This window comes from Trachinotus anak, unplaced genomic scaffold (genome assembly GCF_046630095.1).
Source record: "Trachinotus anak isolate AG129_WGS33_773 ecotype Australia unplaced genomic scaffold, CSIRO_AGI_Tana_v1 ptg000028l, whole genome shotgun sequence".
NCBI classification, from domain to species: Eukaryota; Metazoa; Chordata; class Actinopteri; order Carangiformes; family Carangidae; genus Trachinotus; species Trachinotus anak.
In genome coordinates this window covers 7,989,321-8,055,227 of record NW_027273879.1, presented here as the reverse complement: position 1 = coordinate 8,055,227, position 65,907 = coordinate 7,989,321, and the positions used below count along the sequence as shown (strand labels likewise).

General features: G+C 41.1%; 2 protein-coding genes across 5 annotated transcripts; both read left to right on the top strand.

Annotated features, from left to right (window-relative positions):
- The first annotated feature begins 30,728 nt into the window (after window positions 1-30,728).
- On the top strand, window positions 30,729-31,428 carry LOC139611210 (transmembrane protein 250). Its single transcript, XM_071465656.1, has one exon. The coding sequence runs from the start codon at window positions 30,867-30,869 to the stop codon at window positions 31,284-31,286; it is 420 nt and encodes a 139-aa protein (XP_071321757.1). The 5' UTR covers window positions 30,729-30,866; the 3' UTR covers window positions 31,287-31,428.
- Window positions 31,429-35,926: 4,498 nt separating this feature from the next.
- On the top strand, window positions 35,927-61,688 carry LOC139611208 (nucleus accumbens-associated protein 2). 4 transcript variants are annotated; one of them, XM_071465652.1, is made up of 7 exons: window positions 35,927-36,176; window positions 55,700-55,881; window positions 56,000-56,764; window positions 58,186-58,362; window positions 59,736-59,841; window positions 60,081-60,178; window positions 60,276-61,688. In XM_071465652.1, exons 2-7 carry the CDS (start codon window positions 55,770-55,772, stop codon window positions 60,806-60,808), a joined length of 1,791 nt encoding a protein of 596 aa, XP_071321753.1. In that variant the 5' UTR covers window positions 35,927-36,176; window positions 55,700-55,769; the 3' UTR covers window positions 60,809-61,688. The 4 variants fall into 4 exon arrangements, with proteins under 4 accessions (XP_071321753.1, XP_071321756.1, XP_071321754.1 ...); XM_071465655.1 differs by lacking the exon at window positions 35,927-36,176 and adding an exon at window positions 52,724-52,745; XM_071465653.1 differs by lacking the exon at window positions 35,927-36,176 and adding an exon at window positions 54,146-54,464.
- Window positions 61,689-65,907: the final 4,219 nt, after the last annotated feature.

Genomic DNA, 65,907 nt, shown 5'->3' with positions numbered 1-65,907 from the left:
CATTGAAACTCATTCTTGTCAGACAAAGGCTGACTGTGTTCACACCCCTTCCTGATGAAGCTTGAAGCAGCTAAAGATGACGATGCTGAGAGCTACACAATATCAGCTATCTAGTATTACAATGGCATGTGCAAAGGCTATCACATGTGCAGGTAACAAGGCAAAACAAAAAGTATGAGATGACAAGTTATGATTTTATGGGAGGTTATGTGTTGGGCTACGTTTTGGCCCGGCTAGCTGTTTCTCCCTGTTTATGGCCTTTATGCTAAGCTAACTGTTTTCTATCTGAAGCTTCATACAGTATTTAAGAGATGGATAATGAGAGGGCTATTGATCTTCTCATCTAATTCTCTGCATGAAAGCAAAGTATACTTTTCAAAAAAATCCTTTGTTGATAGTTATGTAATTATTATAAGTGTAATTATCAAGGCAGTTCAAAAGATAGGAATTACATTGCATTGCACTACATACAGTCAACTCTGGTGTAGTAGAAAACACCATGAAACAAAATGGTATTTCTTAATGTCATAACAAACTATTGTCATTTTCAAATTGGCTAAACATTTTTTTTCCACTGTTTACACAAATTCATTGGGTCTTTGCTCTCATTTTCCCCCAAATTAAGTTGGTCTTAATGTTCTGCTGGTATTTTTGTTCGACATCTGGTCCACTGCTTTTTTTTTCTTTTTGCTAACTCTCTTTGTCTGAGCCACTGTTGTTGCACATATACTCATCAAATTGACCACATACAATGTTGGGTAAGCAGTGTTTTTGGACGTATCCTTTTATTCACCATTCAGATGACTTGATGTGTCCTCACTGTCTGAACATTCGGGTCTAGTATTGTCACAAAAGGAGAACAAAACGCTCTTGGAATAATTTGTACTAAAGTGTGCATCATTTTTACTTATAATCTCAAATACTGTGGTGGATTAGCACATGAAGGGAAATAACCCCACTAAAACTAATACACCTCTTTCAGACGACATTAGAAAACTGTCTCACGAAAAGAAGATCTTGATTGGTCCAAAAAAATTGTGATTGTATGATCAATAAAATCTACCTTGCAATTTCAGAGATATATTGACTAAATGCTTTAAGATTACACACATAGTTCAATGTAAATAAAAGTAAGTATACAGAGCCATATAATTCTTAATTCATTTAGGACGTAGTGGTGGTATATTTGATTAAAGATCGTTTTTGAAATTATATTACTAAATTTATAGGGTTCTTAAATCTTGGAATTATAAAACAAAAAGATTATTACTTGCCTCAAAGTCAGCAGTGCTGGCAGTATAACAATTATAAAATATAAAGTAAAAGGTGTAAATTTTGAAATATGAATTCGTATCCTGGTGACTGTTATGGTTGCCTATTGCTTTGCAGTGACTGTTAAACTGTTGCTTTTAACTGTCCTTTCTGTAAAGGACTCTAAGCCTGGCAGTACGCCTGTTGTCTCTCATACACACACGCGCACACCCACGCATACACACACACACACACACACACACACACAAGCCCCCCAGCCCTGTGTCAGATGGTGCTGAGTAAATCAGGTCTGACAATAACACCTCCCTTGGGTCCCACACATCACAGCTACAATTCAGACCTAATGGAGCAGCAACGGAGGGGAGGCCGCTTGGTGCGTGCGTGCGTGCATGTGTGAGTGTGTGTATGTGTGTGTGTGTAAATGTATGCATGGATGCATGGTAGCAGCGGTGTGCTCTTTTTCATTTTGGGACCACTGGAGGAGGGGAAGGAAGAGGGGATGGGCTGGGGAAGGGGGTGGGAGCACAGTGGATTATCTGCGATACAGATATCTATCAATTAAGGCAACGTGTTAATGAGTAAGATCCTCCAGTGGTTGGGGCTTTGTGGTTGTGCAGAGGCAGGGATGGGCGAGGTAAAGGTGCTGTGAATTAAAAGGTAGATACAGTAAACTACGAGGGGAAAAGAGATTAGTCGAACATGATTAGAAGATATGATCTGTTTTTTGTGTGTTTTCAAGAAATTTAAAAAAAGAATTCAAGAGTAATAAATTAGAAAATTGTTCATTTCCATTTCTCAAAAATACTTATAGATATAGATAAGAGTGTTTCCAAAACACCAAAAGCTGAGCATTAGACTGCTTTTTAACGCATATGGAGATCATTACTGGAGAATATTTTTAAAAAAATGAAAATATGAATACAAAGCAAAGAGTCTTCATGATGGTGCACCCAGAGGCTAACAAACTGCAAACACAGCACTGACCAGGATACTTTTGTTTATGCTCTAGATTCATGGCAGCAGCGGCATTAAAGCAATCTAACTAATCAACACGGTCATTAGCGTGTGTTTTCACTGACAACTTTAATCAAATCTATCACGGCTCCACCTCTCCATTACCCGCCAGCTGCATAATTATCTCTTCATTTTATTCTTAGACGGGAATGCAATATCTGGTAATCTGTCTGCAATGCTTGACTGAAATGCATTCGGGAACATTCATATTGGGAATGTATGGGCTGATGTTACCACTCAGCTCTTCCTCTCACTGCTGCCTTCAGATGTTTGTCATTTTTTATGCAACCTGCAAAGAGCTTCATACAAGGCATTAACCGCTGTGTGTACATGAGACACATACAGAAGCATCATCACAGCCGCTACTTCACAGTTACTCTCTTTTATAATCCTTTGAGCCGTGTGTGAACTCAATGATGTTTAGAAAATTGCATGAAAAGTTGACATTACTTGACATTACTTTTATTATCATTATTTCTCTATCTTAAACCGTATTCAGTTACAATAGGGAGTACCTAAAATGCCAAAAACAATAAGAAATCGCTGCTTGCTTATTCTGATCAGCATTCAGAAGAAGGATTCAATTTTTAATAGTAAAAAATAAAGAAAAGCAAACAGCTCTTTTGCATTTTGAAGCTGTTTTGATAAATGACTAAAACGCCTAATTATTGAATCTGGATTTAATTAATTTTCTGTGGATCAGCTGAGTAATAGAGTAATCATTTCAGCATTAATTGTTTTTTTATAGGTTATAAATCTTCCAGCTACAAATCTGTTGGTTTATCACAATCAAACTCCTTGTCAGAGTGTAACAACAATGAAGTAGCCAGTTGCTATGGAAAACCTGTGTTTGTACAGGCTTTTGTAATAGTTTTTAAATATTGATGCTTTACCATAGTTCTGCTGTATTTTGCCTCTTTATTACTGTTGTCAGGATTCATAACAGCACATGCTTACAGTTGCCCCACAGTGGGATAATCACCCTTTTTCTCATTAGGAGCCTTGGCTCTGCAAAGGGCCATCTCGGGGCCTTTTGGCATCTATGAGGTGTTAACAGCTCCCCACGGGAGGCTGTCTGGCTCTCACATAACCCTCGACCTCCCCGCCCACGAACGCAACACTCACCAAACCACTCAGACTCACAGATGGTCGCTATACCAGCAGCCAGCCATCATGCTTTTCAATTATCGCTACGCCGGGGGGGAGGCCATTGCTCAGCTGTCACCTCTCAGTGACATGGGGGATAGGAGAGAAGCCAAACTGGGATGGGAGGCAATGAATTCCTGCATCCAAAAGTTGGAAAACACAAGGAATAGACTTCGATATACTGGAGGAAGCAAACGCATCCTCGTTGCTACCTGACAAAAAAATCCAACCAGCAGCTGTAATACGTCTGCTGTGACCATCAAAGAGGGTCTTCCTCGTACTGAGTCCGCTCTGATCTCCGGCTGAAGGAGCCGATAAATCACTTAGTATAATTGTTGTTTTTGAAGCCAGTAGTTGAAGTGGCAAAGGAAGGAGAGTGTAGCCGAAGCACTCATGGTTCGTATTTGTTGCCAGCTATGAGATGGAGGGAGGGGAGGAGAGACACGGAGGGCAAGCCCTGCATGTTTGCTTGTTAGTGCTTTAATTTGAATATTGCTTCACTGAGGGGAGAGAAAGGAAGGAGAGCCGGATACCGGACAGTGTTGTTTAGTGTATTGATGGTGTTGTTTCCAGTTGGCTGATTCAAGACAAAAAAAAAATTTCTACATTGTCAGACATGCTTCAGACAGTTGTTACGTGACTGTGTTATGCTGTTAGAGTATAACACAATGGTCTGACTTTGCATTGTGATTGGATGATGGGCTTTTAAATGGGTGCCAAAATCACACAGAAATAGCCCCGGCTTCATTTTAACTACCTTTGTCATAGCTACAGCATAGTCTACAGCAATGTATGATGACGAACTAACCAGCTATATTGGTTTTCTTCTGGTGGAAAACAGATTTTAAATTATTTTGTCAAATCTACTGGAATTGAATATAGTTGAATTAGAATTTCTGAGTTAGCTTCAGATGATGGTGTTTGATCAGGGAATTACATCGATGGGCCTGATGGAGAGTCGAACACACTGTCTGACAAGGAGCCGCCAAGCCACAACGTATGGGCAACTGCTATTCAGAGCCTTTCTACTAAGCCACTGAAGACAAGCAAGATCATGACTATAAGTGGAAACTGATCAGAAATGTCTTCGAACAGTGAGTGAGTAAAAAGGCAACAATATTTTGTCCACTACATCTGAGGTTTACTTACCTTATGCTGCTTTTTAGAAAGCAAATAAGCATATTTCTCAAAATGACAAACTACTCCTTTCATATTACCACTGTTTGAACTTGGTGAATCGAATACATGTTTATTTTTTGATATTTTCCGACTCAGTTATTTAGACCATTTGCTTCTTATCCCTGCTGAGTGTTGGTATCTGGGGGGCAACAAGTAATCAATGGGGCCAGAAGCCTCTGGCAGGACACACTTCTTGTCTCATTAGGCCGAACACAACAGGGTGATGTCTATCACGATATAACAACAACAACACCATAGTTTAGCAATGTTATTGTGTGTCCCGTTTTTTGTTTTTTTTTATCATTTACCACTGCCATGTGATTATTTTTGTTTAAAGTGTTCTAGGGTATAGTTTTATTTTAAACAAAGTACAATTATAAGAACATGTTCTGATTCTGCAATTTTAGGATCCTTTTTTCCAAATTTCTCTTATGTGATACACGTATGTTGTAGAAATCTGAAAAATAGCATGTCTGTGAATCCATTCGTTGTCTCTATCCTGGGCATGACTACCCAGTTTTCTATTCCACTGTATTTCCAGCCAAAAGTGTGCTATTTGTCTTTCCCAGAGAGAAGAAGTAATCCCGCTTCAGTCTGAGGGCGCCCCAAGGTCGCCACCATCACTCGACAACACTCAATCCAGGTTGGAACATTTGTTCCAGCCCCTCTCTCCCTCAACCCTTGGTTGTTGTTTTCTTTCCTTTTTTTTTCATAATTCATGTCAAAGGATCTCTGGAGAGATGAGTGAGGGTGGTGTGTGTTGGGGTATGAGGGGGGGGCAGTTGGTTGAGAGGACAAGGGGGTGGAGAGGGTATACACTTAATCCCTGGGTCAAGATGTATTTATTGAAGATTAATAACCGAGCAGCAATCTCATCATGCTCTCGATGATTTTATAATTTGGTTTCTGGGGGTAGGGAGGGTGGGGAAGGATCGGGGACAAAAACAAGAGGGAGCCGCTGAACTATTGTTAACACAGGAGCATGAACACACTGCAGTTACTTCCACGTTGTTTAGGCTCAACAGTGTGCAACTTCAAGCACAACACACACGGAGACAAACACACACATACACACATTCATCCGTCTTGCCGTACATGTTTCAATATGAATCTCTTCCATATCAGTAGCTTCTCATTTGACATGTTGTCACCAAACCTTGATGGTATATGACGTCATTATTAGCTCTGCTCAGTGTTTGTGGTTTACAGTGACTTCAGAGACTGTGGATTTATATATATTTGTTTATGTTTATGTTTTTTTATATTCTATAAACATCACAAAATCTGTAACCATAAGAGTCGTTTTGAGGGGTGGTTAAAGAGGTTATCGACAGTTAAGGGCATATAGCGTTTCTGCCCATTGTTCAGTTTGACTAAAAAAATAACAATAAGAATTTCATGAAAATGTAACTTTAAATGTTTCATCCTCTTAAAGAAATAAATAATTATCTCAATTTTAGTGTTTTCCATTGGTAATCTGATACATGTGTCTAACTCTGTGGTGGAGACAGTATTTTCAGTTTTGTCTAAGGAAAGTAGCCTATATGTCTGAATATTGCATATGTAAAGTGGCAGCATCCATCTCATTCAGGTAATGGATTTGTTGCACATTAGAATCAAAGACCACAAGAAAGGGAGAAATAGTTTGAAAGGTTGAAATAGAGACACCTTTTGTCACCAGGCAACAGGGGCGAAAACGGTAAAAAGGTAAATTTAAGCTGAGGGTAAAGGATCAAAGTTCAAGGTGCGGTCTCCCATCCAAATTTATTTATACCCCTAATAATAACGAGTGGATTGAATAGATTGTTTGTCCCTGACCTTGGTGATCAGGTAAACCTTATGCCACTATATCAAAGCAGACAGGCAGACATGTCTGCACGGTGTGACGGCTGCCACAGTCGGCCCAGAGATAGAGGGAAGGATGGAGGGAATGCAGGCGGGCAGGAGAGTTGGCGGGAGGGAGGTATGTGCAGTAGAAGTGATGGGAGGTGAAGGGGCACCGCGTTTGCATTTTGTATGGAATGAGGAGCAAAGCTGAAGGATGTGTGAAGGACGCTAAGGGCAAGTGTGCAGTGTGCTTTTATTTTTGGATATGTGTGTGTATTTGCGTGACTCCCTGTGGAATATGCATGGATGTTTGTGTGCATTTAGACCAGGTTGCCTTTAACTTTATTTCTTATACATGCAAAGAAAATTGCTAATGTTTGTATTATATCCTGAAGTTAAAGCCTCATTTGGTTCATTCTGTATGGTGCAACATTTGGATAAATTATTCAGATCAGGGGAAAGGGTACAGCATACTTGTTAAGAATAAGGTGTAGCACCCTTACCTTAACCTGCTGCGATTGTAAAACCCAGTATGGTTTTGGTCACGGCTGAGTGTAAAAGCTACATCATCCCAGTGATTACAACATCAAACCCCTTTTTTAACTTTCTCCTCACACAAACTGAGTCATCGTCAGACGAGCAAGTCAAAATGCCTCCCTCAGCACATCCCTCCTGAGACAGGACCATCACTTGAATCTCTGAGCATTAGCCATCAAACAGCCATCCCCAGTTACATTAAATGTATTTAGATCTTACAAAGTGCTCCCCCTTGACTCCATCATTTCTTTAAATGACTTAAGAAGCAAAAAAAAAGAGGATGAGGAAGAGAAGGAGGAGGAGGAGGGGGTGGCAAACAGGAGAAAAGGGAGCTGGGGGATTTACGGTGACTAAATGCCGAGGTCAGGCAGGGTGTGTGGCAGTGGTATTGATCAGTGAGGCATGCAGCGCGCACGTGGCCCGAACCCTGACCCTTAAACAGCGAATGAATCTCAATCCAATAGACTGGAGTGTCTTGAACAGCCTACACACACACAGAGAGACACATAAAAACACACACACCACACAAATACATATGTACAAATGCCTTCATGGTCTTGCTGCCATTGCTACTAAACAGCACACCGCCCCTTTCTTCCTCAATCAATATCAGCAGAGCATGATTTCCACATTATAGATTGGGAGTTCCTTAATAAAAGAAAAGGTGTGTATCTGTGCATGAGCCCTGATGTCTACGTGTGTGTGTGTTGTGTGTGTAAAGTGTATACATGTGAGAATAGAGAGAATAAGAGGTTAAAGGGAGAGTGACATGACTATATTTCCAGGTGCAGCAGGTTTAATCAGCTGCAGTTTCATTACAAGCTTTTTTGATACCCAACCACCAACACCCCAAAAAAAAACATGCAACCACATGACTGGGTCTATTTTTCAATATACATAAGGAAATATTCTTTTCTTAGTATCCTGATGCACCTTGGCATATCACCCCCTTGGAAAAAAGTTTAGGTTGTCAAGAAAAGGAAAAAGGATAATAGGTAAAAAATAGTGGAGGAAAAGATAGAATGCCCCGTCCCACTCAACCTCTAATTACACTAATTGAATGAAATCCACACAAGGACACACATAAGAGAATTATGGCATAAGCAGAGTTGCATAAAGAGATAATAACATGCACCCACAAGGACAGACAGAGTGATAAACACACAATGAAATATTCCTACACATATACACACAAATCTGAACTGTTTGGACATATGATTACATACCTAATATTTTATTTTTCATTTATTGGAAAAGTAATAATAATAATAACTTTTATAATTGCTTTTTTGTGATTAAATACAATGTTTCAATAGCATAAATACTGTATGACTTTTGTCTACATAATTATGGCCACTTTCTCAGTGATTTCTTAGAATGTACTTTTCTATTTTAGTTCCTATTTTAGTACCATGTAATTTATGCTGCATCTCGGTTTTGCTATGATATACACAACATGTCATATATAAAAATGACCAAGGATTAAATCATCACATACAAAACACATAAGAAGAGGTCTATGTAATCTTCATTGGAAATCAACATAATCCTCTTCAAGCAAAGCACAAGAATGTGTTCCCATATTATAAAACGGTACATTTACAGTATGTGTGACTGTATGGGATTCCCGGTAAATTGAAATGCTGATTTTAAGTCCCATAATAAAATACACTTACTGTAAAAAAAAATAAATAAAGCATATTTATAATCTTCACATATGATTCTCATGAGGTTTGTCGCAGCTGAGATCAGCCTCTGTTTTACATTACTTAGAATATTAGAAATGATTGTGATCAGACCTTTTCAATTCAGTGCCATATGTAGATTGCCTACCTTCATAAGTGCACAGTAAAATCTCCAAACAAAAAACTGCTTGGATTATTCTAATGTCAATGAAAGGCTCTCCTCTTTATTTAATGCCTCGGCCCACTTTGCATCTCTGAGATCTTGATGCTGACACACATTCACCCTCGACCTTACACAGTACGCACAGGCATGACACAAACATAAGGCTTTACTAATAATCACTTCCTCTATCTTCTTAACCCACCCAACCACATACACGTGCAGATGTACACACACACACACACACACACACACCAGAAAGACACACACACACACACACACCTCCAGCTCTGCAACAAACACAAAACCCTTTTTACGTAATGAAATTACATAGAGTCATATGTTACATCGTGGACTAGAGTTATGGGTACGTTTTACATAAAATTCACATCGGGGACATTGTCCAGGATGCATGTGTGCATACGGATTTACATTTTAGAGGGTATTAAAGAAATGAGCGGGGTGCAGTAAAATAGGAAGGAGAAAAAAATGAAAAAGCGGCCCAATTTCCTGTTCTATCATCTCAAATCCTGGCAGTCATAAATAACCCGAACACACACCCACTTTCTCTCTCGAACACCCTTATAGGCCTACACACACTTGCACAGGAAAAAAAAAAAAAATCAGACACATCTGTGCACAGGGTAATTTCTCCTTTTCGTTTTTGACATGAAGTACAAAAACACATATTTCTGAGCCAAATAATTTGCAAAAAATGTACTTTTTTTTAAATTTTGTTTATTTAAGCATATCCATTTGCCTGGATCTAATCACTGCTAAAGATAAACATTGTAATTTTGATGAGCGGACGGCTTCACCAACTGAAACTCACACACTATGCAGACATGTGCTTTTCACACTTTCCTCCCTGCCTCTCTCCATTCATGGGGGGGGGGGGGGGGGGGGGGGGGGCACAGAGCCAATGCCTCTGGGCCAGGCTAGGCCATCCTTAATCTGACATGGCTCGCCGGATTCCAACAAGCAAATCTCATATTTCTAAACACTGGATTATGCTTTTCTTTTATTACTGCTGGAGCTGGAGGAGAGTTGTGGGGTTAGGGGGTAAGGCTGAACTGATAGGATTACCAGAAAAGCCTGTGGACTTAAATATGAAGGGAGGAATAATAAAAAATACATATATGTCTTCATTAAGATGATGACTGAATGAAAAACCCGAATAAAAGAAGGACTAAAAATACTTATAAAAAGGTAAAAGTAGGTCTGACACAGAATAATAATCCCAAGATAAGCTCGAAAGCAGTTCAACAATGACACAGAAGACATTCGCTCAAACACACATGATTACATGTGGTGAGCAGAAACTTAGTGTGCACACATCTCACATAAGCTCCCTAACAAAGAAATGTGCATATCGGCTGAACTGAAAGGAAAAAGCAGACAGACAGACACAAACATGCAGATAAACCGCTGCTTGTGAATGTGGGGCAGATGCTACAAGACTACAGATAACCTTGTCACCATGCAGACCTCAGCTGTTCCTGCATGTGTATATATTTTCCCCATGTTCACACCTTTATGAGGATAATAATGCTATCATGCCTCGGTGTCTCCGCGTGCTACGAAGAGCAAAGAGGAGAGGCTGAGAGAGAGGGAGAGAGACAGTGGTGTCGACTGTAAGATGCAGGGGAAGGGGGTAAGAAATGACCTTGCTGGAAATAACAACAGCAACCCTTAATGTGTTGCATTACAAGATATGTGATAAAACACTTTTATGGGGAGGGCTGTAAACGCTGCGGTCTCATCCCACGCTGTGCCCACTCAGCGGCCCATTTTGTCTATGTACGTGTGTGTGTGTGTGTGTGTGTGTGTGTGTGTGTGTGTGTGTGTGTGTGTGTGTGTGTGTGTGTGTGTGTGTGTGTTTGGGGAGGGGATGGTGTCCAGTGTCCAGATACTGTGATCCTAAGTGGAGGGAGGGGTGCAACAGCACTGACTAATTGTCTTTGTTCTCACCTTGGTACAGGTTTCTCCTGCATGAATGAATTAGTTCCCTCATGTAAACACCTGTATCTCTGTGGAAGACAGCGGAGCATCATCGCTTTTATGAGTATCTGACTTCTGTCGAGGCATTTGGTCAGATGACACACAGATGGGGTTTTCAAGTTGGTTTGAAATGGTCTCTTTCTGTGCCATGTGTATGTGGCCTGTTCGAGGAGCAGAGATAATATGGACTCAGCACTGCCCCCTCATGGATGAGTCGCAGAATAACAGCACCCTGATGTGTAAGATGTTATATAACTAAAACAGGGCACGAAGGAACAATTATTTAATTATGGATTAATCTGCTAGTTATTTTCTTGATTAAAACATTCATAATTTGGTCTATTATATGACAGAAAATGGTGAAATATCACAAGGTGACTCAAATTACTTGTTTTTTCCAAGCAACAGTCAACACCCAAGATATTTAATTTATGATATGTAAGAGAAAGGACAAGGCTGCTTGAAGAATGACTTAAATAATCACAAAAATAACTACAGATTAATTTTCTGTCAATCAACTAATCAATAAAAGAAATTGATTGTTTCAGATCTAAACTAAAATCCTGTTAACTTTTGTGTATAAGAGCTAGAAGCTCTAAAAAGGGCATGGCAGTTTGCTCTTAATGCATCTCTTCAAACTGACTGATTGATATAATGTATGGTGTTTTATTTATCCCAAAAGCTGCTACACAGTGGGGATTGGTTACCTTGCCTTCTGCCATTTTTAAGGTTTAAGTGTCAGAAGAGAAATGTTGTTGTACAAAGACTATCTGTGAATTTGTGCTAAATTAATCTTAGCTCTGTCACTCTTCCGCTGAGGTATTCATGATTTTGTTTATCCTAATTAGCACTTTTCTTTTGGTATTCGTCATTCCTTTTTCTTGTACACCATACACATTTTCAGCTACATGTACTTGTCTCCAGTGAAAACAGCCTGAGCTTCTCTATGCTCTTCTCTCCTTGTCTTTTTTATTACGTTTTCAATCTTTGAAAATATGATTTCCATACTGTTCCCTCAGTGGCTCTGCCCTCATTTGTGTCTCTGTGTTCCTCTCTCAACCCTTCTCTTTCTGTCACTCTTTCCTTTTCCAGCATTCACCTTCTTGCCCGTTTGTGGATGCTGACAGTCCTTCCAGCCCTCATATCCAGGCAGTGTGGATGTTAGGCCAGGACTTATCGATCAGACTATAAATTACCCATGCATCACCTCTCCTCTCCTCATTGCGTGTCTCACAAGCAGTCTGAGACCTTATAGAGAGGAGAAGAGAAGGGTGGGATGGGGAGTAGAGCAGGGAGGGAGAGAGAGTCTCCAGCAAATTGTTAATTAAATACGAATCAATCCTCTGCCATTTATCAGGCCATGCGTCCAGCTCACCTTTAAGAGACAAGGGGGGTTTAGAAAGGTGGTGGGGGGGAGAGGGACAGAGAAAATCAATAAGGCAGACTGAGGGGAGGGATAAGTGTTTAATCCACCAATCAAACTATATCATGGCCATTATAGAGTGACAACTGGACATTATGGGGTGAACAGGGCGGGTTCACGTTTAAGCATCCTTTAGCATACTACAGTATGTAGCATTCAGGCCCACTGGGCTGTAGCATGCACAAATACAAATGATACATTTTAGCTTCAACCAACCACAGGAGGACCACAGGAAGCCAACAGGGGGGAAATACAACTCCCAAAGTTGTCTGATGTCTTTGTTATGACTTCTTAGCTTCTTTGCTAACATAAGCCAACGGTGAGCCTACCTTGTGTTCTGGTTAAAGTTGGAGGTTGTGCCCACGCTTTACTGTCAGTCTGGCTCTGCCTTTTCTCTGCAAGTTTTCTCTATTATTCAGTCCATATATTCAGACATTACCCACCCAGCAAAAGTGTGTGTGTGATTCAGTTTTTATAGAGTATGTAATGTGCTGCAGTGTTTTCAGTGTTCTTGTGATTCAGATGTTTTTGTTGCTGTTAAATGTACATTATTTCAGTTTAAAAATACAAAACACCCAGTTGCACAGCTGCAGTTAGAAATCATTCCACAGTGAAAAGACAAAAAACATTTAACCAACACTGCATTTACAAGCTAATGTGTAGCTTGGTAAACCAAGGAGCGCAGACCAATGAGTGTGTTGGTGTGTGTGTGTGTGTGTGTGAATTCTCAGGGATGTGTTAATTATTTCAGTACTGGCTGACCAGAGAGACTCACCCAAAGTCCATAAATCTGCAGAGTCTGAGAATAACAAGAGATCTGACCTCCAGCTGTAAATCTGAGCAGCGCGTTGAAGTTAGCAGAGGCGGGGAAACAATCCTGATAGGAGTTTTAGCACATTTACATTGACTGAATGTCTCACACAGTAGGTCATTTTGTTGTTAGAAAACAGCCAACTGATTTCAAGTTGATGCAGCAGAGACGCCTTTTCTCCTGCGTGACCTTTGCCTCTTCTAACACAGATGCATAATGTGACTTTTGTCAGCTGAACTGAATTAAATCCTGAATAATAAGCTAATATTCTACTTGATGTACAGTGCAATATATATATATATATATATATATATATATATATATATATATATATATATATATTCTATGGGTCTATATGTCTCAGAGAAGCGAATTTGATTTAGAAAAAACAAAAAAAAGGGATTTTGGGGTTTTAACTGAAACCAGTGAGGCTGTACTGAGACATAGTGGGGCTTTGTAGTAAATGCTAACATTAGCATGCTACCATGCTCATAATAATAACAGTATTAACATGGTGATATTTAGCAAGTGTTTTTACCATTTTCACAATTTCTTCATAAGCTAAATTAGGAAAAGTGAAAAAAGTGAAATTTTGATGGTGCTTGATTAAAAGTCACGGGTCACCTACGTTATTTCACTGACCCTGAAGGGTACATGAATGTCTGCCCCAAACATCACTGGCAAATTCATCCAATAGTTTTCACCCATATATTTCACTCAAAACCTTCAAAGTGGTGCCAGAGGAAAAGTCAGAGGATCAGTGAGCAGCAAACAGGGCAGATCAAGTCAAAACAGCATGCATTATACATGCCTTTAAAAATACACAGCTTCAAGGAAATTTAATGGACTTAAGTTTTAAAGAAAAAAGAAATGCTGGCAACATGAACTGAGTGCCCTCCGTGAAAGCTACACTCCTTACTTCATGAGCAAATGGGAATATTGAAACCTATATATTTTTTAATATTCCTTTAATTCAAGTTCCCCATATAATCTTTCAATAGGCCTTCAATGTACGGATGATAAAACATCCTCAGTATCTACACACCTTTCATCATACTTAACATGGGTTATTTTATAACCACTGTTAAACCACGGGCAACTCTCACTTCTCCTTCCCTAAGAACCCTGGGAGCTTAACAATCATCCAACATCTGTCTGAAGCCCAGAGAAAGGCAGAGGCCCAGATGTCAGGGAGATTGGTCTTATGGGAGTAGGCTTCTTGGCCCCTTTACTGGGCAGCCCAGTTAGTGAACTAGGATTAGAGTTACGCCACATCCTGGAGCCAAATATAGCCACACTCTAACCTCATATTTCAAGTATGAAAATATAAAAAAAACAAGGGGGGGTAGACACTTTTTTGACAAATCTAAAACATTTTCATATAATCTCTGAAGTCTGTCCTAGTTTCAAGGCATTTGCAGACATTTTGACACCGTTCTCAATCATTTATTAATGATCTAGTCAATGTAATGTTCCGTGATGACAGGCACTAGAAGACTGGCCACAAAATAAAAGGCAAATTAACAAGGTGCTCCAGGCACAGAGCAGTCAGGGTGAGAAATAATGAGTCTGATTTATGGTGTCTGCACAGATAAATATTTATCACTTGTCTTCCAAATATCGCTTTTGGCTGATTGCCACTGAACTCAAGAATACTAACAAAATCCACTTTTGATACAAGTATGTGGTTTTAGTGCAGTATTTATGTGTATATCTCTGGGTTTTTTTAATGTCTTTTGCTGATGTGTCCTCCTGGGTGTGTGGCAGAGCTTGTTCCAGGCAGCTGGATTGTCCTCTAATAGTGCTGCTTCTGTTTCGCAGCCGTAATCCTCTCCACTGGAGCCTTGCCTCACTCCTAATCTGAGGCACAATCTCTCCTGCAGATGGTTCTCTCCTTAAGCACCGCAAAAGAAGTGAGCTCATCCCCATCTCTCCTGTTATCCCCCTGTTATCTCTCAACTCTCTCATCCCTTTCTCCCAACATTACTCTCTCATTTCTCTTACCGAACACTTGATTTTCCCCACAGCTATAAAGCACAGAACTCTTTCAAATATGCCATCGGAGTGTGTGGATGTTTCGGCCCTTCTTTCTGCTTTCCTTTAAACCCACAGACAGAAAATGACAAGGGATCTGGCACTCATGTGGAACCCCAATAAACTAGAAAATAGACAAGGAAAATTCCAGTTTATTACAATTTAGGTCTTATTTTTGTAGATCATTTCTTTCAGTTATCATTACACTGGACTAACCAGAGCAGTCGCTAAGATCTGAGAATACAGTGGTCAGATAAACAGTGAGGCTGTAAACAAGCCCACAGTTAATCAGAATATCTTAACCACTTTATTTGGGGTTAACAATGAAGAATAATGATAATGAAGTATAAGCACACTTGAAATGTCAGTGAGGATCCTATATGGCTGAGCTAATGCAGATTAGATGTTAACTGTTATGGAGATTACACAACTGGAGCAACTTTCATGAGTTTGCTAATTGATTTTCATACTGTACCAAACAATATTAGAAGAAAGAAAAGTGGGAATAGTGGGAAAATACATCTAAAAATCTAAATCTGCATAGCAGTCGAAAAGCGGTCAGAAAAACTGTGTAGTGTGGAAATTGTTATTAAAGAGCTGGATTTTGCAAACACACTGCTATGATCTTTTAAATCCATTTAATAGTTTTTCTTTTAACTAATCATTTCCTGATTATATACACTGTTTCACAATAAATTGTAATGAAGCCACTGGTTAAGGTAAAAAGTCTTCTTTTTTCTTTGTTTTTTATTTTTTATTTTAACAATCTACTTTATTCCCATTTTAATCTGTAGAGTATAGGATTTCTAAACTGTGTGGCTCTATTACTAAACTTCCACATCATCCCACTTAATTAGAGAATCAGCCGACCTCTCCCTGGAGGACTTTTAATTCTTTTTTTTCCACTCCACCTCCCAATAGCTACAGTAATAGCCTACAATTGATAGTCCATTGTGATAGGTAGTTTTCTCTAAATGCTGTTCCAGGAGGGGCAAGGCAAAGAAAGAGATAAAGGATGAGGGGTGATGAACAATAATCCAGGGCATGTTTCTATGGCAACAAGGAAATAAGAGCCAGGTATACAATGCGAGCAGAAAACCAGGAGGCTGGTGCAGTGATCAGCTGCTGTCAGAATACTGGGGGAGCGGGAAGTAAAGCTCTGGGTGTTGGAAATGGATTGCAGGGCATGATTCACTGCAGAGAGAGAAGCCCGAAGAGAGACCAAAGAGGGGGAGGGCGAGGGGGAGGAAGGGGTGCAGTGGAGATGAGAGTTGCGGCACCATTTTTCACAGCAGACAAAAACATTTGCTGGGATATCAATTTGGAGCTGCAAAGCAGTCTTCCCCTCCTGCCCCATCATCCATCATCTTTTCGTACTAACCACCACTCGGGCACCCCACCTTACCCCACACCCCACACCCTGCAGCCACCCACGCACATGCACACTAACACACCCTTAGCCTCTGATCCCCCCCCCCCACCCCCACCACCACCACCACCACCACTATCATATTAATACATACATACATACATACAAGTACTGATGAAAACTTTCTGCAGCCTCATGCAATTACGACCATGCATGCGCAGACACACACTGGATGCAATGCCTGTCTCAAAACAGGACAGAAACGTGTGACCCATGGGTGCTGCGTGTAGGAGGAAAATGCAAAGCAGAGATGAAACGCAGCACCTCTTGTGGTTGGGGTTGAGAGGGCGGGGCTGAGCGGCTTTGCCACAGCAGCCGTCTCCCCTAGTCTTCTCCCATTAGCACCAGTAGGGGAGACCCCACCCTCTGGCTGCCCCCTTATTGGCACCTTTGCCTGCACCCCATCACTCATCTCCCAGCCATCATCCATCACCCATCGCGATCAATAGGAGGCCACGCATTCATCAGCCCCTGGGTGCTGATGGGAAAGAGGAGGGTCGGCAGGAGGAGGGGGAGATGGAGTGAGGGATCACATGGTACAGAGAGGGAGTCGAAAAAGAGGCGAGAATATCTGAAAGTGAGAAAAACGGAGTAAAAAAGGAGAAATGAAGGAGGAGGAGTCATGTGGGAGAATCAGAGGTGTACTTAGGAGCGAAGAGACAGAGGTGCACTGTTAAAGCAGCGGGATGACAGCAGAATTTCAACCTGTTTATGAGTCTTGGTGTCACCAAGATGAAAATTTATGCTTTTGAGGATATGAAAATGTATAGAGGTACATGAAAATGTAAGAAAAAAAAAGAAGAATATATAGGAGTCTTGGAAATGAATGAATGCCATTACTGTAGCAATGAGCAAAGAAGGCTTGTCTAATTTGCCAGAGTCACATTCCCATGTGACAGTGATGAAGCCATCATCATGATAAGTGGCGATTCTGTGCATCTCTTCGCTATGTGAACGGTGGTATGAAAAAAGAAAAAGATCCTTAAGGGCAAAGAGAGAAATATAACTGTTTAATGTGCATGATTATACACAACAAGCACACACACATATATTGAGAACATAATGGTGCAATGTCACTGTCAGTCATTCAGTGGTTGTCAGTTTCCGGCAAGGCTCTGCACTTTGTGCTGACAGCCCATAAGTTGTGCTGACACACACACACACTTACGCACACACACACACACACACACACACACACACGCTGGCTCAGGCCTTTCCTCCCCTGACTGAAGGTGGACCGGAATAGATCGCACTTTAAGATGATGGATGCTCCCTCTGCCCAGAAAGGTTAGGGACGGGGCGATAAGTTACTGAGCACTGCGCTCAGGGCGAGTTGTAGTGGTTGCCAACAAATATACAGTAATTGTGATTGCTTGACAGCTGGAACATGAACCACAACATGATGCACTTTGGAGGAAAATGTGTAAAAAAGGTGCAACATTGCATATCTTAAATACCTGTGTGTAACCATACCATATACTTTATTAGTTTTCTCAGCTAGTAATCTGCATTTTGCTATTTTATCGTTTTGGGTTTTTTTTTTCATGAGGTAGTATTTACGGTATTTATAGAAGTTATAGTCTCGTCTGTTTTCTTTTACTGCAAAATGCTGGTAATACTGATGCACATTCACAGTAGAGGCCAGACATAAGGAAGACATCCAAATCCTACCAGAGACTCTCTGATGGAAACTGGACCCTTCCAGACCAGGTGAGAGAGTGTGTTTATTCCAACCACTACCCACATTTCCCCATTTAGGCATCAACAAGGGAGCAAAGGGAGGAGAGCACAAAGAGCTGTGGGTTAGGTGACATGTCCAGAAGCCACACCACCACCACCACCACCACCAACCACCTGAAGTCACCCAGTCCCCAGGTCCCCTCTGTGTGTATGTGTCAGATGTCGCTCTCAGGTTTCGAACCCCAGGTCTCCATCTGCCGGATGCTCTCATTGGATTATTCAGGAGAGGCTAAACGCTCTTTGTAGTGAGCTGACTGGGACAAAACCACACCTGGGCAGGATAAGCCACCACAAGCTCTGCAGAAAGTCTGCTCTTGTAGCATGAAAATGTTGTTACATGCTGGGAATTGTGAAGGCAACTAATTATCATCATGTTTTGGTTCGGAAATATGGCACAAAAACTTGTGTGGTTCCAACCTTTTGCAGTTAGCTTTTACAAGGAAAATAAAATAAGAAAACAGCCATTTATGTAGTTATTTTTTTTAAGAATTTAAAGGGCAACTGTAGAATATTCAATTCTAAGGAAACGTGGCAGTGAAACTATGACTGATTTCAAAATGTACAAAATCACATTTACAGCATCGTAAAGCATTTCAACTTAAGACAGGTTTTCACAGGGTTAGTATGAAATTAACAACACATACTACACATTTACTGTATAACAGAAATTCAGAGAGGATAAAGGTAAGTATCAAGCTACGGTACATATGTGATTAAAGCCATAGCTCCGGCTTTAGTGGATCACATGGAGCAGGAGATAGCTGACTGTCTGCAGGGAAGGACAGGTGGTCAGGACCATTTCCGCTCTAAGCAGACTGCAAAGTTTGACGTTACCCGTTTCCTCCTCTTTCTGCTGGTGATGTGACCTTTTACACCTCACAGGCTCTGCACTTCTCTTTTTTTTATATAAATATTTCATTGTGAGCCCATGCATTGTCCTTAGTTCACACGCATACACACTTGTGCGCACAACACGTAAAGACAAAGGCTTGTGTATGTACGTGCATCTGTGTCTCTGTGTGTGTCCCCTGTGTAAAGGGAGACCAGTTGCAGTTTACGTCTGTGTTTAATATTGGAGGAGTTTGAGGTAACCGCAAACCTGCAAACCTGGGGTCACCGTGTGTGAAGCTGGACACCTGATCTGCAGCGCTGCTGAACACAGCTATTGTGAAAAAAGGCCGCATGGAAGACTGATATCCCTACCCTGATTTTTGTTCCATTTGCAACACTCATTGATACATTTTATGGCTGAGGGTTTAGATGGAAGTGGCTCGTGTTTTTCTGCTCCTCTTCATGTGAATACTTGAATGTGAAATACAAACAATGACAAGTATGCAAAAGGAGAAAAATGCTAATAAATACTGGATCTGTTTTCCAAATTTTCCAGGTTTGGGGAATCCCGTAAACACTAACTGACACTGGTAATCTCCTGTCAGCGAGCAAAGAAATATGAGGTCCTCAGATACTTGAACGCTCTGCTGACATCTGGAGCAAAATATATAGAAGGGAAATGCAGGAGAAAGGTGTAGGTAGCTCAGCGGAAAGTAAGCCTCCATGTCCAGGTGATAGTGATACAGCAGAAACGAACTGCTGTTTTATTTTTGTAACAATCTCTCATTTAACATTTATTATCCAGATTAAAGTTGCAGCCTTTGTGATGTTAAAGCATCTATGATCAATATTTTGACCTCATTTGTATTAACACTATAGCCATTTCACATATACTCCACACTTTGCCCTTAGTTTTAGCTCTTTTTAAATGACTGATTTGGTTTTTTGACATAAAACACAGCGTGTTGGTTTGGTTTTCATTTTCACTGTTTACATCAGTGTTGTTTCCACTAAGAGTCTCTGATTAACCCACTGTACACTAACTGCTCAGCACCAAACATTGCACGGACAAAGTCAGCGACAATCTATCAAACATAGTAGAGTGGCATCTTTAGCAGCTAAATAGCCAGGTACGTATTTCCCTCAGGAGCTGAGAGACCGGACCAGAGGGAGAAGAACAGTGAATATTGGACTTACATTAATCAGGTTGACACAAACACGACTCCAAACAAATGCTAATGCTGCACCTTTATCTGGTGGAAGTGACAATACCCATCTGTTCGCTAATATGCGAGCCATATTAACATTAAGAAGTGATAATACATTTCAGTCTTACGTTGACAGCTTGTTGACCCAGGTGGCTAAAAAACAGTCGTGATGCATTTTTAATAAAGTTTAACAATAATTTTTTTTTTTTAAATCAGCAGCTCCCATAAGAATTTGAACAGCACTGCAGTACTACTGTATCTTTCATCTCTGCTGTCTAACCATTAAGCCCTCTCTATTCTGCTGTTTGTTACAGTACATTTCTGCATTAGCTGCAGTTGTTTGACCAGCCCATGGACTCACCTCTTTGTCAGAGTTTTACCCGCAATAGGTGTTTTTCACAGCGGACATTTTGACTTCTCCCAGTAGCAAAGGCCCAGGTGTTTTAAATCCTTTCTTTACTGTGTTGGTGGCAATGATGCAATGAGGTGAGGTCACCTGCTTTCCTGACCCTTAACCTTTTAACCCCTGACATCATGTCGCTCGGGGCAGCATGTGGAGGTATTTCTTTCTAGTGGCTCAGACGGATCTTGATTTGGCAGGTTAAAGGAAGAGTGGTATCCGAGCTGGGGTACTTTTGTACTTGTTGTATCATTAATGGGGCACCGATAAAGATACGCAGATCTCCTGGCACTTTGCTACAGATTAGGAGACAGGCTTCGAAAACTGATGCGTTTATCTTGTGTTTTCTATCTAGGCCACGTTTTGGTTCAACTCACATGTAGGTCTTGCTGGTTTTTTTTAAATTGATGGCTGTAATTGATACAAGACAGAAAAAAAATAATGATATACAGTGGGGTCCAAAAGTCTGAGTCAACTTAGATATCAGATTTCTCTAATTGTTATTTTTCTTTGCATTTACTGAGTCTGGCTGGTTTGAAAAATCCAACACAAACATACCATTCAAATGTCAGATCTCATGCACTCATATTTTACGGTGAAGTAATTTGCTGCATAAATCTTCTTGCATTAAAAATGCTCTCTTGAGCTGGTCAAGAGGGTTGACGGGGCAGTGCAATCCAAACGTAAATCAGCATAAGTGATCGGATAGATTTTTCTGTGTTAATGTAACGTAGCCATGGCGTGCACAATAACTCAAACGAAGGGAGGGAGCGAGTGTGTCCAGCGTCCAGCCCTCTATTTGCCAAACCAATGTGGTTGGGTCATCAAATCGACAAGGTGATTGACCCATCAATTGACCCCTGCTGACCTCTCAGGCCAATCAGGCTAATGGTGGCTAGTGGTTCAAGCTTTAGCTCACTGGTATCCTTTCACTTGCATCGCTTATTTGTGTGTCCACACACACACACACACACAAACAAACACAAACTGACATCCAGGCCGATATCACACCATGGGTTTCTAACCCGTCTCAATTTTAACTGCCTGTATTGGCACGCCCTTCACTGGGGGGCTCTTGTTAGCATTGACCTTTCTCTCCCTGCGTGCTTGTTAAAATCAACAGTCCTTAGATCAGTTCACTTTATGATGCAATAACACAAAAGGACTGCTGGCCTAGACCGGTTTTGGAATCACAACTAACTTTATGACAATTGCCAATTCTTGTGTAAAATGTACAAAATACATTTGGGGCAATTTGTTCATATTAATCATAAAAATGCAGAATCACCATATTCCATCCAAACTATGTTACGTAGATCAATATGTTTCTGCAGGCTGGATCTCCACAAATCAATGATATAGTAAAATTCTTGTAGAGTTTGAGTGTGTAGATGGGATGTGGCAGTGGGGGCTGTATTGATCTGATCCAGTATGTGGTAACTGTATCGTGTTTCCACTTATTTGATGTAATGGTAGCGTATGGATCCTTAATTGACAAGAGGATATACATCAGGAGTTTGAGATAAAAAAAAAACAAAGTGACAGCTCTGGCGGGAAGTCCCCATAGGTGGCTTATACCAAGATTATAAGTGTTCATTGTCACTTCTTAGCCATGCCATGTCATGCCATGTCGAAGTAACAAAAGGGTTCTCTTTGCAACTCTTCAGATCTAAATGATCTGCACAGGTGACTTTTTTTTTCAATTTGAAATGTAGAATTTCGCCTAAAGGTGACAGGTTTGCAGGCCTGGGTGGATTTCTCATCGTAGCTATCTGATCTCTGTCATGTATTGATATGACCATAATGTCACAGGGAAAAAAAAAATCTGGAAAAGCGCTGCACTTCTTCATCACATGGGTGTTTGAGGTTAAAATTTACCTGCACTACTTCATCTAACCAGTTTACATGTCTTGCTTTTTTTCCATTCTTGCCTTGTGTTTGAAACTGCTCTGCCAACAAAAAAACGTACAGACATAAATGTGAAGGATGTAGCGGCTGGTGAGTATGTCAGCTCTTCATGTCCCGGCTCCGCAGTGAAAGATCTGTTGTGCTTTGGTGGTGAAAGGTACTGACACATGCTTCAGATAGCTAGAGCCCACTTGGCCTGAAATTACTTCGCATTACCACAGCTCAGTTCTAAAGAACTGCATAAGCTTTGATCAAGAATAGTAAAAGGCAAACCAAAAAAAGTAATGACAGTGTTGAGAGAGAGTTTACTCAAAAGCAAAATGCCATGTGTCTGTACTGCACTCTTGTTATTTGTAGTAATTCAGGAAAGGTTCCAGTTTCACCTGTTTTTCATTGCACAGTGAGTTGTGAGTTCACATCATTTCACCAGCCTGCTTTATTTGCAACAATCTACCCTCTCTGTGTCTCTGTCTCTCTCTCTCTCTCTCTCTCTCTCTCTCTCTCTCTCTCTGCACAATATCAACAGAAATAAATTGCACATCTTTTCCAAACAGAGCAATTTCTCCACCATCTGTTCACCAACGTAAATCAGGGCTTGTTGATGTAAACCTCCTCCTTTTCTCAAACTCCCCCCAGTGAGGACTGAAACAGGCCTAATCCCCCAGTCTCCCCTGCCCTCTAAATCATCCCTGCACATTAATGTCTCTGTGCATCACTACCAAATAGAAATAGGTCTATATGCAAAATATGCAAAACCAAGGCTTTGGTCTGGTTGCAGGCTCATAATGAACAAGAAGACAAGGAACATATACAGATGTGTTAAACAACTGTGCGTGCTGGCACAGTGGCAGTAAAGTTAAATCAAAAAATACTTTAAATATCCTAAGTAAAACTATTTTGTAATGGAGTACCTTTTTACTTAAGTAATTTAGAGACTTTAGTACCATCGATACTTTGTGAGAGTGTGGGTGAGTTTTTTTCTGCCAGGGTTATTATTTAATTTCAGAAACCACATTCTGACTTTCACTGTCCCTCTCATTTCTCGTCATCCTGCACCTCTGACAGCAGCTCCACTCCTGCTGATACCTCAATGCGCTCCCCAGGTCACAGTCCACCACAAACATCCCCTCTTCCATTCCTAGGTCCAAGCTTCACAACCCTCTCATCTGCCCATACAGATGTTTCCACATCAGTCAATAATCCAGCCTAGCCCCCTTATGCCAGGGATTAACACTAGCCGGGCCCAATTCAGCCACATGGGCTGGGGACAGGGAAGACGGATAAGACAGGCTAAAAAAGGATCTGCGTCCCAACTGTGCTGTGTTTTATTCAATAATTTGCCCTTTGTAAGCACATTTTTCAGCTAAAAAGTAATCTTGCATCATAGAAATTAACATAATGGAAAACAGGATAATATTCTATCACTCACATTTTCCCAGGTTAACTCCTCTCAAAGTAATACAGAAACCAAAACTGGCACATGTGAACAGGTCTTTTCAACATGTTTGGCCAAGCTGTTGAAAACCGTGGAGGTCATGTGAAACAATCTGAAAAACTTTGCGAAACAATAGTTTAGAGTAACATGTGGCCAGATGAATACGTGGGACCTTTGGTACAACAGAAGCAGGTTTTAATGACAACAGATGGCTTGACAGGATTATGAAACACACACACAGGCTCATGCGCCTAACAGGAGCACATACACAAGAGATGATGAATCCAAAAGAAAAAAACACTGAAGAGGACTGGAAGTGTTTGAACAGGCTTGGGGCTATTTCCTTCATAATTCAACTTTTTATAGCAAAGAAACTTGGAAGCCACTGCCCGACCCAACTGCTTGCATCATGTTTTATTTTAATTAGTTTAATTGGGTACTTAATTTGCTCTCTGGGGCTTGGCATGCTCTGCACACCTAACTGTCTTGGAAGTGGATCAGTGTTAGGCCCTTTTCTCATCTTTTAATTTTATTTGTTTAACTTAAAAAAAAAAAAAAAAAGTTTTACATGAATAATTTCCTCAACAGAAAAACAGGCTCAGACTGAGGGACAAACTGGCAAACCCTCACACTGCATTCCTTAGGAACAAAAAGTGTGCAGAAGCTCCTATTACTAAAATGAAACTTACACATCAGAACATAAAGCGAGTGCACATATATTTTCATATATGTGGAAAAACTTTTGCCTGACAGGCCTAATGAATCTTTGAGCAGCTTTATAACACAACACAGCGCAAACATGGCTTTGATTAAACTTTCACTAATTAAAGTCTCCCTCATCTTATTAGCCCGAATAATTGATTTAATTTGTCTTAGCTCAACTATTGGCTGTGACCTCTACTTAGTTAATGAATTAATTGATTTAGCCCAAGTGTATTTGAAGGAGTCAAAGAGGATTTTGACATGTTGCCCCTTTAATCTTGCTTACTCTAGACACTCTTTGGGTCATGATGGCCATGTATTGGCAAAGGTTTTGGGGGGGTGGGACGTGAAGCTTTAGCTGTGGATTGCAATTGCCACTAGTCTATTTGTCTGTCTGCAGTTTGTCAGTGAATGAAGAAATAGCCTTGGCAATAACATTTTAAAAGTGCCATTCTTCAGTTACTTTCAAAATTGGAAAGAAACTTGAAACCTACACAGAATATACTTACTACTAATACTTTCCCTGGGCAACCTCCACCTTTGAGGAGATGAGGCAATACTCTAAAGGTCTTCACGTTTTGGAAGAGAAAAATATGAGTCAATAATATAGCCATAATGCATGATTAGAACCAGTATATATCCTTTACAAGGGCACTTGGATGCCTAAATCACTAGCTTCCACTTTACTGACATCGTTTTTCTAAGTAATGGCACGAGACAGAGGAGCTTCCTCAGCTTTGATGCAGTTATTAACCAGATGTAGGGGAAAGGCGACATCTAAACTTGGCACCATTTAGCACCATTTGCAGCAGTAATGGTGCTGTATATGTCCATTCATCAAAGAATGCAATAATGCAGGGGCTGGACTTTGTTCAAAGTGGCCTATGTAGGAAAGAAGAGAGATAGTCCGGTGCCATGCCCTTGAATACTGTTCCTCAGTGGAATTTTAAGCGTTGGTGGACACAGTGAAACCTGAATAAACAGCACCCTCCAGTGGTGGAAAATCAAAATGTTGTCTCTCTTGTGTGGCTTTTCTCGACCAAAATCTAATAAGGAACATCTCATCTCTTCTCAACTGTTTTTTCAAGAATAAATGAAAATGGAATTATCTGATTTGGAAAATACAAACAAATATGAAAAAAGAAAAATAGTGGTTATCTGCAAATGCATTTCATTCCACTTAGGCGCAGTATTATTAAGATGTATAACGATAAATCAGAAAAACCTCTCCTATTGTTGGCCTGTGTTCCTGAGAGCAGATTAGATCAGATCTCCCATTATGAAACACTGCTGGCATCACAGCTAAATTCAAACTTTGTTCTGTTTGATCAGTGAGCCTTGGAAGTAGGTCAACGCATGTGATTAAGACTAATTAAAAAGAAACAGCTGATCTGTGTTGAATAACAGTGTCCTAGTCAATTTTGACACAACTTCATAGAGTAATATAGAGTATCTTATAACATTAACTTAACCCTTTTTCTTGCATGTTTCAATTTTAAGTTTTAGATGAATTCCTGATTTAAGAAATCCAGTTATCTGGTTTCTCACTTGCCTGACATAAATGTGAACTCGCATGGAGATCATTTTGACAACCTGACCTTCATCCTTGTTCTCCATGCGTCCTTTCCTACTGTGCCAACATTATTTATACCCGAGAAAGGAATTTGGTTCTTCACTTCTTGACAAGCAAGGATAACCCTTGAGGCACTTTGTTTCCTAAATGACCACCATTAATCTTCTAACCAGAAAATAGTGCAACCCATTATAAGTACACATCTCAAGGGGGTTAGATAGGCAGGAAAGTTTCTTGCTAAACGGATTCAACTCAGCTGGGACAAGTACAACAACCTATGTAGCAGCTTCTGGTTCCAAAAATTCAAAAATCCAATTCAGAGCAGAGATAGAGAAGCTCCTCCAGCTTAATGGAAGCGTCTGAACCAAGTTACTGACAAAATGGTTGTGGTAACTCAGTGATTTACAGTACAATAAGTATTTTGTGAGTTTAAAATCATGGGGCTAACAGTTTCTGAGTTTTATGGTTTTCAGCAACCACTTTAGTCTCAGAAATCATACTTTTAAAACCATACAGAAGTTTCCAGACATAAGAAGACTTCTAGATTTGTAGGCTATTGTTTTGTGTAGCGTCACTGCCACTCCATGCCGCAGTACACCACCAGCATCTCCGACCTAAACAAATGCTTCGTCGGCCACACTTCCGGCCTCCACTCACGTTCTCAGTCAGCAAGGTGTTACAAAGCCCAGTGAGAGTGGCCTCCAAACAAACAAGAAGTGCAGCTAAATAACGTTACCCGTGTACACAAGAGGCAACAAAAACAACCATTAGCCCACGCGCTACCATTGCTGTAATATGCTCCACAGCTAGCGACAGCAACATTAGTCGAACACAATCATAATATGGGTAACAGCAAGTTAGCTAATGGTATCATTCCTTCTGTAGCCGGTCACCACTGGCAAAAGGTGTGCAGCCTTGAAGTTTTTCTTACACATCGACAAAAATAAAAATAAAAAGTAAAATAAAAGTTTTTACATGTTTTGACGGGCCACCTGCCGACCAGAATTTGAGCAGGTCATGTGTTGAAGTCTGTTCCCCCTTCAGATTGTGTTTCCTGTAGCGCCCCCACTTGGTGGATACGGTTACATGTTAAGGTGAGGGGAAACACATCAAGTGGGGAGCAGACAACAAACACAGCCTGTGTTCTGGCCTTATCTATTTCTTTATTGGAGGCCTGTTTTAGCCCAAAAAAAAGCAGTTTCTTGAGTAGAGGAAACTCTGGAAGGTCGCTTTCACCTTGACACTGCATACTGCACACTGCCATCTCACCTGTGGGTGGTCCCTGTGTCTTTGTAAATGTGGGGAGGACCAATGATTTTACAGGTGGGACTCGCATGCACACATACATGCACTAACTTGCACTCGCTGCCAGACCAGATAACATAACAAGGAACAAAGGAAATCAGATTACAACACACAGAGGGCGTGTGACTTCATTCTCTATGCAATTTCTCCATTATTTCTTTACACAGAAAAAAACTTTTTGATGCTGTAGTATTGTTTACATAACCTTTAACTTGTAGGCCATGTGTAAGATTGAATGGCATAAGACAGAAATGGATTTTCAGCTAGTACCTTAAAGTGAGTAACATACAGTATGGGTGAGGCTTCCCTTTATTATTGTTCATGTTAATTAGAGGACTCCTTTGACAAATAACCTGATCTAGAGTTCATCTATTGATTATGAAAGTGAAGACTTCTCTATTTCTGAGGCAAGACTAGGCTAAAGGTTGTTTTGTTTGGCACTGATAAGCCAAAGATCAAGTTTATACAGAAGAAATAAGATTGCATAAGCAAGTGATGTTGAAAGAGAGCACTGAAAGCAGCTCTCCCAGTGAATTCAACGCGTGCGCTGGCATGACCCTCAGCATTAGAGAAAAGAAAAAGAGGCCATTTAGGTAAACAGAAAACAATAATGATAACACACCGGATATAGATGGCTGCTAGTTAGTGGATTTAAAGTCTGGATTCAGTTGCCTCTGACCAACATTTCATTTTTATCATAGCTTTGATGCTAACTGAGTTTTTTTTACAATTCTGATATTTTGTTTTGATTGAAAATAGATATGTTGACCAAAATATTTGTTAACAAGAACTCAATATAAAGGCGTCTCCTGCACTACAGAATTCATCCCAGGTCTTTTTGGCACCCTTATTAAATGATACTGGGCAATTCCAATAATCTACTGATAAATGTGTTTTAAGTGTGAACTTATGCCACTTTTTTTGAGAAGTTTAGCCATGGACTGAACCGCTATAACTCACCGCTCACTCAAAATGAGGAGCATGAAGGCATTCGGAAACAGTGAGCGCTCTCTTGCGGACAATTCATAAATACAGCCATTTTAGTTTGCTGACTTCAGATTTTGGCTGCGACTCAAATTATTATGCTATGGATTTCATTACTAAACTCAATCATAATGTGAAAGCAAAGTACATGGATGAATATATTCATCCCCAGGGACAGCTTTATGTATGTTTGATTAAATATTATAAGGTTTGTTTTTCTAATTTTGCATATTACACCTTCAAATTTGTAGCAAAGTGATCCAGCACACTATTAACAACTGTAATAAACTCTTTTTTTTTCTTTTTTTTTTTTTTCTTTAAGAAAAAGGCCTGTATTTATTATGATTTATGGCCACCTGCTGCCATCTGGCTTGCTGACAGATAGCTGAGATGTAATCATTCAGCCAAACCATTAATCTGCCCAATGAAGGTTACTTGATATACTGAGCGAGAGGCTAGATCACATTTATGTGGTCCCCTGCACTTATGAGGACGTGCATGTGGACACACTGTGCAACCTTGTGAGGTTTACAGACACGTGAATACAAATGCAACCATGCCCATTGCAATGTCTTTTTACACAAAACTGCTGCAGGCGACAGTACAGACAGGTCACAAGTTTGAGGACCCCGAATTACCTTGACAGCTGCAAGTATGAGATGTTTTTGTGGCAATAAAAGGAGAAAGTTTCTCAACCCTCTAACATACATGAATGTTAGAAACCCCATTTTTCCAATCAGCATCTCGCTGCGACTGTTGAGGTTTTACATGAATAATCCTTCCTGCCAAAGTTTCATTCAGTTATTTTAGACAAGTGACTTCCTGTATGTTTTGTGTTGACTGGGGGTTTTGTAGTGAGTTTTGATGGGTGGCGCTCATGTGGGAAAAAGTGATGTGACTTCTTTCTATGCACCAATCAGGATTTAGTCATATTTGACTCAAAATGTGTTGACAGTTGGAGGGCTGGGGGTCCAATAAAGGGCCGATCAGCTGAGTTTTGTTAATTAAAATCTTAATGAATAATTTTTTTAAAAACACACACACAAAGTGAGTGGTTCTCAAATAAAGTCAATTTCTGTTTTCTAAGTTATCTCGAGGCAGCCAAAAATAATGTGATAAACATTTTTCTTATATTTGTTATTTATAAAAGCTGATTAACTGGAAATATTTTCCCACAATATCGTTTTTCTATGCCCAGAACATATGGCACAGAGGGAGGACAGCATCATGTAATTTTGTTAGTGCTTGTGTCATATTCATTCCCCCCACAATTTGTCAAGCTTTAGAGGAAATCACTCATTTAGTTTTTCCAATGCACTGAATCATGGTTACACAAACAAAACACACACACACACACACACTACAGTGCAAGCAATAATTACCTCCTAATCTTTGCTGACTTTGTGGTTATTGAAGGAACTGCAAAGCTATTCGCGCAATTCCATAGAAATTATGCACTAAATGGAATTTATTTTAAGCTGCAGTGCAAAGCGAGCGTCCTCTCAGGAGTAGCACTTCCCCTTTAAATCGGCAGCTGTCGTCACTGCAGGGTGACTCGTATATTTTGCGACAGGACGTAGGAGCACCGGCTCGCCGTCGCTGGCTCATCTCCGCTGGCATCGTGGGGGGAGGAAAAAAAAGAAAACAAATCCTGTGTGTTTGTGTTACAGCCAACTGTTTATAATGTGGTACAATGTACCAGTCGTCTGAACCTCAAACACCAGTCGTCTTTTTTTTTTATAGAGGAGGAAGGCGTCGTAGTGTTGCATGTAAGATTTCCATTGGCTCTGCACGATCCCTTACTTCTAGACCAGAACATGGATGAAAAAGGTCCTTTTTTGGATAGGAGACAGTGTGCTAGCTATGAGACGTTCATTAAGACATAATCAGCAGCTGTATGTTCAGATATAGCTTTAAACCCATCACTTGAAATGTGTCTGTTGTTTTCAGCTGAAGAAAATGAGGCATGCACAGGCCTGCATCTCTTGAGTTAGTTTTGCATCACTGTGTGCATGTGAATTTTGATCCTGTGTCAAAAAACATTCAGTAACAATGTGATTTCTTCACAGAACCTCGTTGCGTTTGAAGGGGGAAACCTTGCTGACTGCGGTACCAGCTGCCACATCTCGTCCCTGTGCTCCTATGAGAGCCAATCTTAGCTCCACAACCAAATGAAGCTAACTCCCCGGAAGCTGATCTTACAGAGGACTCCACTTGTAACTGGGACTCCTGTGCACTGTGCTGGGCTCCAGTAGCCCACCCATGCCTGTGATCCCTATTCCACGGCGGGTGCGCAGCTTCCATGGCCCCCACACCACCTGCATGCACTCGGCCTGTGGGTCGACACACGCGTCCAAGCTAGTGCGCACCAAGTACAATAACTTTGACCTCTACTTGCGCTCACGCTGCATGTACAGCTTCCTCAGATTCCTCCTGTACTTTGGCTGCAGTCTGCTGACCTCTCTGCTCTGGGTGGCGCTCTCGGCTCTCTTCTTCCTGCAGTATGTCAGCGTGCGCGTGCTCCTGCGGCTGCAGTACAAGCTGTCTGTCATTCTGCTTTTGTTAGGGCACCGGCGCCTGGACTTTGGGGTGGTCAATGACCTGATCATCTACAGCATGCAAATCACCATGTTTCTGGTGGGGGGGCTTGGCTGGTGCTTTATGGTGTTTGTGGACATGTAGCTGCGATGTGAGCAATGTGGGAAATGTAGTGTACGATATGGATGCTTCACACTTTAACTTCAGCATTGTGTGGTTTTAATGGGACAAGACACACCTTTAGCATGTCCTGTAGGACTGCCCTGTATCACCCAGCTCTAGTCACGATAACCTTTTTGACATCAACTCATAAAACCAACAGAATCCAGTAAGAATCTGTGTAACATCTGATCTACGACATATCTATTGTATTACATTTCTACTGTATTTTCATTCCATTTGTAAACAGTTTTCACAAATTTTAAAAGGTATCTTGACTAGAAAACCTTTTGTTTACTATAATGGAAAATGTGACTGTCAAATCAATGTTGCACGGAAATGTGACTTAATATACAACTATATTGCCAAAAGTATTCACTCACCCATCCAAATAATTGAAATCAGGTGTTCCAATGACCTCTGTGGCCACAGGTATATAAAATCAAGCACCTGGGCATGCAGACTGTTTCTACAAACATTTGTGAAAGAATGGGTCGCTCTCAGGAGCTCAGTGAATTCCAGCGTGGTACAGTGATAGGATGCCACCTGTGCAACAAGTCCACTCGTGAAATTTCCTCGCTCCTAAATATTCCACAGTTAACTGTCAGTGGTATTATAACAAAGCGATTGGGAACAACAGCAACTCAGCCACAAAGTGGTAGGCCACGTAAACTGACGGAGCGGGGTCAGCGGATGCTGAGGCGCATAGTGCGCAGAGGTTGCCAACTTTCTGCAGAGTCAATCGCTACAGACCTCCAAACTTCATGTGGCCTTCAGATTAGCTCAAGGACAGTGCGTAGAGAGCTTCATGGAATGGGTTTCCATGGCCTAGCAGCTGCATCCAAGCCATACATCACCAAGTGCAATGCGAAGCGTCGGATGCAGTGGTGTAAAGCACGCCGCCACTGGACTCTAGAGCAGTGGAGACGCATTCTCTGGAGTGACAAATCGCGCTCCTCTGTCTGACAGTCTGATAGACGAGTCTCAGTTCGGCGGTTGCCAGGAGAACGGTACTTGTACGACTGCATTGTGCCAAGTGTAAAGTTTGGCAGAGGGGGGATTATGATGTGGGGTTGCTTTTCAGGAGCTGGGCTTGGCCCCTTACTTCCAGTGAAAGGGATCAAGAGATTTTGGACAATTCCATGCTCCCAACTTTGTGGGAACAGTTTGGAGATGGCCCCTTCCTCTTCCAACATGACTGAGCACAAAGCATGGTCCATAAAGACATGGATGAGAGAGTTTGGTGTGAATGAACTTGACCGGCCTGCACAGAGTCCTGACCTCAACCTTTGGTATGAATTAGAGCAGAGACTGAGAACCAGGCCTTCTCATCCAACGTCAGTGTGTGACCTCACAAATGCGCTTCTGGAAGAATGGTCACAAATTCCCATAAACACACTCCTGAACCTTGTGGACAGAAGAGTTGAAGCTATTATAGCTGCAAAGGGTGGACCTACGTCATATTAAACCCTATGGATTAAGAATGGGATGTCGCTTAAGTTTGTATGCGAGTCAAGGCAGGTTAGCGAATACTTTTGGCAATATAGTGTATGACTGATGGTGCATCATGGCTGTGTGATGCAAGGCAGTCATGTGTGCAACACAATTTGGGCCCTAAAAGCAAAAGTGTACAATGATTCCCAGGTTGATATTACAGACGATGTTGTGTGTAAAGACAACATCACATAAATATACATATACTGCAGAGATGAAGCTGATATACATTAACTTATGGTGGATAAAGTGACCGGCAGTGTGTGCAATGTCATTTTGTGGTACATGTGGGACAGAACAGGGGAAAAGGAAGTGTATATGTGACAGACATAAACTTTTTTTGTAAAGTTATTTAATAAATTTTCTGTTGATATGTTTTTGTGCTTTTAAACTGCATGGTCAAGTGAATGTGTTTACTGTGTTGTCTAACACCCATGATGGCATGCCTCGAGCTGTGTCATAAGAGTGTGTGACAGTTCAAATTGAGAACGGCTTTGGGTCAAGTGTTCCATCAGTCGCTCTTCACATGGTTTCAGAGCTGATCTGACAGACTTCTCTGTTTAGCTTCCCCCAGCACACAAACACCAACCAAATCTAGATCCCGTTGTTTCTGCCAAGCATAACAATGGGGATGGCTGTGTCCCAATCACCTTATATAGCCTCATTTTCACATAGCGTTAAGTATGCTTACATGAACTAATGTGGGCACAACAGGTTGAAACATTTTAATACTTAACCCGGTATAAATGTAATTATTTGAAGTGAGATTGTATGTCATCCACACACATCAGATTAGATTTCTGTGTTTGTCTTTCTCTAACACAGTAAAGCAAAGCAAAAGAGGCTGGAAACTAGCAGAAGGCCATCTTTAGATATGAACTTTCAACACAGTAGCTGGTGGCCTGACTAAGACATGCTTGAGACTGGTATGGCCTCAGGCTGTAAATGGATAATCAGGGGGCAACAATAAGCTTTTGTTCTGAGGATCAACACATCATATGCCTCGTACTCTGAGCCTGGGCCGATCTGACGGCCCAGCTATGCCAGAGGAGAACTAGAGAACATGAGTTGTCTTGTGGTGTTTGGCGTAGAGCTGTACTGTAGGTGAGCTTCATGGTGAAGTCATTGCCTACTCATTTTCATTTCTTCTTTTTGGTTTAAAAACTGAAGTTGTTTGCTACGTCTGAATGACTTGCAAGTTTTTTGTTTTTTTTTTTGTTCGTTGATCAACATAGTCACATCTTCTGCATTTGATCGCCTTCCTCCAGTTCAGACGTAGAACTTGAAACCCCATATTTATGAAAAACACAGAATACACAGTGATCTATTACTAATCACTCCATGTAATTCAAATATTTATCATATGCTAGAGTACTCACAATGAGTCAAAAACTGGTGACTTTAGCTTGCAGTGAAGTGTGTCACGCCATGTGAACTTCCTTCATCCCACTGTTACAGATCGATGAATGTGAAGCTCGATCTACTATATTCTTACTAGACCACGGAGTGCTCAAGCTAACAAAATCACCTGTCATTTTATTAGGCTACACTCAACTACAGCTGTTACTAGTTTAGCCGAACAATGAGCCATAATGAAATAAAATCTTGCATTTCATTGCAAACATTTATGAGGACGTAACTGTACAAGTGGCATATGCCCAAGTACAATAAGATCATTATAAACTCACTCTTGAATACCACAGACACATGATAGTCCCTACAGGAATATTAGAGCTATCATACACTTTTTAAAATAGCAAGCGGCACAATAAGCATACTGTAGACTATTAAACCATTAACGCAATGTTAGCCTATACAGACATGTCACAGGACTTAGTGTAGAGTCTCAGAGTTAAGGCTCATCATGGTACAATTAAGTACTGATCCTTGATCCTTGGGTATCACATAGAAACACTTGAGAAGACAGAGGAAACACAAGAAGTTACAAATAAAAAGTCATGAGAAGAGATTAACACCAGTGTCGTCTGTGATATTAATGAACTGTAGTTTATGTGGTTTAATCAGGTAAATTTCCGGGTATTGGTGCTTTAATACAGTATTTCCAGTATAATTCTAATCAACTGTACTTCAGTCAATCGACTTTATCTGATGGCTTTTGTTGCTAGTGGCTTCTTGTTCAGAATAAGATTTTACTTGTAAAACAGATAATTAGATAATAATGTTTGATGGACTGCTTACAACAGCGATTCCCAGCCTCATTAATGTTTAGAGGTCAAACAGAGGTCACAGATGACTGAGTTAAGCAGAGGAAGAGTTCGCTATCTGACACAACTTAATTTTAAAGGGTTGGGAGTTTAAAAAATACATTTAAACAAAACATTAAAGTGAAAAAAAAAAACCCCAATACAACTGCATGCAACATTTTTTTTTTTTTTTTTTGAAAAAGGCCACAAAAATCAAACCCCAAACGCATCACAAGTGAGAAGCCAACCTTTTTAAGATGAACCACGAGGTAGAAATGTACCAATGCATATAGAGCAACGTGAAAAGTACACATCGCATCCTATAAAGTGAGCTGGCAGCACGATCCTGCCGCCGTGAAGTTTGCAGGCCCTGCAGTTGACATTGCGTGTCTGCGGTAAAAGAAAAAGTTGACTTGAGGTCACGCCGCCAGCAGTTGGCGCTTATAATTTAGCAGAACGGCACACATGCGCATCGTGGAGCCCGAGCTGTCATCACATAAAGACACGTGAAGTAACCACACATGTACATTTTCTTTAGGGGCACGGCGGGGCACCTCTGTCCCCCCCCCGAGCCCAAAATGTGCTACAGTATGTCACTTGTGCAAGTAAACACATCGCACACGGTGCTGGCTGCAGGGAAATTCGTTAGTTAGTTTTGTGGGCCGCCCACAGTGGAGTCGTCTATACCTTTAAGCCCGCAGAGTGCACCGAGTTCATGTGTCCGTAAATGCGCACGATGTGACCACTCACTGTTGACAGTCCGTTTGCTGCGTAGACTACAGCAGGACAGTGCACCTACAGTAACCTGGCAGGTCCCAGCAAAAATGTCTGTGTCTTTAAAAAGAAGTCTATACCGAATGGTGCATGATGTCAGGCTGCCTGCAGTCCGTATACTGTTCATGTGAGCGGCGTTCACTTCCTGTAAAGGGACAGAAGCGGGCAGAGAGAGAAAGAGAGAGTGGGATAGAGAGATGGGGGACGAGCGGCCAAGATAGGACTGGAGTGATAGAGAGAGCCAACGGACGAGGGGGAAACCGGGGCCTGCTTTTCTTTTTTTTTTCTTTCTTTTTCTTTTTTTTTTTTAAACACCCCGCAAACTTTATAGGTTATCCGAAGAGAAAGCCTGCCACATCTGCGCCCACTGACAGCCGCAGTTTATGGATTAGCGACATATCGGGTAAATATATCCCCCTCTGTCTTGGCTTGATGTTTGCAGTGTCTGATTTGTGTGACGCATAGGTTTTTTTTTTTTTGTTTTTTTTTACCATGCATTATTCCCCTCGCTTGTCCCTCTTTAAAGGCACAATAGGCGGCTGCACACAGCGACACTGTGCTCACATTACACCGCGGGAGTTAATTCTGATAAACTTAACAGCTCAACTAAGTTAGACTCTTAAAACTTTCTTGACGTATTATCGCGAAATGTGAGGATTTTACGCGGAGCATGGCAGTTCCCGCAGAAGTGTAGCCCACCACACGCCACTGAAAGAATTCAATCAGACATATGATATTTGTAGTTTTTTTTAAATTTTTTTATTTTTCTATTTACCCTCCCCAAAACGTGTAGTCCTACAATAACGTCGGGCAGCGCTTTAAAAACCACAGGAAATAGTATTGTCATGAGTTTCAACTGTAGCCATGAGTGGAGAAAGTGGCATGATATCGGTCTTGCGTCACGATGAAGTCAAAACAAAAAATCTCCACCCACAGTGCGCCCATTGTATTGCTATATGTTGCATGATAGCTAAGGTGAATACACAGGAGCTTGCTGTTTGCGGGGCATCGTCTTAAAAGTGTAGTACTGTTATGTGATCTGACACAGCTGGCCTCTCAGAGCCTCAGTCTGAAGCATTTACATTGTCAACACTGTTGCATCTCCAAATGATGGGTTTGTGTTTAAAAATCTCACCTTGATACAGGAGACGTGCCACTAAGTGGTTTTGTAACATTTATAATCGTTTACAAAACTGCATGGCATAGGCGATAAAGTCTCTTAATGATAAGAGATCACTTAAATTTAACATGTTCATATTTGGAACAAAGTGAAAGCGATTGCAAAATTAAGATGAAATTAAAAAAGTTGTCGTTCAAGTCTCCTTTCTCCACTTGACAGTTGCCTGTCAAGGGTTGTGTCAGTTGAGGCTCTGTTTACCTTACCTGAACCCTGCAGGACTCATCTGACTATACATACAGTAACACCCCCCACCCCCCACCCCCCCGCCTCCCCTTCTTTTCTGTGTACATGAGTGTATTATGTGGCTGGCCCACATGTAGCATGTGGCAATTTTCTTCATTTCCTGTCACTCTCCTTCCCTCTTGCACACATTCTCTCTCTCTGTCACCCTGCTCTCATTCTTATTGTCTGTAGTTCACGGTCGAGTGTCATGGGTTTGATCTCAAGATGACTTTGAAAAAGAAAACCCCCTCAGTATTTGCAGGTTCGTTATGGGCTGCGTCTTATCTTTGTTATGTGGTAACAGTCCAGACGAAGTGTGTAACGTAACAGTATGGCGAGCATCCTGGTCCCCGTCAGGTGTCCCACAGGTCAGATTGCACCTTAAAGCCCGCTTTATAGACTCATATGAATCTTTTAAGTAGTGTAGTGTGAAGTTCACAGCTTGTTTAAAAACATGCTCCTCACAATTTTTACCCTAATGAATTCCACTTTAGAGTGTTCGAGTGTTTTAGTGCCCATCTGTTTCTGCTTCTCTTATGTAAAAATATCATGGGCGATAATGAGTTGTGTTGTGCGTGTCTTTTTTGTGTAGAACTGAATCGGTACGTATCCATAGGTGTACCCGCTTGCCCTAAAGCAACACAAAGACAGCAAGGTAGTCTCTGATAGGGCTGCTCCCAATACGGGGAAATCATTTCGGGGTAATGTGTGTTTGTGCTGCCAAGTTTCTATCTTCAGTGTTTAACACAACATACATGGAAAATGTGGGAGCTTTTTTTTTTTTTTTTTTTTCTAAACGGAGGCCTTCCAACACCACTCGTCTTTGACTTGGACATCTGCCAAAGGGTTGTGATGGCTCTCAACAGCTGTATTTGTCTGTGTGTGTGTGTGTCTGTGAGTGTGTTAGCCTATGTGTGCTCATTTGTGTGTGTGTGTGTGTGTGTGTGTGTGTGTGTGAGCATGTGTGTGTACGTGTTTTCTCGCTGTGTGTCCCGGGATGCCCTTCCTCCATAGGCCTCACACTATACAGCATTCCACAAGGGGGCCCGGGGCTGTCTGCAAGAGGGGAGTGTCAAGGAGAGAGAACGACAACACTGTTTGGAATGGAACTGATGCAGATCCTGAGAGAAAAGAGTGAGGAGTAAAACTGTGAGGCTGGTGCCTCAGTGAAGGTCTTGGGTTGATGGTGTCTCAGCACATGGACAGATACACTGTAAAGAAAAAAGAAAAACATAGTCAGCTGTAGGGCTGTCACGATATCAGATTTTCCCTGTAAGATTATCGTGGCCTAAAGAATTCACAGTAACGATATTTAATAATAATAATAATACTTATGCAATCAGTCAAATTCACCTTTAACTTTGTTTATTGTGTTTCGTCTCTTTTTTGGCCGATGAATTGGACTCAGATACGAGCGTCGGGAGTTGGTGAGTGAGTGGTAATGAGCTGATCAACGAAAGATATACAAGGCCTAACATCTGCCATCATATGTGTGTTATTAACACGATATCAGTGTTTCATTTTTTAAAATATCGCTGTTGCCGTCGTCAGTACGGACATATCAAAACACCACTAGTCACATTACAACCTGCGTGAAATTTCTCCAAAGCTTTATAAGAGGCAGAATTTATCAACACAGGCACATCAGCATGAGCAGTTGGAGAAAACAGCCCTAAAGGTGATTTCCACTGTTTTTTTTTCTTTGATGGCAAATATTTGAGGACAAGCATCAGTCTTAATCCTAACTGTAATTTACAATGACATACATCAGAGGAAGATTAAAAAGGCATGCCGCTGTTATTAAAAATCGTCCAGAGATCCCCCCCCCTCTCACTGCTTCATTAAAACACATTTATTGATCCAAACTACAACATTTAAAATGTGGAGAACGCATTTGTTCCTACTGCTGCCTCATTTGCTGTGTGTGCGCGTGTGTGTGTGCGTGCCTTCATGCTTGGTGCACTTTTTCTCTGTATATGCGTGTGTACTTGTGTGGGGAGTGTGTTTATGTGTGTATGATTTTCCTTTCCTGAGACAGTGGATGAGTCACTGCTGATGGTATGCGATACAGGGCACCAGTCATACATCATGCTCTCATGCATTGGTCTTGTATTTTCTATGTAATGCAGAGCCTGTTCTAGTCAAACCCTGATGGAGAACAAAAAAAAAAAAAAAAAAAAAAAATGCCGCCACTGCTGCTGGTGTGTTCAGGCTTGTTGCTTGCTGTTCAAGGAACTGAGATTTAAACAGTTTAGGATAACTGTGAAGAAATGTATTTCTGTTGAGTGTTAACCCAGAGAGATCCAGCACAGATACCCACACAGAAATCACATCATGTCACAGGTGTTAAAAATGGAAGCAATATATTTTATTTGAAGCTAATTCAAATTTTCTGGACAAATTGGTACGTACTCCAGCACACAGTAAATGACTGTGTAGGTGTTCAACAGTTTTGTTTTTTTTTCCTTTAAGTGGCAACAATTAAAATCTCTTTGCAAATTACAACTTAACTATCTCCAGGTCTATATTGGATTGCTTGTCTTTGGCCAATATGCCCTATTTAGTTTACCCGATGGACTGATAGGAAAATGAGATACCTTAATTCTCTTTTGTGGTGGAACAGCCCAAACTTTATAAACCTGTCAATATGAGAGTAGCACACCAGCCCAATGGTTTAAAGATACAAACATTACTCAGTTACAAGCCGAGGAAGAATATCCGCTCAGTTCCATGTAGGGGTTTTATAGGGCTATAAATTCTCAACTCATGAAATGCTGATGAATAGTCAACAACGTTGGAGGCCCCGCTGACCTTGCCATGTCCACATATTTCCTCATCAAAGCCAAAATTAAGTTGGGAGTCACATCAAATCAGATAGACTGCCAAATGAGTGAATTTGGAAGCGGTGCTGAATGATAGATTTACTTAGATAAACTAAATTATGTCCATCTGACCAATGTTCCACTGCTAACTCATGTGCAGCAGTTACCTGGTAGCGTAACCTTTTTTCACTTCTGAAATAATAGTAAAAATGTTTGGTCAGGAGGAGGGGAAATCATCCAAAAGCCGACATGTGGTTCTACAGTAGATACACAGTGTAAGTGTTGGACCGTATTCATAAAGTTGGCATCAGGAGACTTTTCGTGTTGCCTTATGTCATTGTCATGACAATGTTGTTTTGCAGCCAATCTACATGTATGTGCATGTTCGAGGCGCAAAAGATGATTGCCAAAGCCACAAAACAGGGTTGGGCAGTTCCTCAAATTTGCTGTAATTTGCTTTAAAATATAATGAGACACATCTTGTTTTTAGCTTTCGTTAGTCCCTCCCACTTTCAGCCTCACTCGAGGAAAATTAGGTTGAGGATAAGACAAGATATTTTATGTGTGAAAATATGTGTCTCTTTGTTTGTTTTTGCAAAATGATTTCTTATTTGATAATGTCGCTGTGATAATGTATTTTCTGATCCCATAAAGTACAGTTTATCCTCATGTGCTATGCACAGATGCACATGTGTAATCCGTCTATGTATATGCTAAAATACAGAAAGGTGGAAAAAATAATGAGGGAGCAAATGAGAGAGAGGATCAGCAAAAGCTAATGGGAATCTTGAAATGTAACTGATTTGGACTGCCTTGGCTCACTATGTGCTTTTCAGGAAGCCTTCCAAGAATTTAGACAATGAACAGTAAACATGGCAGGTTCCTCAGAACAATTCCACATTAGATCTCAAAGATCACGTGTCCCTTTTTTTCTCAGAATTGACTGCCCCCACACCACAGTACATTGCAGATAACCGTAGCAGCTACATTTCATGTTCCCAGTGTATGTACTGTACTTACACTTGACAAGGAGCTCTCACAAACTGACAAATGTGCAGAATCTCACTCTCTCTCTCTCTCTTTTTCTTTCTCTCTCTCTCACACACTCACTCTCTCTCTGTCTCACTCTCTCGCTCTGTCTCAGAGATTTCTGGTAAGTGACATGTTTGGCCGTTGGCATAATGCCTAGCAAGATCACATGGCATGAATGTCGTGCCTGTGTTGTGTGTGTGTGTGTGTGTGTGTGTGTGTGTGTGCGCGTGTGTGTGTGTGTGAGTGAGTGTGACTGTACATGTCTGTGCATTTGAGCTTGAGTAGAAAAAAGAAAAGAAAGGGAGCATGTGCACATTTGATTGTTCCAAGTATTTTCAGCATGAATAGGAGCACGTAGCCATAGCAGAGAATTACAGACTGCTGAGAAGTATGACGGGGATGTGTTTTCTGATATAGTCATGAGATCGCATTCTCAAACAGGATGGAAAATTAGATTTTGCACTTAATGACACTACATAGTCAAAGTTTTTTTTTTGCTTCATTTGACGGCAGTTGTGCCATCAGCATATTAAAAATTAATGGAGGTCATGTACCCTTATGGGGAGGTCTTTTCACTTGTTAATGTAACATGCATGAAGAGCAATTTTTTAAAAGCTGGAAATAGCTCAAAGTTGTTCATACTTGTGTAACCATTCTTAGTATTATCTGGCACTTGATTTCCAGTTCTAGGGAACCTTGGTTGAACTCCCTCTGTATATTTAATCCACAGTATGTCAGGGCTTCTAATCATGAGGTCACAAGCCTTCACCTAAATATCTCTTGCTTAAATCAGCTTTGTAACTCCCCATATCTTTGTAAAGCCTCCACTGTAAGTGAAGACAGTAGCCTGAATAGGTTTAGAACAATTTTCCCAGATTTAGATTTTCAGTGAGGGGACATTAGACTTACTGTGAAAGTCAAACCTATAATTCGGGGGATGACGCACGCAGACATGCACAAACATACACACACTTACACACACAAACACATAAATAAACCCCACAGAATCATGCAGATACACACACACACTCATACAAAAGTACACACAGAGGGGGAGAGAGCGAGAGAGAGCACTGTGGATGGCATTTATCCTTGCAGCCCACCTCAATTTTCCATGCTCTTTTGCCATGTGCTGTACATAATTAAATTGCTGCAAACTTCAAGCCTCTCTCAAGACTCCTGCCAGTAAACAAAGCTTGCTAATTACTACAGAGGGTAATAAGTGAGGAAAGCAAACAGGCTGACCCCTTCTCTGTGGCGATGACTTGTCCTGTATGTGCTCCTCATGTCCTAACAGCCTGGCAGAATGCTGGTAGGGGCCAGTGGAAAAAGACAGGAATCTGAGGCGGGTCGTTTTCACTACACAAGGCCCCCCCCCCCCCCCCCCCCCCCCTTTCCCATTTCCACAGCTTACATGCGTTAGCAATTACTGCTAAATCATAGCATTAGCTACTTGATGCTTGCATTGCAACTGTGTTCGCTGCAGCCGTTTAAAGCCACTTTGACTGTATATATTGTCCTGACATTTACTGGTTTGTAATATTTTTTAAGACTGGAAATTTCAGTCAATTTATTTTCTGATGGCAACAAATAATTTTAAAATCTCTTGATGTGCTCTGATTGTGTGTATTTTTTCTGAATAATGAAGAAGTAATCACAGAAATAGACATTGTGGGAAATAATTGATATTCTTACCGAGAGATAGAGATCTGTCCGTTCAAGACAAAGATACAGCCAGCGGCCAGTTAGCTTGGCATTAATACAGGAAATGGAGGGTAACGGCCAGCATGGCTCTGTTCAAAGGTAAAAAAAAAAAATTATCCACCTACCAGTGGATCTTCAGGTCTTCCACAACACTTAACTTAATAACAATATTATTTTACCCATAGAATAGAACGCAATAAAACGCAAGAGTCAAGAAACATACTGAGACAATGTAGAGTATGATTGTAGGATTTACTGTACAAAATACAACAAACTGAGCCTGGTTCATTCATACAGATACTGAAGTAGAGTTAGTTCAACAAACATCGCTTTATATTCCCTGGGGAATCTCCACCTATTGTGGAGCTTTTCTGGTTATCAGGGAATTTTACACCATTATTTCCAGGTTCTTTTCCTTTTGATTATTTATTTCAAACTTCAAAGGTAGGTGAATTTTTTTCAACCCTCCGGCAAAGCTAAGCTAGCTGTTTGTCCCTTTTTCCAGTCTATATGCTAAGCTAACAGCTATGCTGCTTCATGTTTACCGTACAAATGTAGTTGAGTCGTACCAATCTTTTCAGCAAGAATGCAAAAAAAGTATCTCAAAATGTCAAACTGTTTTGATTAAACATAAAAAATGAATTTTGTTCACTGACAAAAAAAAATTACCTTTGTAGCTACAGTAATGTTAATAACAATGGTCTTTATTTATAGAGCACTTTTCTAAACCCATGTTACAACAGTGTCAAAACAAGCAGATCATGAAAACGATTTCTGCATAGAGTAATTACCTTATATTACTCCATATACAGTAATAAGCAAATAAAATGAATAATTCTATAAACCAGTATAGGCAGCATTGCTCCATATTATCAGTCCATTGGCAATACTGGTACATATAGCCCTGTTATCAATTCAAAATCACCGGACAGACACTTAAAAACAGTAGAAAAAAAAACTTGATTGATGTTATGTCATCGAAAAGAGCTTATAACGATGACATCTTTGTGCAGAATCACATCTTTTTTGTACTTTTGTGTGTGTTCATTTTGTGGAACGCCCACATCTTTTAGGAATCATAATTTACTCATCTTCAACTGACCAGCCCACAGCTATACATATGAATATCTGTGAGAACTCAGTGGAATTTTTCTGCTCTGCGAAGGTGCTGTCTGTTTCCATGTTGTTTACTCAATTCTGACTTGAGACAGAGATAAACAAGCTCAGCTCACATAGGTCAGCAAGGGCCCTTTTCACTATTTTACCAGTGTGATGAGGTTATCCGAGGTGACATGTTATTTGAGCACATGTGTGCTGGCATAGTCTGTTGCTGACTCGAAGATTCATAGGTCACAGTGAAGTGTGTGTGTGTGTGTGTGTGTGTGTGTGTGGGTGGTGGTCTGTTGGGGGGGGGGGGGGGGGGGGGGTGTTACATGCACTCAAAATAAATGTGTATGTAATGTGTTGTGCACTTGAACAAACCGTCTTTTATGATACATTTCAACACAAGACGACATTGTGATTTTTATCATGGGTAATCTTTGCTGCATGTCATGAGACGTTCTTTTGATTCACCTACCCTCATCATGATATCAAATAGCATTTCGTTCTCCTGCTTTTTTTCCATTGAAGAGAGTGAATTAAAGCATTCTGTCTGCTCTAATTGCAAAAATGTACATGGGGCACTCAGTCGATGTGGGCACTGCTCTCTCTGTATGTCTTTGTCTGTGTGGGTGTGTGTGTGTGTGTGTGTTTGTGTATGCCTGTCTGTAGACAGTGGGGCACTGATGCTGAAAGATGTGTCCTCATTTTTGCATTGCACGGGGCTCCTCTGGCAGCCATGTTGGGCTGCTCTGATGTCACGCGTGTGTGTCACTGTAGAACATTCAGCTCAGAAACGACAGTGCGGGGTGATCAAAATGGCATGTTTATTCTCTCCATAACCCCCCTCCACTCTCTCTCTTTGCTTCAGTGTCAATCTCTTCCTGCCACTCGCTCTTTCACCCACTGTTGGTGTTATATGCACTGGAAACGTTAACATACACATTTTCATTAAAGTTAGTAGTTTTGTTTCTTTTTCATTATGCAGCCCCTGTTTTTTTATGCACAGAAATGCATCATGTGGGGGAAAAAAACAAGCATTTTTTACTGTGGGGGAATTGAAAGCTGCGTTCACACTTAAAGGTGTGACAATGCTATCAGAGCACAACCTCATTTTATGTGTGTGTTTTTTTTTTAAATTCCTCTCGCCTTGCATGCCCCTGTTTGATTGACACAATTGCTGCAGCTGTTATTCACCATTTTTAATTGCTCTTGGAATCTAAAGTCACTGTCATAACATATCACATGCCTCCAACACGTGAACACCTACAGTACAGACCTTTTCAGTGAAATTGCTGCCAGGTGTTTCCAGCAGGTAAAAATCTATAGACCTGCTATAAGACTGCAAAAGGGATTAACTTTTGACCCATCTTTTGACCCATTTAGACTCTTTCATATTTCTGAAAGGTTTCATAAAGTTAAATAAGGGCAGTGAGAGAAGGTAAGGCTCCTGCACTTGTTGTTTTTCCATGGAGAATTTTTAAGCAAATACCAGAAAAGGCTAGAGCTTGCAAAACCCCTTTTGTTTGTTGGATAGAGCTATGCCCCAGCAGCTATAAGGATAAAAAAGAAATAAGAACCAGCCCCTATAACAGTGTTAGCTATAATTCTCCAATATTTTACCAACTAGCAAGGCATTCTTTCAAAGGAACAGCCCCAAAAACTTCATGTTACAGTTAATATATAGTGAAATAACTTTAGTCTTGTTAAGGGGGCTTGGATGGAAATAAATTGATGAGTACAACTTGGAACAGTCTGAACAGGCAGTGACTAAAACCACATTTTAAAACAAATGCAAATCAAGCAGTTTGAGGTTTAAATGTCCGGGAACTCCCCACCAGATAGTAGAAATGATGAAGCTCCTTGGATGAGTCTAAAACAGCATATCCAGCTGGCTTTGATTTCTAGATGGCATTTTACCTGGCTGACTAAGAATGGCAAACATAAAAACTAAAAATGTTTCTCATTTAGTATCACCTTCTAAAAGTAAACTGTAGAGTTTACCTCTAAGGGTTACCTTCAACTCCATGCTATCCCATACCAACAAAGGCAGTGAAGAAGAAGAATTTAGCAAACATGGATGTTAACAATCTGAATATTTGAAATACTTTTAAGGATTGTTTCAAGGGAATGCACTCAGTGGGTTTGGGTTTGTTTATTAGTTCTCAAGTATACAGACAGTGTTGTGGTGAGTGGTTGTGGTTGAGGTAACGCTGACTTAAGCAGAACTTTTGTTTGTTTTCAGGAAAATTTCACAGGGCACCTTTCCGTAGCTCTGGGACAATAGGACATTTTGAGTTATTGATAAATCAAGACAGAATGACCATTAATAATTTTAATTTGAAGTCAGTCTATTCAGCAGATCAACATTTAATGCATAGAGTGTGTAGACAAATCAAACCTGCATATTCTGTCACCACTCCATTCACTGGATACCGTCTCTCCTGATAGTATATATGTGTGTGTGCAGGATCACCACTGATAAGCTCTCATTTCATGCTGTTTCATCCTATCTTCTACTCTGTCATGCACTGTGAAAATCAAATCACGTTTGGAACAAATGCACAGGGCGCGTCACCGCTGATGCACACTGAAACACTGGCAAACATACAGACCTCCTGTGAAATCTAACCTAATTGTAGTCCTTGTGTGACAGACAGTGACACTCAGCAGACCATCTCATGGCCCCTGTTGTCCCCAGATGAAGGTCATGTTTAAAGAGGTTTTCAATGAAGTTTCTTGGCCATGCGCTTGTGAATCAAAGTGCAGGCAACTACACAACTCCGCTGTGTTTTAGCATACGTGAGTGTCAGATGTCTTGTGGCCAGGAGTGCTGGCACAGCAGTGGGACACCTGCTTTGTAATTGTACTTGCAAGAATAAATTATCAAGGTGCTCTTAAGGCAGGCATCAACCTCAGCCAATTAGCTCCTTCTTACACCGGTACACTCACAGTTCGGAAATGAGGGAGGGCGCGTTGAAATGCTACAGAAGCTTCTCCCAAGAGTAAGCCGGTGTCCTTGTCAAAGCAGAGTCACAAGGCAGGAGAACAACACCCCGGCTGTGATGCCAAGGGCAAATAATGTTTTTCTGAAGTCAGTTTTACTTTGTTGAAGACAAGACAGTAATATGTTTACATACGCCCAGCTTTAGACAATGACGGAGTTTAATAATTCCCTCTGTTGCTTTATTCATTAAACAGTTACCGGTTTTTTAGCTACACCCCGCTAAAACTAACCAAGAGTCTAGAACATTAGCCTTGCAATAAGATAAACTGCACAGCCCTTCCCCTTCTTCTCGACAGTAACGTTCATACACTCCCAGATGGTGCAATTAAACTACAATTAAAGGTACCATGCGTACCATAATTGACACCAATGTCAGTTTGCTCTTCATCAAACATTTCTTCTCCAGTAATGTCATAATGGTCCTTCAAAATACCAAAAAGGCAAAGGTGGAAAAAAAACTAACCAAAAAAAAAAAAACGGCTAGAGCGCGTCAAAACTGAGACTTTGCTGGCAGATCAGTGCATGCCAGCACGAAAGTAGGCCCCTTAGGCTTGTGGAAAATGTACAGTTATGTGTTATATTTTTGAGACACACCAGTCACATGGCAGCTGCGTGCTGATGCCAGTGTTAAGCATTCATTAGTTAGAAACTGTCCCAAAAGAAAAAAAAATATCACATGGCAGTCATGGTGGAGTATATTTTATCCTTGTGTACACACACAAGTACAGGGCTGTCAAACACATTTTTAGACACATTCGTTCCACTAATGGCTCCTGAATCATTTCGCGTGTTATTGGGCTCTCTCTTCCCTCCTTTTCTTCCTGTGCTGCTTACGTCGCTTCCTTATAAGTGGGAAATCGGGGAGTTTTCGGTCTTGTGTCAGTGTTTGTCCAAAATATCTCAGTCTTGCGTGAGTGCTTGGTTTAAGCTTCCTTGATGCTCTAACGTCACACTTATGTGTTGCTATAAACTGGAACGACCTGCAGGCTCCCGTGGTTCTGCAATATGAGTTTAGTGTTACCAAAAAAACAAAAAATCCAACTGTCTTTGTCCTTAAGCACTTTCCCCTGATGTTCTTGTGTCACACTGTATTCTCTTCCCGTTTCCCGTCATATAGCGGGATTTTCTTTCCCAGAAATGGCAGCCTTGGAGGCCTGTTTGGTGATGCTGACATTTTGGAGTCAGTAATGTGGAGGTGGAATCTCTTTTGATTAGAACAAAGTGTCAGCTTGTTGATATCATTTGGCTTCGTTGGTTGCCTTGCTCTGAAAAGCAGACACCAAACGCAACAGTTTGAAATGTAATCACACTATATATAAAGTCACAGCCATACTGGTCAAATTCTGAATGGGAATATGATAAATACAGCCAATCCAGTTTATTTAGCCTTTAAGTATTTCTGTCATTTTGGCTCTTACAGATTCTTGCCTCGCCTAGAAGTCATTTTGAGCTTTACCTTTCTCTGTCACTCTGCCTCGTTTCCCTCATCTCTAACTCTGTTCTCCCTGTGACTGCACTTTGTCAAGTTCTCTCTTGTTCTTTTCTATTTGCATCTTTCACACACACTCCCTCTCTCTTCCCTCTCTCCTTTTCTTCGTCTTCCTTCTCTCTTGAGCTCCTCCTTTTTGCTTCCCTCAATTTAACTTCCCCTCATGTACCTTTCAATCTTTCTCCCTCTTCTGTTTCTATCCCTCAACTATAGGCCCAAAAGTCATCATGAATGTGGTTGAGATATATATATATATATATATATATATATGTGTGTGTGTGTGTGTGTGTGTGTGTGTGTGTGTGTGTGTGTGTGAGTGTGTGAGTATATCCCGATGTCCTAGTCGCTGTAGTTTGGTGTGATGTAGTAGCTGCTGCTACTGTTTGTTTGTTTACCTCCCACAGCCACTTGGAGTCCATTAGCAATGCCTTTGCCTCAGGAGGATCACTCACACACACAGTCACGCACACACACACACTTGCACACACATACTGTACATGCTCTTCCTCTATCTTTCCCTCTGTCTGGTTTTCTCTCACGCACATCACTATGACTGCAAGCTAAACTGACTGGTAGCCCACTGCTAGAGGAGTTTTCTGTGTTTGATAAAGTCCCCACCCACTGTGAAATGTCAGAGCTTCTGGTGCAATAAGAGGTGGTAGTCATTATACTGCTTCAATGCTGTCTTTGTCAATTCAGCTGCTGCAGATCAATATGACATGCATATTTGTGTATAAGTGTGTTCACGTCACAGTTTATCCCTATGACACAGCACAGGATAGGCAGGTATTTAGAATGGATTAATGTTATTGTTAATTTTGCACAAAAGATAACTGAACCTTTGACTGTTTGTTTTCAGGGGGGAAATAAACAGTGACCACCAATTACGGCAGCAGGCATTGTAGTATGGCAATAAACCAAATTGATCAAATTACCAAAATTATGAATCTCTTACAGATCCAAGTCTCACACAGCAATTTTCAAAAATTGCTTGAATTACATATTATTAAATTGACAATAGCTACAACAGCCAATAGGACCATCACTTTAAAAAAGAAAAATCAAGTATTAACAATGGAGAACTAGCATGATATTTGGTCAAACAAATTTGCACACAAACCACATAGCCTATTCTAAACTACCTTTGTACCACTGACGTCGTTCAGTCCATTCATGGTGCATCATGCACCTCAATTAAATCGGCAAGAAAAGATCTTTTGGCCATTTTTAACTTAATATGGAAAACTTGTTATCATACTTATTTACACATCCAGTGGATTTGTAGTCTTGTTTCTGGCCACCTGACCAAAGTTCACTCTCCTTTTCGCTCTGTTTTTGGTCTCCACCAATACCTGAGACGAATATCTGGCTCTTTTAGCTGGTACTTGCTGCACTATGTTCAACAGATAGCCGCTAATTTTGGCTGTCCGCTATTTGATGCTGAACAGGGAGGTTACAATGGGTTTATCAAATATTATTGGCTTAAAACAGCTGCCTGCTTGGGCTAAAAACGACATTGTGGGAGTTGTGCGCCGTAAAACCAAAACAATGCCGGGAACAATGCAGAGTTTGGTGATAACTCTGTGCCTTTGTCGCTATGAGTGACACGGTATTACAGTCTCGTACAAAAGTCAAACTATATTAATCTGGACAAACAAATAAGAAGTGAGACAGAACAAGACATTATTCAGGCACTGATGATGTAAAATAATACTTATTATTACATGTAATGTAATCAGGCTAACTGTGACAGTTTATGATGATAGAGGTTTTAGGTCACATCATACAGTGCCTATATGCGATTGTCTTTATTGTCATTATTGTGTTGCAAACAGCACTGTACCATTAGATAAACCTGAAATTCAGCCCTTTTTTTTCTCCTGGTCACAGACTTACATTATTGGTGCATATTGAGTGAATACAAGTAGAAAAAGATACCAGACAATATTCAGCCCACAACAAATCATTTCATAGTTGTCTGTTTGTTACGTAACTGTGTGAATCATTGGAGGGTTTTTTATTTTTTATTTTTATTTTTTTTTTCCACAGAAAAGATGATTTTGATCCTGACTATGTGCAGACAACTTCACCCAGCGGGGTCTATACACAGAGAATGATGTTGCATTATAAGCAGTGATAAGCAGCCTCTCTCACTCTTTCTCTCTCTCTCGACATCCCATAATGATACTCAGACAGACTCAGGCAGACACCCGCTCTGTCCCGATTGGTAGAACTGTTGCCAGGGAGCGTTGCCGTCTCAACGTGGATAGAATCTGTTGTCTGGTACACTTTAGACATGAGAACAACTGCAGGATCTGAATATTTATAACGAGGGGACTGTTCATATTGTGATTGTATAGAGGCAACATAAGCAAGAGGGGAAGGATCTGTTCCTGTTCGGCTCACTTCAAAAATTTCTTTCAGTTTGCTTTTTTTATCCGTGGATTGCTGTACTTTCAATGAGAAATTAATTAATGTTATTGCTTTTTTCTGCATTTGCCTTCTATATATATATATATATATATATATATATATATATATATATGTATTCAGCACAGTTAGGTTTTTGTTATCTGCATTGTATGGCACCAACTTCACTTCAAGATTGAACTTACTTGAACTATTTCACAAAGTACTAAATGGTGAATGCGTGAATCCTAATTGTGTATGACTTTTATGGTTTTATGTTTGAATGTTACCCTGTTGTCATTCAGTAGGTAGCTACAGTACAACTAGTAATTAAAATCTGTGTGTGTCTGTGTGTGTGTGTGCGTGTGTGTGTGTGTGTGTGTGTGTGTGCCATCTGGCGAATCGTCTCATTTCTTCATATTATTCAAATATGCCTGGACCTGCTGCTACAGTTAATAACACTGTGCGTAGGTATGAATCCTTGATTAAAATGGATGTAACACATTCCAACAAAGCAGACAACAGCAATCACAGCAGCATTCAAAACTCATATCTCAACTCACAGACTACACAGACACACACACACATGCACATACACACTCACACATGCGCATACACACACACACACACACGCCCGACGTGCAGTGCCAAGAGTCACGGCCTGGTATATAACGATGATTATAAAAACACGCCTTGGTATGCGAGAAACTTTGACGTGGAAATGCAAACACACACAGGAGGAAATGAGGACACGGGCAATAGAGAGGCACACATACATAGGCACATATAATCACTCGTTAGGCAAACAAGTTGAGGGAGTTCATGCCTTATATTTTTTTATCAGGCATGTGCAAAGTCTATATTTAATGCGAGCAGGAGAAGAGTGCAATTTGCATGTGCATGATTGTGTTTGTCTACGTGTGCTGTTAGGTGTGTGTGTGTGAGCCTGTGTACTCTCATAATGTACATGTTCACACCTCTTTGTTTCATATTCATCCTTGCATACATTTACATGCACATGCGGCTGTGTGCCTGTGTATATGTGCAGCGTGGCACACTGCCGTCCTGTCTGCCTGACTCAACATATTCTCCGTTCGCTCGTTCACTCTCCTTTGCTCTTTCTCTCCCCCACCTCCCCTCCCTTTTCCTCTTTTCAACCCCCCCCCCCCCCACCCCTCCCCTCCCTCTCGCTCTGCCCGGCTGGCACGTACATGCATGTCTGTAGACTCTGTACTGTGCTTGCTGCCGTGGCACGCGCCAGCCTCACTGCAATGCAGCCCTGTGTGCATTAATTGGCAGAGAGACAGTGGGTACGTGGTATGCAGGGCGGGAAGGATAGAGAACAGGGAGAAAGGGGAGAAGAAAGAGGCGATGTAAGGACACAATAGTGACAATAACTGTTGGATGGACTGATGGACAAGCAGTGGGGCAGGCTCATAAGAGGGACAGAGGGACAGACAGACCAACAGAACGTGTATTGCTGAGTGTGCACAGGGAGATTACCTGTTCTCTGTGTTGGTGTGTGTGCAAAGGAGCAGGGGAATGTGTATATACCTGTTTGCATTAGTGTGTTTGCAGATTTGTGTCTCCGGCGTTTGACTGTGCTTTTTGTAGGTGCTCACTCATGTGTACCTATATGTGCCGTGCAGATATCACACTGCTGGGGCACAGCTCTCTAAACCAGAGTCTGACTCACTGTATTCAACGCTTTGTGATATCCTCCCTTTCATATTTCCGCTGTGACTGAAGAGTAAAAGTTTGCTCAGTTTAGCACAACTTTCTCTACTTGAGGTTTCTCTGGCACAAAAAAAAAAAAAAAAAAATGTGGCAATGTGTTTGGATGCTTTCTGAGGACAGTCTCCGATATAATAATGCTCTGCATCAGCTTTTTTTTTTTTTTTCAACAGATTGTGTATTCTGAGGTGCAAGGATGGAATGAGATCTGGAAAGCTTTCACCAAAATGTTTACTGTCTTCATGTCTCATCACCCAAAATGCAGTGTGGAGGTCAGAAAGCTTCCCACATTGTGTTTTTTAGGTCTTCACTCTGACATGCATGAATTACACAACATTTACATGTGTATGTGTGTGGGTATATATGCACGTACATACTGTAAAATGCACTTACTCATCCGTCACAGCAGTTTTGTATTCTTATCCTCCCACACACATCTTTCTGGAAATTATCCTCCCTGCTCGCTGTTGTCTTTTGTCTTTCCTTCCCTGTCACAGGCTGCGACATCTGGCTCCTGTCCTCTCTTGTCCACATCAAGCAACGTTTAGGGAGGCTGTCCGGTGCGCTGGTCAAAAAAAAGTACCAGCAAAAAAAAAAAAAAAAAACCCACAGAAATGTCACCTGAGTAAGCAGAGCCACCAAAGTGGAGGCGTAAATTAATCATTCAATTTATCAATTCATGTAGAAATACAAAATAGTCTTGCGTGAAGACAGTACTTCTCTCTACTTGTGTGTAGGTGTTTGGCAGAGAGGTCCTTGCATGATTCAGAGAAAATACACAACACTTGCTCAAAAGTAAAACCTCTTTTTTTAACTATTGTCTGTACTGTAAGAAAAAAGGGAAATACCTTGAAATGACAGATTGTGTTTTTGACAAATCTTTTTAATTCTATAATTGGAGGGATTAGAGGCTTACTGCATTGTATGTTTTAAAGCTTCCAAGTTAGTGATGCTTTGCTTTACCAAGATGACCGGTGACGTCTGCTCTCCAGACTTGCGTCAAACAGGAATTTCACAAGTTTCACTATTGGATGTCCAATTAATTAATAGTTTCTGTGACCTCTGTGAGATTTTTTCATTTCTCTTTTGTCTTAGTCATTCTCCACTCTGTTTGACCATATAGGCATTTGTGTCCAGGGGCAAGTGGCAGAAGTTGCTTCAACCTAATTGTCTTTCTCTACTCGTACTGTCCTCAAATGACTTTCTCTCTGTCTCAACTCTCTCCTCCCTCCCTCCCTCTTTCCCTCCCTCCCTCTTTTGCTTCTCTCTAGCTCTGCCCAGTCTCTGTCTCCGTCTGTAACTGTAGCCTGTGTTTTTCTCTCCCTCCCACTCCCTGCAACGTATAGATACTGCATTGATCAGACACACGCGCGCAGACACATGCACACACACACACACACACTAACACACACACACACACACACACACACACACACACACACACACACACATACACACACACACACACACTGAGCCTCCCACTCCTTTCATCATTGATTCGCTCTGCTCTGCTCTCTCTTTCTCTCTCCCCATTCTCTCTCTTTCTCTCTCTTCCCCTCTCTCTCTCTCTCTCTCTCTCTCTCTCTCTCTCTCTCTCTCTACAGCGGCACTTGTTGAATTCAACCCTTGGAGAATAGAGAGAGGGGAGAGAAACAGAGAGAGAGATAATGACAGGGAGGCAGAGGGAGGCTTTGAGACAGTGCTGGAACAGACAGTGAGCACAGAGAATGGGGCTTTGGAGGATATAGAGATATAAGATAGGCTGGTGAAGACAGACAGAGAAAAGTCAGTCAGACAGCAGAGAGAATCATCTTTGAAACAGTGGGAATGACACTTTAAGTGAAAGAGAGAGCCAGCCAGACGGAGTACATCAGAGTGCTCTCCTTCCATCTCTAACTACTCCTCGTCTGTCCTGGTCCTGGCTGCTGGTGGTGTGTTTGTGTGTGTCAAGGCTCCATGGTGTGTCTTAACCAGAAGACTGGCTTACACAGGTCAGAACTGTCTGGGATTACAGTAAGCGTTTTTTTTTTGTGTGTGTGTGTGTGTGTGTGTTTGTGTGTGTGTGCATTTGTGCATGTGTGAGAGTCTTAGCAGGAAAAAGTCTTATGCTGGTTCCTCCAGGTGAGTGCTTGCATGCCAGAGTACACAGTAATTTCCCCACGCAGCCTGTACTGTGTGTGTTTATGCATGCACACTTTTATGTAAGTAAGCCAGAGTGCATGTCTGTCTGTATGGAGTGCATGAAGTGGGAGTGAGACAGAGCGTGTGTGTGTGTAAGAGAGGCGGTGACATTTTTTTTTTTTCAGTTTGTATTCCTGGAAACTGTTCTGCAGCATTGCTCAATAATGAAACTAGTGCGTATATGTATGTGTGTGTGTGTGTGTGTGTATATGTGTGTATGTGTGTGGGTTGGTGGGGAGAAAAAAAAAAACAATGACACAAGGTTCAGGGAAGAAAAGAAGGTGCAAATATGCCTGGAGAATGTTACTGAGCAGGAGCAAAGGGAGCTATCAAAGTTAATATCACATTGTGCGCTGTGTTGTTGTGTTTTCTAGCCAGAGTTTAGAAAGAGAACGAAGTGCTGACAGGGGTATGGAGTTAGCAAAATCAAGCAGAAACCCTACCCCTATGACATGAAAAACTGATTGTATTCATTGTGGTTTCCTCGCTGAGAGAAGTTGTTGTCATGGCTGACTTACAGGTCATTTGAGTCTGGAGGAGAATATTGTTGTTGATACAGTAGAGTGCATTACATGGAATGAGTCCTGGACAGGTTACGGGAATTTAAATCATGTAAAACAACATAGCCTGAAGGTGTTTCACAATGTTCTCATGTACAGTAGGCACGGCATTGTATTCAGTTTGTTTTTTGTTTTTTTTTGTTTTTTTTTTTCTTCTTGTGGACTGACTTGACTCCTCCTTTCTCTCTCCTGCCTCTACTCTCTCACCCACCATCTCTGCATATCCATCTCTCTTTCACACACCTCTCACTTCTTCCTCAACTGTATTCATTTTCTCACTTCATCTCAACTCTATTTTCATTCTTGCTCTCTGCTTCTTTTAAGATTCTCTCAATCTTCCCTTCTCGCTTCTCTACCTCCCTCTGGCATGTCTTTTCATCTTTCACGCATTTTCTATTCACTCCTCCTTTATCACTGTATTTCTCGTCTCCAACGTCTTTTCCATGCCTTTTTTTTTTTTTTTTTTTTTTTTTTTTTTTATACAGATGCCTCTCTCAGTAGCAGAGTCTGCAGTGAATATCTGAAACCCCATCTTCCTCTTCCTCCGCGGCCAACATGTCCCAGCTGCTCCATGTGGAGATCCCGAACTTTGGAGCCACAGTTTTGGGCTCCCTCAATGAGCAGCGCCTGCTGGGACACTACTGCGATGTATCCATCCTGGTCAAAGGTTGGTTAGCAAGAAATCTTGAGTTTTTCTATTATTTACTGAACTTTGAAACCATACTAGAATTTGTCATCAATACCCTCAACTTCTTTTTCTGTTCTCTGTTATTTCTATCAACCAGGTCAGGCATTCAAAGCCCACCGGGCCGTTTTGGCTGCCAGCAGCCTCTACTTTCGTGACCTCTTCAGCAGCTCCACCAAGACCCAGTTTGAGTTGCCCTCCTCAGTCACACCTGCTTGCTTTGAGCAAATCCTCACTTTCTGCTATACAGGGAAGCTAACAATGGCAGCTAGCGAACAGCTGGTGGTCATGTACACAGCTGGCTACCTCCAAATTCAGCATATAGTTGAAAGAGGCATGGACCTAATGTTCAAAGCCAACTCACCTCACTGTGACTCGCAAACAGCAGGGTCCTTAGAGGAAACAGGATCCGAACCGCAGAGTCCTTCTAATAATGGTAACGGCCTAGCGGTGGCCGCCCTTTTGGGAACCCCGGGCTGGTCTCCATCCCTACTCTTGCCGCCACGTAAGATTAAACTAGAAGGGGGTGACCCGACACCCTTGACAATACCCTCGACACAAAGCAAGATTTCATCTTCAGAGTTGGGGAGTCGACTGGCGAGGGCCAGTTCATTGTTCTACACAACGGCTGGAGGGACCCCCATCCCTGGTTTGCCTCCTTACCACCTTCAAGCGGCCGGCGGAGGTGGAGCAGGGGGAGGAGCAGGAGTTGAAAGGTCTAGTCCTGGAGCATCCAGTTTGCCCACCACTGACAGTCCTACATCCTACCAGAATGAGGATGAGGAGTTTGAGGAAGAGCCTTATGACGGTATCACAGAGGATGCCTACAGTCACCTCTATGGACGTTCGGCTAACCCCTATGGGAGTGAGTATTTGTCAGATTGATGCCTTTCCTTTACTCAGGAATGATTTTCATCATTAAAACCTTCTCAAAAACTAATATTACATTTTTACCTTACAACAAACTTTACTTCTTAACTACAGTTAATTAGAGTTGTCTCAAGGAAAAACTTGACAAATGAGAAATGCTAACAAGACAATCTCAATAGCAATCCTGCATCAGTTTTATCTTTCTAGTCATGTAAGGTCTGACTAAGTGCATCACTTTCTCAATTGCCCTTGGCTCAGATGGCCACAATTCATTTGATATTAGACTATTCTAAAAGTGAAACTCGGCATGACTTGCAGAAATATATAACCATAAATGTAGAGGTTTCATTGCTCCTTGTCCAGACTTGTTATGTATTGGACAAAAAAACTGATGCACATTCATTTCATCCCAGTTACATTATTTAATCTTTCATAAATCATGTATCCTGAGCATCTTGAAAAAGCAGGATGTTGTGCCTCCAGTGTGTGTGTGTGTGGGGGGGTTCTCTCAGCATAAAGATAGCTTTATGGAGTTATGATTGGAGTGCATCGTGACCAACAACACACGCCTTATCACAGCTACAACAGCTGGTCTGTACTGCTTTTTGTTATGTTTTTTTTCTTCTTCTTTTTCATACTGTTGTACATTTGCCTACACATGCAGGCACAGATTCTATGATCATATGTGTTTGCATACCAAGATAAACACACAGACTGGACACTAGTGGATAGTCACAAACCCAAATTCACATGCACACACACACACACACACATACACACCTCCCATCATCCATAGCATCCTGCGGCTCAAAGGCATCAGACAGCTTTGTCAAACTCTCGAGTTTCAGATATTTATGAAATCCACTCTATCTGCAATCAGTCAGAGCACCCCAGGGTGACATTGTGGGATATTTGAGAACCATTGACATCGTGTGAGTGAGTGTGTGTGTGTGTGTGTGTGTGTGTGTGTGTGTGTGAGCATGCGCGCACAAGTGCACAGGAGGTGTGTGCACGTGCATACCCTCAAAAGTCATCTTAGAGGTTAGGGGAAACAATTTTGTGAGTAAGAACCTAACACCCAGCTTTGGATCTGTCCCCCTCCAGAACTCAAGTTGCTGATGCAGCGTCATGACTTATCTGGGATACATCTGCAATGCTCTAAAACATTTATGAAACACAACAAACTTGTATGAGATTACACCAACCTGCTTTACTGATTAGATTTTGCAGTCTCTCTGTAAATAGGGGACACGGAGGGTGATGGAATGATATAATAACTTTGTTTTCATTGTTTACAGTAATAAGTGTATACATGCATGTACACATTTATCTTTCCCTGTTTTGCGGTGCAACACAAAACCCTTTTGGCTTTTGAATCCGGTCTGAACCTTTTCTGTTCTTGCTTGCTTTCATCAGTCCAGGACAAGCCAGAGATGGCAGCGATGCCCTTGGCCTTGGAGAACCGCAACTGTGTGCTGATCCGTCGGGACCTGGTGGCGCTGCCTGCTAGCCTCATCAGCCAAATAGGCTACCGCTGCCACCCTAAGCTCTACACAGAGGGGGACCCTGGGGAGAAGCTGGAATTGGTAGCTGGTAGGCACGCACATACTTCTACACCTTGTCTACATTTTAAAAACAATTTAAAACTCAGTGGCTGGCCCAATTAAATTTAATTGATCTCAACAAATAAACTCACAAGGTTAGAGAACCCCATCAATGTGAAATAGAAAAATTTAAAGCTGGCTGTCCACCCAAAATCAGTAACTGAGCAAAGAGTGATTGGGAAGGTAACCGACAACCCAGTGACCTCTCTAATATCCCTTTACAGCCATAAGACGCATGTATTCAACCTGCGTTTGACCCCAACTAAATGGCTGTCAGAGGTTAATCTCTGATCAGCACTATTCATGTTAAGTCCAGTTATAATGTAATTAAAAGCTTTTGGTGAAATTATGTTTAGACGTCAATAACAAAAGCCTGTTCAGTAAAGTAGCTTTTTACCCATGTTAAAGCCAGGTCAGGAGGAGGGTCAGATGGTGTTCACCGAGTCATCAGATCGCGGTAGCAGGTTTGACCCTTGTCACTGTGTCAGTCTGAAAGGGATAAAACGAAGATGCACATAGAGTTTTTCTGCAAAGAGATGACTGTGACAGAAGGACAACCATCTCTGCAGTAGCCATCAATCAGGCCTTTATGGTAGAGTGACTAGACAGAAATCCCTTTGGAGTAAAAAGCATATGACAGCCAGGAGTTTGCCAGATAGCTCTTAGAGGGCTCCGAGAGCATGAGGAAAAAGATTTTTTTGGTATGATGAGACAAAGCCGAACTCTTTGGTCTAACAGCCAGATACTGCTCTTGGCTGTCAGACCAGAGACTTTCAAAGAGAGCAGGTACCGCTCAGCATGTAGCTAATATTATTCCTTCAGTGGACCATGGCAAGAAGTTGAATCAATTTAATATTGAATCTTTTCAGACAAAAGAATGGAGTCTGAATACTTCCCAGTCTCCTTTACAGGTGGACACAGCTGAACACAATGATATGTGAGCAAGTTGTGCAAAATGTTCAGACGCAAAGTTACCACATGGTGAGATTCAATCAAATCATACTGTAACTGAATTAGAAACAGAATGGAACACAATGGAAATGTGTAATTCAGTTGTGTAGTCTGTATGTAAGATGCAGACTACAATACATGAAATGAAAGAGACTGTATTGTAAAGGAAGCAAAACCAAGTAATTTAATGGTGCAGTGCTTTTATGGCCTTCAACTTTGATTCCTTCCCCAGTAACTCCATTACAGATCTCCTTGAACATGAATTTCAAATGTGGCAAAAGACTAAAAGATGAACTAGTTTATGGGACCAAAGACAGAAAAGACAAAGCTTTACAGTCTTGAGAGGCAAAGAAATAGGTTATGTAATGTGAGGACTTTTCTCAGCAGATCTTCCTTCTTCTTACTACTCAGGTACACAGGTGTTCATGACTCGAGGCCAGCTGATGAACTGTCATCTATGTGCCGGTATCAAACACAAAGTCTTGCTCCGCCGTCTGCTAGCCACATTCTTTGATAGGTGAGTATAAAGACATGCACAGCTAAAGAGAACAGTTTGTATTAGTCCTTAAGGAGCCACTGTAAGATCTGAGTCCTGTGTATGACTCCAACACAACCACAGTTGTCACAAACCAACTTTCACACTCCATCTGTGGCCATGTTGTGCAATGCGGTTAGTTATGTGTGTTCCCATGTTTGCCTACTTCCATGTGCCTATAGCTGACTCTGCCCCCTGGTGTTGACTCTGTATCTTTGCAGAAACACTTTAGCCAATAGCTGTGGGACTGGTATCCGTTCTTCTACTAGTGACCCCAGTAGGAAACCCCTGGACAGCAGGGTCCTCAACGCTGTAAAACGTAGGTTTATTCTCCAAATCATTTAATATATGAGACAGAATTTCCAAACAGCACATTTTGTTAACATGGAGTTGTTGCTGTTTTCTCTCTTTTACAGTCTACTGTCAAAATTTCAACCCTAACTTCAAGGAAAGTGAAATGAATGTGATTGCTGCCGACATGTGCACAAATGCGAGGCGTGTCCGCAAGCGATGGTTACCCAAGATCAAGTCCATGCTGCCTGATGGCATGGAGGTGTACCGTGCAGGAATGGGCATGGGTGCTGCTGTCGGTTTGGGTCTGGCACTGGGCGCCCCTCAACCAGGGGTATCCCTCCCCTTTGAGCCTGACTTCAAGACCCTAGAGCAAAGGTTGTATCCAGATCGTAAGGACCCTCTCAGGACTCACCCACCACTGACAGAGGGCAGCCCAGGGTCTGGGGCAGCTGGAGCGGAGGCTGAAGGTGAAGGTGAAGGAGTCGCCCCGGAGGAGCAGGAGGAAGATGAGGATGAAGCTGGGTTAGAAGGTGTAGATGGATCACTGGGGGCGCCAACTTTGATCCCAGGGGCTGAGGCAGGCAATTGTGGTGACACGCCGCCTGAGCAGGAAGTGGAAAGTTTTGGACAAGGTCTGAGGGTGAACGGACAGTGAATGTCCTTTTGGGCTGCCTCTCACTTTGTGAAATCTGTTTAACACCGCATTTTCTTTTGCTTGCATCTGGTCCACCACTCTTTCTTCTCCTCTGTGCTTCCTCAACAGGAATGATCAGCACAAGAAGCCGCGCTCGTAGATCTTACTAACAGAAATTTGTCACACATGCATGCGCGCACGTGTGCTTGTGATCGTGGAAGTAGACACAGGCATGGCATTAGCACATCAAGAAAATCAATGATCTCTTCTCCACCCTTTTCATCGTGTATTCAGTATTTACTCAGTATTTCAGCACCCGCAACAATATTACAAAGGCCTGATAGCAGAACAAATGGCTGTAATGATTCATGAATCCAGTGCAATACAAAAGCAGTAGCTGCTTTGCTGGCAGTTTATGGAGTGCGGTATTAATGGTTTGTAAAATAATTCCGTTTTCTTGGAAAGCTGCTTCTAAAAATAACCCACCTAACCTTGGGAAAAACAGATCAGAGAAACTCTGCTCTCTTAAAAATCAGCTTATTTTGCAGTGTTTGACTACTTTACATCATATTGTTGTATGTTGTATTTCCTGATAAAACAGCATGTCGTTTTTATGATAAAGATGAGGAAAGGTTTTTTTTTCCGGGAAAGCTCTCCACAATCACATGGAGTTGTTTTTTCATGCACATTTGCCCGTGACACATCGGATTAGGTTGTCAATGTGATGCCTGTGTCTGCTCCAGACAGCCCCTCTGAACCATATACACACACACATACAGAAACACACACATGTGCGCACATTTCCCACCTTATGATACTAGCCTTTAATATCTGCACCAATGCATTGAAAATACACCATGCAAAAAACAAAAAAAAAAAAAGAAAAAAACAAAAAAAAAAAGAAACAATGCTTTTTAACTTTGAACAATCCTTTTAAATTACACCATTCTGTCTTGGAGATACAGAGAGAGACATGAACAAGAACATGCACTAAAATCCAAGCTTGCATGCATGAATACAAACAGTGGATACAGAGAAGTATTGAAAACAACAACCAAGCCACAAACCTGCATCTAAATAAGAAAACAGCTATTGTTGCCTTGAGATATGCCATTAATACGCAAAAGAACGTTTTTGGTATTTTGGTTTGTTTTTCTCACCGGGACGTTTCTCAGAGACTTCAGTCTGACACATGTTAGAACTGACCTGGGTGTGACCCAGGACTGACTGTGTTTGACACAGTACTGATTGGATTTTCTTTTTTAACTACGGAGCGTACTGTCACCACGGGTAGAGGAGACTGACTATATGGAGTAGTAAGAAGAAGTGCACTACACCAAGTGGTAGAGGAAGAAAAATGCCAGAGAGAGAAGCACTGTTTCACCTTGATGTGGTGGTGTGTTTAACACCAATACTACATAGTCCTGCTTCCATCCTGTTTTTTTTTTTTCTTTTTCTTTTTCCTGGGGGGATGGGTGGGTTGTTGGGGGGTAAATTATTGAATAAAACTTATAAGAGCAATTTCTGCTGGCTTATTGCATTTGCACTCAAAAAAAGGTTAAAGGTTGGAAACTAAGGAGTTCTGGCAAAATATGACTGTACTAAAGACAGAGTGATCTGGAGGACAAATCTTCCTCCAGATCACCCTGGTTATTTATTTGATTAGGGTATTTTGGGTTTGGAAAGGGGAAGGAGATGGCATGTCGAACAGCGACTTAAACCTGTATTTGTAATAGTCTTTTTCTTTTTTTTTCATATATGTTTTTGTGCTTTCTGCCATGCATAGGGACACAGTCCAAACAGCCTTTCTTTGTTGTTTAGTGCATTGCTTTTAGAAGATACACTGTTGTACGTTTTCTTCACTTTTCTTGGGTTTTTTCTGCTCAGCAGTCAAAGAACATTTAATCGCGAGATCAGACCATCAAATCTAGCTAAATGAGTCAACCCCAAAGTTATTTCAAGCCACCACTGTTATGGAAAGTATGGCTAATTATGAAGTGGTTGAAAAATAAAAGGAATCAGATTTTTCCACCACAGAAAGTGACAGCAGGAATGATCAACAAAGCGGAAAATGCAATATATGCCCTCGATATATTTGATCTGTTTGTTTATGCTTCAGTGCTGTGCCACTTCAAAGGTTGGGCCAGATTATTCTCTGTCCGCGTCCAGTGTATCTTGTTTCGGGTTCTTTTGGGGCGAGCTTTAAAATGGCCCTGCACAAGAAACACAGGGTTAAAATTGCACTATGTAATGATATTGACGTTTACCGTATCTTTTTTTTTTGGGAAGAAATGTGATCTGCCATAGATAAACAGGGCTGTGATAGAGTGGCTGAGATGATGGATGAATGTAAATTGTAGCACTGCTGTGGTGAGGGCTCCAGGCGTTGATTGAATATGGTAAAATACTGAACCTCTTTTTTTATATGACTCACGTCTCTCCTCAATTGTATACTCTCAAAAACTGGCCATAATATAAAATGAATCTGACTGTGGATCATATTCTGACCTAAATCTTTAGTGATCTTGTGATTTTTTTTTTTTTTTTTTTTAAAACTGATGTGACCAGGTCTTCCAATGAGGCAAACACCAAGGAGCATTTCTCTTAACATGTAGAAAACTGAGCGAGGTTCAAGTGCAGGCTTTTATCATTGTTTTTTACTACCTTTATCCCAACAGTTATGTATCTGTCTCTGATGTTGAAATTACATTTGTTCATAAAGCTGAGAGATCCTGAACATTTTTGTAAAGATAAACTTTAAGGTTTGGGAAATAATTTCTTTTTCTCATTTTTAATTTATTAAGCATCAGTTCTTAAAGTTGCTCTTTTAAAGAAAATAAAAGTATAAAGTTGTTTTGTTGGAGCCACCACCTTAATTATTGGACTTTTGTGAGGATCACCTGTACTTGTGATTTTGTCAGCCAAGGTAAACAGTCTTCCCAAAATTGCATACACATATAACTGCACTTTAGATTACAAAATAGCTTGCAACTTAATCAGGCTGCCACTCCAAAAAACTAAACAAAAAACCCTGCACTCCAGTGTTAAACTGAGCAGTAAGTTTAATCTATTTTTCTCTCTTTTTATTTTAATGCACTATGAACGATACATCTATGCTATTTTCAAACAGGCACAACTTTACCATAGAGGAATTTGAAATTAGCTCAAAGTGAAACAACATGTTAAATGACATGGAGTAGAAAACTGTGCCATAGAAAGTGACTGTGTGGGTGATATGATAAACCCTCCATTTTCAGAGAGAAACAAGACAAAGGACTAGAATTCAGACACTGATTTTTTTTTTTTTTTTTTAATTTGCTTCCCTAGAACCTTTGCTCAATATATATAATATATGTAATAATTTATTCACAATTTCTGGGGATAAGGTGCAACATCCAACAGCCAGATTAAGTTGAACATTTTTACTGTACTTGTAATATACATTCAGTACATTCATCAACAACCTGGATCCCCCGGTCAAATGAATCAACATTGGTGCATTCACATTTCAGCTTGTTTCATCCAGCTTGTCCACAGTTTTTCCAACTTAACTGCAAACATATGTCCAATAAAATCAAAAATGCCAACTTTTTTTTTTCTTTTTTTCTGGGAAAATCTTTTCTTGCTTGTCTCCTGCTAAGGACCTTTTTTTTTTTCTTGTGCAGGGTGAATTTGAACATGAATGATGTTGCACTAAAAACTGAGAGATTCTCAGAGAATGTCATGGCTAACCCTTGGGAGGATGAGCTTTATTTGAGGTGGCTGACAGGAAAAGGCCCATAAAATGTATGTACTGTTCTATATTTTACATGTTTCTTTGACTGAAAGCGGTGTCTCCTTCATACGTGATCGCTGAAAACAACAAAAATAAGAGACAGGTTGAAAAGACCCTATTTTCTCAAACGTTCTTTGCAAATAAATTGTTACTTACTTTCTAAAAGCTTACATAGTGCTCTGTTCATCCCCCCATCACTGTAAAACTAATGGACACAGTAGTTTTTGTTCCATTGAATGGTGGATCCTGGAAACAATACATTTATATGCAAAGAGACACTTGTATCATAAAATGCATGACACTCACTCTAACCCGATGAAACCTCTGATCTTTATGCACCATGTATTTTATGCTGAATAACTGTTGTCACTGTTTGCAAACAAAGACTGTGGAGTCTTGCAATGAGTAGGGTTGTATTTTTATCACACACCCTGGCCTTTTATTGAATGTTTGCGAAAAGTTTAATCTCTTGTAATAATGACAGCAAAGTAGTGTGTAGAGTAGAGTGAGATACATAGACTTAACTACCCAGTTTGAACCTACAGCAGACTCAGAGAAAATGCACTAAAAGTTTATACAGTGTGTGTATGTTTATGTCCTTGAACATAATGCCAGCACTTTAGAACTACTTAGAAAAATGAGAGAAAAACGGGAAGAGTGGCCGAGGGTTAGGTGAACGAGGGGGAAACTATTTAAGCCATGCGTTCAGAGCGCTGACAATCAGAACAGGAATGAGACTCAAAGTGCACTATGGGAGGTCTGACATGACTTGCTGTGCTCTTGCTCTTTGCTTTGTCTTTCTCCAGCTTGCTTTGGTCTCTGCTAGCTTACTCTCCAGAGTCAAGGGACATTATGGTGTTTACCCCAGCCTTCTTAGTTATAAATGTGTGTCTCCGCGACAAGGACTGACTGATATTTGACTGATACCTTGGTGCTTCGTGAACAGAGCTGTTCCATGTTGACATGGACCATATCTGTAATGCTCTGGTAAGCATGGGCCGAACTTGGTCCCAAGTCTGGGCTCATTGGTAACCTCTTGATGGGCGACAGTCCATACAACAAAAGAGGATCTTATCATGCAACCCTACACTTTGATCATAGTGATGTTTTTCACTATCAACAGGGCTTGGACCAGGCAAACTGGGATGGGACAATTTCAGTGTTGATACTGCTTTATGTTTCTAATGAAAAATGTTTAAATGTTTATGCGCCTTCTGACTCAAGCATCAATAATATATACAACAAAAATGCAAGTTGCCACTTTTGATGTTGCATAAGAATCTACCTTTCATTCCCATCATGGTATTTGCCACCACCAGTTTCAGTTGTGTAGTCCAAGAGTACC

Bases quoted from the DNA above. Each gene is read 5' to 3' on its own strand.
- LOC139611208 (XM_071465652.1), top strand. From the start codon at position 55,770: ATGTCCCAGCTGCTCCATGTGGAGATCCCGAACTTTGGAGCCACAGTT. The intron at 58,363-59,735 runs GTAGGCACGCAC...CTTACTACTCAG, and splicing joins GAAGCTGGAATTGGTAGCTG to GTACACAGGTGTTCATGACT. The intron at 59,842-60,080 runs GTGAGTATAAAG...GTATCTTTGCAG, and splicing joins CTAGCCACATTCTTTGATAG to AAACACTTTAGCCAATAGCT.
- LOC139611210 (XM_071465656.1), top strand. From the start codon at position 30,867: ATGCCTGTGATCCCTATTCCACGGCGGGTGCGCAGCTTCCATGGCCCC.